The sequence below is a fragment of the Pipistrellus hanaki genome, assembly GCF_964339955.1.
Source record: "Pipistrellus hanaki genome assembly, chromosome: 5".
NCBI classification, from domain to species: domain Eukaryota; kingdom Metazoa; phylum Chordata; class Mammalia; order Chiroptera; family Vespertilionidae; genus Pipistrellus; species Pipistrellus hanaki.
The window spans coordinates 75,189,244-75,259,380 of NC_140507.1; the positions used below are offsets into that span (position 1 = coordinate 75,189,244).

Sequence of the window (70,137 nt, forward strand, 5' to 3'; positions counted from 1 at the left end):
CGCAGCCCCGAGAGCAGCCCCGAACCTTTGTGTCCGACTATTTAAACCCATACACTACCTCCTGTTTTTGAAGAGCAAGCAATTGTAAAACACTTTAAACAAAGTAGTTTTTCTTAGGTAAAGTCAACATGTCATTTACAGAATCCTGGCGCCTCGTGGAGTATGTAACTGCATCCCGTTATCAGGGAAGTTTAGAGTGAACAATCGTGTAAGGCTATTTTGTTAGTTGCAGCTGGAATTTGTGATGCCACTTTCTGCCACGTGTTATCCATGCCCCCTTTTCCCCTCACAAAGAGGTTATTCCTAAACTTTTCAAAGTATATCCAACCCAGTTCTACACTCCTATTTTGAAAGTTTCTTTTCTGGTGCCAATCCTGCTACCCTTTACTATATCCATCAAGTCCCAAGAGGATTCAGATGACACACTGAGTTTAGAATAACTTGAAAAGAGTTTAATAAAGCCACTATTTACAAAAGTTTAGGCAGGGTTTAGGGAATCTCAAGGCATTGTGCAGCAATTTATGGCTATTAAGAGAAATTTGCATTACAGTAGAGAATTTGGTCTGATGAATGCAGCCAACCCTCAGGGACCTGCAGGGAGGGACACAAAGGAATAAATATCTAAATTTCACTCTTCTTCCCTCTTGTTAATCCTACCCCATTGACACAACCCAACAGGAAGCCAGAGGGCAAAGAAATCTCTTGATGTAGACTATAAGATTAGCCTTCCAGGGCAACAGGGCAGGGTAGAATATGAGCTAGTGGCAAACAGAAAATATCCAACATCAGTGTGAGAAATGCTCATCAGTCTGAATTAAAATAATGGACTCAGAGACAGAAGTATGGTGAAAACAAGACTTTTGATAGTTCTCCAGAGCAAGATACACCTCAAGTAGTGAGCACAGCCTATTTATCTAGTGATCAGGTTCTGGGTTTCCATTCAAGGTAAAACTAACCATTCCCTATAGAATCAATGGGACAAACAAAAGGGTCTAAGGTGTTGCTAAGGTTTACAAGTGGAAAGATAAGATTCCTGTTATTTGAGTTTGAGAAGGTGGAGAATGGAGTTTGATTTGTGACTTTTTTTTTTTTTTTTTTTTTTTTTTTTTTCAAAGTTGGAGATTTATTGAAGAACAAGTACAGACTCCCTCATGGGGAGAGGGAAAGAATCTCACAGCATGGACTCCCACGTGGGAAGGGGGAAAGGGTCCCCTGATTTGTGACATTTTAAAGTGTTTATAAAATATCCCAGTGGAGAATGTCTCATTCCGTTTGGAATTCAGGTTAGAGGTGTAGGGCTGCAGGTGGACATTTGAGTCTTAAGTGTATATATTTTATTTAAAGCGGCGAGACTCTTTGCGAGTATAGAGAGAACAATGATCAGAAGCTTGAAAAGTGAGTCCCAAGGCTCTCAAACAATTAGCAGTTGGGGACAGGTGCTCAACCATCAGTATCCATCCACCTGGGCATACTAACCAGCATGCCCGCCTACGCGCAGAACTACATTTCCCAGAATCCTCTCCGCTCTGTGCTTCCGGGTTAATTAGCCAATGAGTCACGCGTGACTTAAAAAGGCGGAAGTGAAACGGAAGCCATTATTCTCGGGAGGCGTTAGCCGCTGGACACATAGGCTTGTAGAGAGCTCCCCTGCGATTTCCTCCAGTCCTTGGTGACCTTCCGCCTCCCTGCGGCCGACTGGACCTTCCGTTTGCATTTCTCGGCCCTTCGGCGGCAGCTTCCGTGACCTCTGCTCCCCCCGATTTTACCCTCAGTAGGGTAAGCCCGGCTTTCCTCATTTAACCCTTTACTCTCGGCTTCTCTGAGCACCCAGAGGCCTACAAGGCAAGGAGTTATGGGGGATAACGTGGGCCTGGGCCTGGGCAGCCAGGTAGCCCGGCCAGGAGGGTGTTCTAGTCCGTGTGGAGGCGCGAGGACTGAAATTTAGAACCATATTTAGCGACATATTTGGGCGCTGATGACTGATCAAAAAACAAACAGAAACCAAATACCTGACACACCTTGGGGTGGAGACCGAAAAGTCAGGCCCGGTGAGTTCAGGATATTATGGGAATTCGGGACCTTGAGGATGAATTACCTTTCTTTTGCTTTTGTGGTCAGTTTTCTTTGTGGTTAGTGTTGCCTTAATATCAACACAGGCACATTGTTTCTGGCAGCGTTTGTCTCTAAAGCTTTTTATACTCGAACTTTTGGTGTCCTTGTCTATTTTTATTTTATTAACTTCAGTGGTCGCGTTTGTAAATAGCCTATAACTAGATTTAAAAATTCATTTGGGCATTGCTACTTAACTTGAGAGTTATTCCATTAATAGTTATTGTGATTACTAACACTTTGCATTGATTTTTTACCATGTCATTTGGTTCCTTTTATTTATCTTTCTATAGGACATATGTGCAAAAAAATGTATGAAAACTTATACTGGTACACACACAGTTAAAAGGACAGCAATAAAGCAAATCCACAAATCAGGCCAAGAAAATATTATGAAACCTCAGAAACCTGTGTGCTCCTGAATTGCATCCTCTTCTTCTCCAAGATTTTCTTTATGGATTCTACTGTTTATAGGCATTTCCCCCAAAATACATTTCCTAATTTTAGTAATTTTTTTTTTAATGTACTCACACGCTAAAGTATTTTCATACACATCCTTTTTCCATAAGGATGCCACTTTACATTCTAATTTAGAGATTTCTAAATATCTTGTAGGTTGAGTTTGTACACATACCCATTGTTTTTTAGGTACCTTGTGGCTTAAATTTTATTTTTTTCAGAAAGTTTTTATTGATTTTGAGAGAGAGAAACATCGACTTGTTTTTATGCATTCATTGGTTGTTTCTTTTTTCTTTTCTTTTTAAAAAAATATATTTTATTGATTTTTTTACAGAGAGAGAGCGATAGAAACATCAATGAGAGAGAATCATCGACCAGCTGCCTCTTGCACACCCCCTACTGGGGATGTGCCCTCAAAGAAGGTACAAGCCCTTGACCGGAATCGAACCCTGTACCAAGAAAAACCATTTAGGTCTGAAGTTTTCTTGGGGCGCTAATGACTGGTCAAAAAACAAACAGAAGCTGTTGTTTCAGTTCCTTTAAGGGTCATAGGGCATCTAAATTCTCTATTATGGTAAATAAAATTTTTTTTCATTCCATCTAAGATTTAAATTGCATAGTCACAGTTGTTAATAATGTGCTCATATTTTTAAATGCTTGCTACATCTGTAATGTTACTTTTTCACACACACACACACACACACACACACACACACATATTTATTTTAAAAATATAAATCCTGTCAGAATTTGGTTAATTTTGTTTTCTCAAAGAACTTTTGACTTGATTGAAGCACTTTGCAATATGTTTTGTTTTTTTTTAATTTCATAACTTTCTATTCTTTATAGTTTTCTTCTTTTTACTTTATTTGGGATGTTTCTAATTTCTTACATTGGGTATCTGTAACATCCCATAGAAGTGCAGTAATGTAGTATAAGATTTTAGATTTCAGTTCTAAATATTATGACTTCCTTGACCTGTGAATCACTTAGAATTTTCTCTTTTAATTTTCTTTTCTTTTTTTTTTTTTTTTTAATATATCTTATTGATTTTTTACAGAGAGGAAGAGAGAGATGTAGTTAGAAACATCTATGAGAGAGAATCATTGATCAGCTGCCTTTTGCACACCCCCTACTGGGGATGTGCCCATAACCGAATCGAACCCAGGACCATTCAGTCCCCAGGCTGATGCTCTATCCACTGAGCCATACCGGTTTCAGCATCTCTTTTAATTTTGAAACTTTTATTCCTATGACTTTGTTGTTGTCATCGTCTTTAATCATAGTTTGCTTAACTTCATTGCACTGGTCAGACTGATGCCATTTACATTGTGCTTGTGTGGTTGGATTTTATAGTTAGGAAATACTGTTTCATCTTAATCAGACTATGTATAGTTATTAAATTATCTACCTGAACTGTATTAGTGAGAGCTCTGGTGGTGCTTTTTAATTTTTTTCATACTTTTGAGGCTGTGTCATAACATGCAGGTATACACAGCATTTTCTTCAGTTATGCTTTTCACTGCAATATCTTGGTTTTCTCTGTGAGCTTTATTGCCTTAATCCATTTTGTCTTGTGTTAATATTTTTAAACCAGCTTAAAAAAAGTGTGTGCCTTACATATTTTTAAATTTTCATTCTTGTTATATCCCTATGTGTTAGATATCTCTTAGAAACAACATATAACTGAATTATTTTTAATCCATTTTGAGAATATCTACTTTAGTTGAAGCTTTTAAACATATTTTTTATTGATTTCTCCCCCTCCAGGCCAGGGAGAGGGAGATAGAAACATCAATGATAAAGGAGAGTAATTGATCGGCTGCCTCCTGCACGCCCCCAATTGGGGAAGGAGCCTGCAATCTGGACACGTGCCTTGAGCAGAAATCAAACCATCACCTCCCGGTTCATGGGAACCACTGAGCCGCACTCTCTGGGCTGAAGCATTTAGTCCATTAACATTTTATGTGTTAATATATTTGGTTGTTGAATTTGCCTTATCTTTTTCCATTTATTTTTTCTTGCTTCCTTTGATTTGAGTATTTTTTTTCTACTTTTTTCTTTGAACATTTTGAGTTTATTATACATATATATTTACTCTGAAGACGTTGACCTTAGAAGGGAGAGTAGAAGATAATAGATTAGTTGTGGGAGGAATTTTTGTATAACTAGAGACCAAAAAGTAAGAAAAATTTCTTTTAACTTTTAAGTATAGAATTCAGGAAAATGTACAGATCTTAGGTAATCTGTTTGATTAATTTTTTTTGACAGTTGTGTACATTGTGTATCCACTAACTAAAAAAAATACATATAGTTTTTCCTCAGTCTATTCAATACCATTTCATGTTCTCCATCAAGGCAACCACTTTTTTACTATGGACTTAAACAAGTTTTTTCATTGACTTAAATAAGTTTTGCCTATTCACGAACATCATGTGATTGGGATCAGAAAATTTCTTGTATCTATCTTCTGTTTGTCAACATATATTGTGTATCTTGGTAGTTTCTTTTTATTGCTGAGGAGTATTTCATTGTACATGTCACAGTTTTGTTTTGTTGATAGATATTTACACTTTTTGGCTTTTATGAATCAGAATGTTTCTTGGGTAAATATCTAGATGTGGAATTACTTGGTCAAATAGGTCTACTATTTAAGAAACTGGCAAATTGTTTTCCAAAATGTTTGAACCATTTCACATATCCACCATCATTATATAAGAATTAGAAAGAGAGAGATAAAGAAACATCAGTTAGAGAGAATCATTGATTGGCTGTCTCCTGTATGCCTCCTACTGGAGATTGAGCCCACAACCTAGTCATTAGCCTTGACTGGAATCAAACCCTGGACCCTTCCATCTGCAGGCCAAGACTTTTGCCAAGGAGCTTACTGCCTGTTTTCTTCTGGGACTTTTACTGTTTCAGGTCTTACATTCAAGTGTTTAGTCCGTTTTGAGTTGATTTTTGTGTACAGTGTAACATAATGGTCCAGTTCCATTCTTTAGCACTTGGCTGCCCAGTTTTCCCAGCAGCATTTTCTGACTCTCCTTTCCCATGGTATATTCTTGGCTACTTTGTCTTAAAAGTAGTTGAGCATGTATGTGTGGATTTATTTCAGGGCTCTCAATTCTATTTCATTGATGTATGTGTCTGTTTTTATGCCAGCTTATTCATTTTTAAAATAATGTTATTTGATTATTAAAAATTTTTAAATTCGGTAGAGTTTAGCTTATTGCTTTCTTTAAATCTTGTTCTATTTTGTGTCTAGACTAAAATATTGTTAGTAACTCAAGGGTCATTAAAATAGTCTCTGGATTTTATTTTTTGGTGCTTAATTAATCTTAAACAGATTTTTTTTTAATTCAAATTTTTGTGTATGTAGTAATATGATAAGTCAAAAGTTTCTTTTTTCCATTGAGTCTTTCAACACCATTTATTAAAAAGATAACTATCCCGTTTTGCTCTGTTAAGTCAATAATCCTATATAAAAGGTAATGTGGAAATCTACCAAACAGTGGAATGACCGGTTGCTATGACATGCACCGACCACTATGGGGCAGATGCTCAACACAGGGACTGCCCCCTGGTGGTCAGTGTGCTCCCACAGGGGAAGCACCACTCAACCACAAGCCGGGTTGATGGCTGGCGAGCACAGCGGTGGTGGCAGGAGCCTTTTCTGCCTCTATCACAGTGCTAAGTATGTCCAACTGCAGCTTAGGCCCGCTCCCAACCTAAGCTGTCAGTTGGACATCCCCTGAGGACTCCTGGACTGGTAAAGGTTGCAGGCTGGGCTGAGGGTGCCCCCCTGCCAGTGCATGAATGTCACGCACTGAGCCTCTAGTGTTGTAATAACAATGTATGGTGTTAGATGGGTACTAGATTTACAATGGTGATTACTTCATAAGTTACATAAATGTTTGATCACAATGTTGTGCCCTGAAATTAATATGATATTATTAAGTATTATGTTATTAGGTACCATATAATAATATAATGTTATTAAATGTTATATTATTAAGTATTATATAATAATATAATATTTATATAATAAAGAGGTATTGTGCAAATTGACCATCACTCCAACACACACCATGTGCCCTTATTTGGTCAAAGATGGCCATCCCCATGTGGACATAAGATGGCAGCCACAAGATGACTACCACAAGATAGCCAGCAGGGCAGGGCAGTTGGGGGCATCCCAGCCAGCAGGAGAGGGCAGTTAGGGGAAATCACACCGGCAGGGGAGCAGTTAGGGTTGATCAGGTTGTCAGGGGAGGGGTTAGGAGGTGATCAGGCTGTCAGGCAAAAGCAGTTAAGGGCAATCAGGCAGGCAGACAGGCGAGCGGTTGGATTGTGAGAGGGATGTCTGACTGCCCGTTTAGGCCCAATCCTGGGCAAGTCAGACATCCCTTGAGGGGTCCCAGATTGGAGAGAGTGCAGGCTGGGCTGAGGAACATGAGAGACACCCCTCCCTCCCATCCGAACAAATTTTGTGCACTGGCCCTCTAGTGTCAAGTATAATTTTAAAATTATTATTTTAAAACAACCGCTTTCGCCAAAGCTGATTTGGCTCAGTGGATAGAGTGTCGGCCTGTGGACTCAAGATCCTAGGTTCGATTCCGGTCAAGGGCATGTACCTTGGTTGTGGGCACATCTACAGTAGGGGGTGTGCAAGAAGCAGCTGATCGATGTTTCTCTCTCATCGATGTTTCTAACTCTCTATCCCTCTCTCTTCCTCTCTGTAAAAAATCAATAAAAATATATTAAAAAAAACAACAACAACAGCTTTTCTACCCAGCTGGTGTGGCTCAGTGGTTGAGTATTGACTTATTAACCACGGAGGTCGTGGTTCAATTCCTGGTTGGTCAAGGCACATGCCTGGGTTGCTGGTTCAATCCCCATAGGGGGTATGCAGGAGTCAAATGATCCATGATTCTCTCTCTTTTCACTGGTGTTTCTCTCTCTCCCTCTCCCTTCCTTACTCTGAAATCAATAAAAACATATATATATTTTTAAAAAACTGCTCTTATCAAATTGCTTTGTTCTTTATCGAAAATTGACTCTGCATTTGTATTTCTATTTCTAACTATTCTGTCCCATAGACCTATTTATCTATACTTATCTCAATAACTCTTCATTACTGTGGTGAAGTTCATAGTATGAATCATTCAAGTTTGTTTTTCTTAATATTGTTCTGGCTCTTCTAGATCCTTTGCATTTTAATCCACATTTTAGATTTGGCTTGTCAATTTCTAGAAAAAAGCCTGTAGGGTGTTTTGCTAGTAACTGTGTTCTGTCTGCAGATGAATTAGGATAGCATGAATACTCTAATAATGGCTCTTGTAGTCCATGAAAGTGATATTCTTCCCCACTTATTTAGGTCTTTAACTTCTTTCATCAGTGTTTCAGTTTTTTATTGTAAAGGCCATACACAGCTTTTGATTTATTACTAGATAATTTGCTTTCTGCTATCATATATGGAATTGTTTTTTTGTTTCATTTTTTAGACCTTGCTGAGATCCATTTTTCCTGGTTATGATTACTATGAAAGGAACAGATGATAATGGTAAGACAGTTCTTTTTTTCTTTCCTTCTTTTTTTTTTTTTCAGAAAAACTGTTGAGATTTTTACCTGGTTATGGGGATATGGAAGGTTGGATTGCCTAGTGTGCTTTCCTTTAATGTAGATGCTCCTTTAGAGTTAACGACTTTGAGTTTTGAGGTGACCGGCTGTGTGTGGACTGATCTTCCCAACTATCTTTACAGAGGAGATAGATGGTTGGAATCATCCAGGGCTGGTCTTTTGGTCATTCAGGGTTATAACAGGAAGAAGAATTAGACAGATTGTAGAAGTGATGGATTGTGATGATTCTTGGCTTGATAGGTGGAGCAGTGAGAATAGGAATTTGCTGCGAGGGAGCAAGATTGTAGAAGCATGAGTGGTTTGGAATCCTCTATAAAGCGAAAGAGTTCATGCAAGAAGATTGTTGTGCAGAAGTGCAGATTTCTGAATCATCGTGAGATAAAGTTGGCAACTAAAGATGACAAGACCTGTGTGTTGGCCTACAGTTATGTAGATGTGTAGTGAGGGGGCCAAATAGCATTGGAGATTGGAGCGTGTAGTCCTAGATAGACCATCTCATGGGTACTTGAATGATCCTAAACCATGGCATGTATCAAAGTTGAAGAACAGAAGTCTGGGGCACAAATATTCAATGAGCGAGGGAGTTTAACAGAGTTGTACTTGCTGACACATACTTGGGGGTCAGGGTTGTCCACCGCATTGCCTGGAGGTTTTGTCTAAGCAAGGGAAAGGCTTAGGATAAGATAGAATTTGCTGCTCAAATGGAGAAATACTGGAAATCAGAAGTCAGATTGTCCTGTGAACTTCTCCTAGTAATCTTTTTCTCATTTACTACAGATGCCTGCTCAAAGAGTCCCATAAGAACAAGAGAATAGCTTTCTGATACTAATGCCCTGTTGTTCAGGCAAATTTATTATCATTCTCACAGGATGGCAGCTCTTGATCTCTCCCCCACATGTGGTAAGTTCTAGGGGTGAAGAATGCTCTCAGAATTCAAGCTTAAGTGGCCTCTGCCACTTCCCAAGGACAGAGGGAGGGTTACCAAGGAGAGGATGAATCACCTGGAAAGTAGTGGGAGCAAAGTCTTGGGAGAGCCCCATGAGGTGACTGTCTGATTTAGGCAGGATCTTCCTGAGTTTGGGTGAGAGAGGGAGTGTGTATAATGGGTGTGAAAAGAAAAACAGTATGGGTAGTAACCCTGAACTACCTCGTTTATTATTTTGATAAATCTGAGCAAAGCTCTGTCTCTTAGAGATTTAATTTCTTCTCTCATAAATTGAGAAAACATACTACTTTTGTTACAGGTATATTGGCCCACCTCCCTCTTTCCTGTCATTGAGTAGAGCAGGACTGCTCTGGATTCTTACTGAATGTGGTGGTGTGTGTGAATTTTGATTGGGAATGTGACCTACACACTTATAGTTTAGTAGTGTGTGAGTGTTAAGCAAGCTTTTATTCTCATGGATTGTGTCTTCTCCAGCTATATCCATCCAGGAACCTGCCCATATCCAGGAGTCAGAAATTCCTCTTCCTTCAAAAGACCATTCCTGTCACCAGAATGTGGATCTGTTTGCCTGTAATGGCCTGGAGTCTCATATGTCAACTAATGTTTCCCAGGTACACGAATATCTCTGGGCCCCTGAAGGGGGAGAGGCACTTCCTAGGACACCCCCAATATCACATAATGAAATTCTTTTAGATTTTTATTCTGGTTAGTTGATGCCTGATTAGGGATCAATAGAAAGAGCCAAATAATGTTTTAAGGCTGTCATGGTATCAAAGTTGTTAGGGAAAATGACTTACATACCAAATGTTTCTCTGATGATATAATTTAAGTGCTCAGGCCAGGCTAAAAGTGGAGAGAGAATTTGATCCCATGTCAGAGATGCATTTGAAGCAGTGAGACAGGATAAGATCACCTCATAAGGAACACAGGACAGCTATTGACTGGCTTCTGGAATAAATTTTGAGACACCAGAACTCCAAACTGGAAATCCTATGATTTGAGTCTTTTCATTGTTCAGTCTTCAGCCTCTACCATCTTTGAACTCAAGCTGTTTTCTCACTGACCCCAAATGTGGTGTTTCAGGACTCAGTGACTTTCCAGGATGTCGCAGTAGACTTTACTGAGAAGGAGTGGCCCTTGTTGGATTCTAATCAGAGAAAACTATACAAAGATGTGATGCTGGAGAACTATAGCAACCTTGCCTCAGTGGGTAAGAGTGGCATCATTTCTTCATTTATTAATCAAATAATTTTGTTTTAAGTAGTTGGCTGTAACCTAGTAGCAGTGTGGGGATTTGGAACACAATTGTTACCTGGTGCCTACCCTCTTGGTGTCTCCCATGGATATTGAGATCTGTTTATTGTATTGACCTTGGAGGTTGTCAAATGTGTCCGAACTTGGACATAGGCTTCTGAATTAAGAAATCTCTTAAAGGGCAAAACATATGGGTATTTTTGGTTTTCATTTTTATGACAGCCTTTAACTGTGTCCCTTAGAAATCTTGTTACCATCATTTTACTGCTCCTAAGTCAGTCTTGTCCATCTTCAGAACTCTGACTTCAGAACACGTGTCCTCTGCACAATCCTCCCTCAACATGTATCTTTCCCTGTGAGTAGGGTGTCAGGTGGGGAAACCCAGCCTCATCTTCCACTTGGAGCAAGAAGAGGAGCTGAGAACAGAGGAGAGGGGACTTCCCCAAGGTACATGTCCCGGTAAGGACCTGTAATTATAAGTGCTTCTAAGTAGTGGCTATTCTCAGTGATTGGGGTGGAGGGAGATCCATTCAGAAATGTCACCCAGGGATATATAATATGCTCATTCCTTTCACTGCTCCTCTTTTCTTTGACAGATTCTTTGGTTTCACTATCCTTTCACCTTCAAATTTCACTTGTCCACATGGAACTTTTTTCTGTCCTTTTAAATTCAACATTCCTGATTATATTTTTTCTTTAATTAATGTTAGTCTTTGAAGAATTCTTCTTAGAGTGCTGACATAAATGTCTACCTCTTGACATTGCCAAATACCACACAGTCAAATATTTCAGTCATTTTTACTCATGCATTCTTCCTTTTCACCTCATCTTTGTTTTTTTAGGATTAGCATTTTAAAAAAATTACCTATTTTTGTCACCAGCATTCTACCATTTTTTTTTTTTTTTTTATCAGCAAATTTATCTTTTTCCAATTTGTTTCAGGTTGGGAGATTCCTTCTAAAACCAAGTGGTCTATTCTTATGGCAAATATTTTTGGAAATGAAACACCTAGTGATGTGACAATGGTAAGAATTTTGGGGGATAATTCTGGATCTTCTGTATCAGGAGATGAGTGGGGCAGCTTAAGTTAGAAAAGGAGCTCAAGAACTAGGCCAGTGACATTCCCCAAGAGGAAGCAGTGTTACAGACACTATTATTACCAAATACCAACCCAAAACTTTCCACTTAGAGTTCTGATGAGTAAATATTTTTTTAGCTATGTCTTAGATAATTGAGTGTTAGAGTTCAATTCAGATTTAAACAGTTAAAGTCTATTTTGTAAAAAGCTTTGATATTGCTACACACATGGTACCTTAGGGCATACAAACATTCACCTATTCTACTTGATAGAACCCATAGGGGCAGGAGTAGTCCTTTTAAATCTATAATCATAATGATGACATCTATAGTCATAATGATGAGCTTTAATTTATGTCAGTTTATGTGGGGATAATTCTTAGGAATGAAATGAATATTGGAAATGCCTTAGCACTCATCTTTAAATCAACAGGAAAGAACTCATCTTGGAGAGAAATCCACTGAATATGCTCACCTGTTTGAAGTTTTCAGTATGGGTGCTCATCTTACTCAGCAAATGGGAAGACACACTGGTAAGAGGCCCTATCACCGACGAGACTGTGGGGTAGTTTTCAATAACAGGCCACATCTAACACAACATGGGAGCATTTACCATGGGAAAAAAATGCATGAATGCCATCAGTGTCAAAAAGTCTTCACCACAAGTGCTTCTCTTACACGGCACAGGAGAATACACACTGGGGAGAAACCCTATGAATGCAATGTCTGTGGGAAAGCTTTCAATGATCCCTCAGCCCTTAGGAGTCACGCAAGAACTCACCTCACAGAGAAGCCCTTTGATTGCAGTCAATGTGGAAATGCATTCCGAACTCTCTCCTCCCTAAAGATACACATGAGAGTTCACACTGGGGAGAGACCTTACAAGTGTGATGAATGTGGGAAGTCATATGGCAGGAGCTGCCACCTCATTGCACACAAAAGAACACACACTGGAGAGAGACCCTATGAATGTCAAGACTGTGGGAAAGCTTTCCAGCATCCGTCCCATCTCAAAGAACATGTCAGGAATCACACTGGAGAGAAACCCTATGAATGCACACAGTGTGGAAAAGCCTTTCGATGGAAATCTAACTTTAATTTGCACAAGAAGAACCACATGGTAGAGAAAACATATGAATGTAAAGAATGCGGGAAATCCTTTGGTGATCTCTTATCCCGAAGAAAACACATGCGAATTCATATTGTAAAGAAACCCGTTGAATGTAGACAGTGTGGGAAGACATTCAGAAACCAGTCCATCCTTAAGACACACATGAATTCTCACACTGGAGAGAAACCATACGGGTGTGATCTATGTGGAAAAGCCTTCAGCGCCAGCTCAAACCTAACGGCACACAGGAAAATACACACCCAAGAGAGACGCTATGAATGTGCTGCCTGTGGAAAAGTCTTTGGTGATTATTTATCCCGGAGAAGGCACATGAGCATTCATCTTGTAAAGAAACATGTTGAATGTAGACAGTGTGGGAAAGCCTTCAGAAACCAGTCAACTCTTAAGACACACATGAGAAGTCACACAGGAGAGAAGCCGTATGAGTGTGATCACTGTGGGAAAGCCTTCAGCATAGGCTCAAACCTTAATGTTCACAGGAGAATACACACTGGGGAGAAGCCCTATGAATGCTTGGCTTGTGGGAAAACCTTCAGTGATCATTCATCTCTTCGGAGTCATGTTAAAACTCACCAGGGAGAAAAACTCAGAGTGTCATCAGTGTGGAAGAGGCTCCAATGACACACCTTCTTTAAGAAACTGAGAGCTCAGACTGGAAGGAAACCTTGTAAGGAAACCTTGTAAGTTTCAGGAAGGTAGGAAAGCCTTTATTAACTCATCTTACTGAGCACAAGGGAATACATGTAACTGGAAGAAAGCCAGTTTGTGCAATGACTGAAATGACGAATTTTTTTCTCATCTCTGAGAATTAACGCTGGGGGGAAAATGTGTCTCTATGTTGTGGAAAAGCCATCAGTGTACATTTAGGTCTTAACAAATGTGACAGCTTAGGAAGAGAAACCTTAGCCTGATACTTAATGTCGAAATTACTGTTGTACCACCTGGCACCTTCTGAGCTTATGAGAAAAGTAAGCACTCTAGGGAAACATGGAAAAGTCAGTAATGGGTCAGGAAACTACAGCCAGCTGTCTATTTATGTATGGTTCTCAAGCTAAGAATAGATTACATTTTTAAGGAAGAAAAATATGTGACAGAGACTGTGTGGCCCACAAAGTTTAAAATACTCATTATCTGGTTTTTTATAGAAAAAAAAAAATTGCCAATTCCTGTTGCAGAGCCGTGGTAATTACCAGGAAGTGGATATGCTCCCCAGGAGGCATTTGACAATCTCTGGAGACATTTTTGGTTGTTAAAACTGGAGAAAGCATTACCTTCATATAGTTGGAAGACATCAAGGATATTGCTAAATAGATTACAATGCAGAGGAGCCCTCAGAACAAAGATTTATATGCCCCAAAAGGTTAATATTGCCAAGGTTGAGAAACCTAGTCCTAGAAGAGCTCCTCGATTTTTATGAAACTTGAGTACTCTAGTACTCATGGTAGATGAGTTTATATTTAAAGCTTCAAAAATATAACCAATGTAATTAATTCAAGAAATGCAAGAACCCACATTGCAGGCAATCCTGTGTGGAAATAATTTCAGCCATAGCTCCCTCACTTTGCTTATGAGAATTCATTCACATCCCAAAGGAATTTTCTAGTGAGTGTGAAATTGCATTTGATGTATTTCATTGTGAAAATAGACCCTCGCTCATAAATATTTAATCTTTAAGGTTGTGCTCTAAATTACCCTTACACACATCACAATATGTTTGTATGTAGTATTTTAATTATAATTTCATTCTTAAGAATGTGTTAACTTCCTTTTGAATGATTTACTTGACCAATAGACTGTCGAATCTTATGTACTGTGAACCATTGATATTTTTAGTGTCTGATTATTTATTTAAATCAAATACATTGAGATCAGACAATGATGTCTTCATCAGATGAGTCCTTTGGGATATTCCAGCCAACAGTGGCAAATAACTTCTAGTTGCTCCCCAAATATCTTCCATGTCAAGAAAACTTAATTTTTGTCAGATTAGTAAGGTGTACAATTTTTAAAATCTCTTACAAGTTTCCGTACAATTTGTCCAGTCCATGTTCCACAGCCTTTCTATTATCAGATAAGCAGATGTTACTCTACGGGCTTTGAGAAGACTCCTGGAAAAAGGGCCCTTCTTACCTGGATTCTTCTCCACTTGTATTTTACTTTTGTTCTTCCCCCCACTTCTCACCTAGTAAGGAGATCCAGTACCTAGTGTTAAAAGATCCATCTTGTGACCATGAGGATGCACAGGCTAAGAAGGATCCTGCAGAAAATTCACAAAGGGGCTTTAGGGTCTATACTAGTCCTGAGTTTACTTCCAGACCTATTACATGAAAAAATAAAACTGATTATTGGTTTAAGCTGCTTTGGATATTCTTTTTTTTTTTTTTTTTTTTTTTTCCTATTAGTTTTTTTATTTGCAGAGGGAGGGTTCTGTGTCATCCAGCTTGATGCTGTTTAACCCATTCACCTGTGACAGAGACTGTGTGTGGCACACAAGTGAGTTTTTATAACTGCTACACATGTGGGTATAATCTGCTTATACTTTTTTTTTTTTTTTTTAAATATATTTTATTGATTTTTTACAGAGTGGAAGAGAGAGAGATAAAGAGCCAGAAACGTCTATGAGAGAGAAACATCGACCAGCCGCCTCCTGCACACCCCCCACGGGGGATGTGCCCGCAACCAATGTACATGCCCTTGACCGGAATCGAACTCGGGACTTCTCAGTCCACAGACCGACTCTCTACCACTGAGCCAAACCGGTTTCAGCGTCTGCTTATACTTTTAACTGTTGGATATGAACTTTTAACTTCTTGAAGCCAAGTTTTAAAATTGCATTTCATATCTTTGATCTATTTAAACATCTATTTTCCTTTCTTCTTGTATTAAAGAACTGTATTTGTTTTCACAGAAGTGCTAAGTGGACATCTACTTTATTCAGTTTCTTCTTAAGGTGAAGAAAACTCTTTGTAAATGTCTAGAGAAATATAGTAGCTTTCTGTTCACACTTTGCAAGTAAAAAGGGTGGATTGTTCCACTACTGACATGTTAAAAAAAAAAAAAAAAAAGTGCTGAGAAGCAGGTGCCATCAATTCCTTTTGCACGTGGAGATTTTGAGGCAAGGAAGTTTAGGTGATTTGTTTGAGGCCAACCTGTCAGCAGGCAGTAATGCTTGTATTTAAACTCTGGTGCCGGATTCCAGTCTATATTACTATGTCAGGCCTTGTTCTATGCCCTGGGTCTGTAGTGAATCAAGATATTTCCCTTCAGTTGCTTACATTCTACTTGGGGTCGAGGCACCTGGTAAATGAGTAAATATATCTCTGATGGTGGTCAGTGCATGGAGGAAAAATTAAGCATGTAATGATGAGAATGTGGGATTCAGTGGAGCTGTGGGGTGTGTAAGGAAAGCCTTTGTACAAGGTGACATTTGCACAGAGATGTAAATGAGCTGTAAGTGTGGGCTATATTGTAATGTGGGGAGGAGCACCTTCAACAGCAGTTCAGGGGCCATGAGAAATTTTGTGCTTGGGACAAAGAGTCCTGTGTGACTGGAGTGGATCACAGTTGTGAGTTGCTAAAGATGATGAGGTCAGAGCTAGTTCAGGGTCCTGATCATGGGGACATCCTGTAGGGTTAACTGGAAGGACTTGGCCTTCATTCTCAATTTGGAGGGCTTTGAACAGTGTCAAAGTGTCCAATTTATAATTTTAAAGGATCACAGTGGCTTCTGGGTTGATAGGCTAAATAGAGGGACAAGGTACAAACTGTCAGGCCATTGCAGAATTCAAGTCACATATAATGGTGGTCAGATTAGTAGGGGTAGTGGTGGTTTGAGGGTGACATTAATGACAGTAGCCCTAATTTCATTTTCAGATTGTGATTCTTTCTATCAGTATACCACAAGTTATTTACCTCTTCTGCTGATGTAGTTAGAGTTAGTTATTGGATGTTTTTACTTTTCTCAGTTATGAGCAATGCTGCTTTAAGACATTTTGTCACATGTCTTCTGGAGTATTGGTGAGTTATTCCAGGAGTGTGAAATTGCTGAACTATAAGGTCTGTGCATCTTCTGTTTATTAGTGTGATACCAAAGTCATTTCTAAAGTGTGTAATGATACTTTGTATATGTGTGGTAACATTTTAAAACAGGTTTTACTAAAATGCAGAAAAATACTTAATTCATATATATACAACAGCTAAATTATCACACGAACACATCCATATGATCAGGCCAGAAAAAGTACTACCAGCATTCCTGATACTCCTTCTTGCCTCTTTCAAATGACAAACCCTTCCCTACTCTCCATAGGTGACCAATATCCTGACTCACAATATGGCTTGGGGTTTTGTTTCTTACCCCTATACAAGTGGAACCATACAGTATATGTTCTTTTGTATCTATGTTAATTTTCCCTAATGTTTTTGTGAAATTGATGCATATTGTTTTGAGTATCTCAAGCTAGTACATTTTATTGTGTTCCATTGTTTTGAATATCCCACATTTTGTTTAAGCAGTTTGTGTTGATGGGCAGACATTTGACTTTTCTGCTTGGGACTGCTATGAATAATGCTGCTATGAGCATATTTTATTATTTCTGACAGTGCACATGTGTATGTGTTTCTCTTGGGTGTATACCCTGTGCTGAAATTGCTGGTCATATGGGATGCATATGTTCACTTTTCATAGATGATGCCAATTTTCCAAAGTGGTTGTACAAATTTGCTTTCTAAGAAGCTATTTTATTGAATTACCTGCCTTTTTCTTATTATGAGCCCTATGGTTGGATATATTTTACAAATATTTTCTCCAACTTTGTGGCTTGTCTCTTCTATGTATTTTTTTAATGTAGTTAATGTCATCTAATCTTTATGGACAGTGCTCTGATATTCCTGAGAATTTGCCTAACTCGAAGGCAAGAAGATATTCTACATTTTTTTTCTACAAGTTTTATTGTTTCAATATGTACATTTATATCTACAGTTCACCTACAATTGATTTTTGTGTATTTTTATCTTTTCCACATTGACCCAGATAATTTATTTTTAAAAAACTTTATCTTTACCCAAAGGGTTTGAGATACCACCTTTGTCATATTCTGAGTTTTATGTGTTTTTACCCTAATTCTGAACTTTATATTTTTGCCACAGTGTTTAAATTATAAGAAGCTTTGTAATACGTTTTAATGTCTATGTGAACTGGTTTCCCCCTCACGGTTTTTCTTTTCCAGTGTTTCCCTAGGTATTCTTGCCCTTTTTTATATGCACTTTCCTATTGTCCTACTCCATAAAATTAGCCTGTTGGTACTTTTATTGGCATTGTCTTGAATTTATAAGTTCACTTGGAGAAAACTATATCTCTATATTGTTAAGTCATCTTAACCAAGATCAGGGGATGTCTTTTCATTTAAGTCTACTTTTGAGTTTTTCAGGATGTTTAAAAATTTTCCTTGTACAGTTTTCCTTATAACAATTTTTTTGTTGTTTCCCTTAATATTTAATTCTTTATTTAAATGAGATTTTTCTATACCATTATGATTTCATAGTTTCTGTATATGAAAGCTACTGATTTTGTATCTTAATTATATAACTTGCTATTTGACTGAATTCTTTTACTTTTTAAGTTTTACTGCTTTTTTTGGAGTTTTCCAGGCATAATACTGTGTCATCTGTAAATTATGATAGCTTTACTTATTTACCAATTCTTATGTCTCTGATTGTTTTTGTTTGCCTCATTGCATTAGTTAATACCTCTACTGCAGTGGTAAGTAGTAGCAGAAGTAGTAGGCATTCTTACCTTGTTCTAGGGGTAAAGTCCCTTTTGATTTTCCACTGATTAAGATAATGTTTTGGAGTTATTTATTTTATCATATTTAAAAGGTACATTATATTCTTGGAAGTTTACCATGAATGGGTGGTGAATTTTGTCAGTTTTTGTGATTTATTAATACTAGTATATGATATTAATAAATTTCTCAGCATTCAAAAAGCCTTACATTCTGAATGACTTTCACTTGGTCATGGTATATTATTTTCTTAATGTGGTTTGTTAGTATGTTAGTATTTCGTTTAGAATTTGTTGATTTTCATGAATGATAATTGGTCCATAGTTTTCTTTGTCTTTATCTGGTTTAGGTATTTGTATTATACTTACTTCATAAGAAGATATAGTAATATTTCTTTTTTTCCAATGCTCTGGAATAGATTATACAGCGTTAGTAGTCTGTGGTGTTTTAAGATTTGGTAGAACTCACTGTGAAATCATCCTGGTCATGTGCTTTTCTAGTTGGATATTTTCTTAGGAACTTTATGGACATTGTTCTGTTTTAAGCTTTCTAACTTGAATGATGTCAATGTTAGTAATCTGTATTTTCCTAGGAAATTGCCTAATTCATCTAGTGTAGAAGTCAGCAAAATCATATTACGATTTTAAAAATGTTTTCTGACTCTGTGTGTCATCACCTGTTTGTTGTTGTTGTTGTTTTTGTATATTTGCCTTTTTTTTTTCCCTGAATCAAATGAGTGGTTTATTTACTTTAAAAAAACGGAATTTTGACTCGTTAGATTGATTGCTTTTCTGTTTTCCTGTTAATTTCTTTTTCTTTTCTTTATTTTTTAAATGTATTTTATTGATTTTTTACAGAGAGGAAGAGAGAGGGATAGAGAGTCAGAAACATCGATGAGAGAGAGAGACCAATCAGCTGCCTCCTGCACACCCCCCACTAGGGATGTGCCCGCAACCAAGGTACATGCCCTTGACCAGAATCGAACCCAGGACCCTTCAGTCCGCAGGCCAACGCTCTATCCACTGAGCCAAACCGGTCTTGGCTGTTAATTTCTTTTTTGTTTTTCCAAATAAAAAAAACAAAAACAAACCCAAAATACCTTAATTCCAGCCTAACAGCACCAGGTTGCAATGTCTGGCGACAGATGAGGTATACTGCTGTGTGGCCACTCACACATACATTTCTAAGAAGGCTCCTGAGGGGAACTTACCTCCAGGGGGCTGAACGAAGGGGAAGAGGGGAGCCCCGATGAGGTATGGATGGGCATGGAAAGAAGTCGCTGCTTCTTGACAAAGGAGATCTTTGCGGCGTAGCTCTGGGTGATCTTGAACCCCTGTAGGAAGTCTCAAAGGACCCCTGCGTGTACCCCGTTGTCAGACTCCACGAAGGCCATGTCCTGCTGCCCTGGACCAGCCAGACCTTGAAGATAGAGATCTGGTTGAAAAACATGGACAGCATGAACTTGTTGGTCTTTGGCAGGTTGGTGAGGAGCAAGATGTGATTTAGAGGGTTTTTTTCTAAGAGGCTGGGTAGGTGGCATCTGACCTGGCATAAGCTGCTGTGGGGGCAGTGGCTCTCACTGGGATCTGGCCATGTTAGAGGCTTGGAGATGGATCATGCCAGGGGACAGCATGTAGGGAGGCTGGTCCCAAATGTGTGCATGATGCGGGGCACCTGAGTCATGGTCCCATGCTCAGGACGCCCTGGGTCAGCCCCCACATTGAGAGTGACTGCCATAGCCTGTGCCAGTTTCTTGGCAGCTGAGGTCTCCTGGCTCTTGGGTTTCCTCTTCTCCCACTTCTAGTCCTGTTTCACAGATGCGCCCTTCATCTTGGCAACAATATCCAAGTCAGAATTGGCATATGGGATGTGCATGGGTTTGTTGTAGAAAGGAAAACCTGCATGCAGCGCAGGGCACTGGTGCTGCTGGCCTTTTTGAAGATGACAAGGGCCTGGCCCTCATCTTCAGGCTCTGGGACAGGATATTCAGAATCTGGCCAAACTGGGAGAAGGTAGCATACAAGGACTTCTTCAGCTCATCCTTCTTGATCTTCTCATTGAGGTTGTTGATATAAACAGTAAGCCGGGGCAGGTCTGAGGAACTTCCCTGAAGGGAGGTGTCATGGTAGGGTAACAGTCACGAGTCTGGCAAGTGGCTTCTCAGTGCTCAGTGCCTTCCTCATTAATTTCTGCCTTTGTCTCCATTTTTTTCTTTATGCTTCCTTTTGGTTTATTTTTTTTAAACTGGTAATTGATTTTTTTTTCAATTTTTTTTAATTGAATTATTATCTGTGTACATATTTTAACATTGCTCCCCCCTCCCATACATACCCTCCCTCCCCATGATTTTTTTTTTAATTTAATATATTTTTATCGATTTCAGAGAGGAAGGGAGAGGGAGAGAGAGAAACATCAATGAGAGAGAACCATTGATTTGATTGGCTGCCTCCTGCATATCCCACACTGGAGATCTAGCCTGCAACCTGGGCATGGACCCTTCAGTCCACAGGCTGATGCTCTATCCAGTAAGCCAAACCAGCTAGGGCTGGTAATTGATTTTTTTTTTTTTTTTTTTTCTTTTTTTTAAAATATTTTTTTTTTGATTTTTTACAGAGAGAGGAAGAGAGAGGGATAGAGAGTTAGAAACATCGATGAGAGAGAATCATCAGTCAGCTGCCTCTTGCACACCTCCTACTGGGGATGTGCCTGCAACCAAGGTACATGCCCTTGACCGAATCAAACCTGGGACCTTTCAGTCCGCAGGCCGACGCTCTATCCACTGAGCCAAACCGGTTTTGGCTCGTAATTGATTCTTAATCTTTTATTTTATTGACAAGTATTTTATGCAGTGAGTGTCAAACTACAGCTGGAAGGTAGGGAAGGGTAAGAGATCAACCGAAGGACTTGTATGCATGCATGTAAGCACAACCAACATACTCAAGACAGTGCGGGGAAGGGAGGTGGTAAGAGAGGTGGCGGGGGGCGGGGGGGGGGGGGCGGGCGGGGGAAGACATGTATTACTATTTGTAATAGTTTAAAAAATAAAATTTAAAAAATGTTGCCAGAACTGGTTTGGCTCAGTGGATAGAGCATCAGCCTGCGGACTGAAAGGTCCCGGGTTCTATTCCGGTCAAGGGCATGTACCTTGGTTGCAGGCACATCGCCAGTGGTGGGTGTGCAAGAGGCAACTGGTCGATGTTTCTGGCTCTCTAGCCCTCTCTCTTCCTCTCTGTAAAAAACCAATAAAACATATTTTAAAAAAATGTTCACTACTTTAAAAAGCATTCTGTATATTATAACATATGTCTTGGAAATATTTCTTTAAAATGCTGGAATTTCAGTTTGTATTTCTAGTTTTGCTTAGGAGTTAATAAGAGGTTTTTAAATTTCCAGGTAGAGGAACCTTTTTGTTTCTGTTAATAAATTCTAGGTGTATTTATATGTTGATTTATTGCAGTCTACCTAATAAAAGAGTAACATGCTAATTGGCCATACCTTTGTGATGCCCACCAGCCAATCAGGAGTGAGCATGCAAATTAACCCAACAAAGATGGTGGGTTAATTTGCATCACAGGCACTGAGTGGTAGGGGGGGTTGCGTCATCACCATGGTGATAACATGGGCATTCTGCACCACTCTGGGCCTCTGGGCAGCGTGGGAAGGTAGAAAGGCGGCTCTGGGCCAGAGTGAAGGTGGTGCCTGCAGCCAGAGGAACGAAGGCCCATTTTTGCATAAATCTTCATTCATGCTTCGGGCCACTGGTTTAAATATAATATGCCTCAATGTAAATTTTCTTTGGCATTGATTCTGCTTGTTGATCTCTTAGCTTCCTGGTTTGGTGTTTGTAATTAATTTTGGAAACTTCTCATTCATTCTTAATTCAAATATTCTGGTCCTTTCTCTCATTCTCCTGGTCCTTTCTCTCATTCTCCTAGTATTCCCATGATACATGTTACACCTTTTATAATTTCCCCACAGTTCTCAGGTATATTCTCCTTATATTTTCATTTGGACATTTTTTATTTCTAACATTTCCTTTTAATTCTTCGTTAGAGTTTCTCTTTGCTTACATTACTCATTTGTTTTGCATGTTCACTTTTTCTATTAGAAACCTTTACATATTGACTGTAGTTATTTTAAATTCCCCATCTTAAAATTCCAAAATCTCTGCCATACTCAAGTCTGGTTCTGATGCTTGCTTGCCTTCTCATTTTAGACTTATTTTTTTCTTGCTTTTAACATGCCTTGTTGAAAGCTTGACATGATGTGTTAGTTAAAAGGAACAGCAAGTAGACAGACAGGCCTTGAGTGTGTGTTTTTTCTTGCTAGATGTTAATCTTTTTATTGGTTTCTGTAGTTACTGTGCCAGAGACTAAAGCTTTCTCTAGTGTCCTTATTTTTGTCTCCCCTATTTTCTTTGGGTTATTCTACAGACTACTTTAAATAGGGGCTAAGACTAGAAACTTTTTCAACTGTATTCCCATTTTACAGGAGCTTAGACAAATATCACTATTTAGTGTAAGCAACATAAGCTCTGTTATGTATTTAACTAGCCTACTGCTACTTTTCTGAATTCAGAATAAAAGCTTTTTTCCAGCCCACCCAATTATTCCTTGGGAATCTGAATAAATAAATCTGCTTCCTAAAGACAAGTTCCAGACTCAGACCCTTGACAATTGTTTTGACATAATGTTTTTCATAATTTTTAAAAACTACCTTCCCCACCTCACAAGAGATGTCAGATTTGAATTTTTTTTTTTTTTACATAGATTAATTACAGTCTTCCACACACCACAATAAGGTGATCATTCATCTGTAAAAGACAGGTGGGAAGAGTCAGCTTATTAGCTAGAAACGGACCCTTTGTCAAAGTGCTTACTCTGTTCAGACCCTGCTTCCCTAATTGACAGCTCTCCCTTTCATGTCTGTATCAACTGATAAATCGGTTGGGCTGATGGTGCCTGATGTGGGGGCACAGGGTCACAGGTCACATGAATACATTAAAGCATTAGTATCTACACCTGCCTTTCTGAAATTTCTGCAACCTTCCTTTTCCCTTGGGATGCTTGTGTGTGCAGGTCTTTGGGTGAGTGGTGGGGGCACTTTCTCATCCTTGAATGAAAGTGCTGAATGTTGCATAAGCCTTGGTTCAAAAGTTTTCCATTCTCATTAGTGAAGAAATAGTAATCATTGCCCACTCTTGCCTAGGAAAAAGTAAATGTGTATACCCTAGATGTCAGGCCTAAGGGGAATAGAGCACTTCTCTCAGCATTGAGTAAAATAGGGCTACTTCTTTAATTAGGAGCCTTGGAATCTAATGTAATCACTCCCTCTGTGCCCAGTCTCTCTCACATTAATTAGTACGGGAGGAAACTCAGTTCCCATCTCCACCTAAGTGTCCCAGAGCTCTTGAATCTCATTGCACTGCCTGCTAGTTCTTGGGGCAGATGTCATAATTTTGCTCAGTCTCTCTGGAGGGGACTTCTAATTATACTCTTACCTAGTGTTGCCTCATTATGGCTTTTAATTCTTGGAGCCTCTCAGCAGTAAGCAGCTCTGCCTTGTGTAATGTTTGGGTAACACCAATTCACTCAGGATTTTTCCTTCTCTAGAGAACTTATCAGTTAAGTGTCTAACATGTAATTAGGCTCTGGGAAGAAAGACAATAAGACATACTATTGTCCTTAAAGGAATAATGGTCAAGGTGAGACAGACAACAATAAATAAGATAGTCCATCCAGGAAGTCTCCATGGGAGGGTGCTGTGTGTGGAGTGGTCAGGGAAAGCCAAGTGTGGATGGCTTATGTATCGTATTGAATGAGTATGTCAATCCCAAGTATGAGGCACGTCAAAAACACATCACGTTCTCTGACATGGAAAAGGACAATCTTAGAATTAGGAGATAAAGGTGAGGGGTAAAGTGAGATAGATTATAACACACACACACACACACACACACACAGAAACATACATTAACACTACATACCACTCAATTTAAATGTTAAAGTTGATGGAAATTCATTGACATTTGATGAGATTTTCAGTTGAGAAAGGTGGCCTGTACCCCACAGTAGAATGGAATAAAGGGGTCTGTTTATATTTGCTGCATATAAAGCTGCCCAAAGCACAGTGCTTTAATGCAACTACACTGTCTTTAGTTAACAGTGGTGTTGGCTGACAGTTTGGATTGTGCTCGGCTGGGCTTAATCATGTGCCTGTGCTCGGCTGCCAGTTTGGCTGGGGGGTTACTTGCTCTTCACTGAGGTCGAGCCTCCAGCCATTGAGGTGGGGCCTGTATGCATGCTGCTGGAAGGCTCAGGACAGCCCAGGCTCCACTGTTGACGTGTTTGTCAAGTCCCTGCTTGTGTCCTGCTTGCCTTGTACCCTGATGCTCAGAGCAACCACATGGGTAACCCCAGAGTGGGCAGGTATTCAGAGTTATCCAGAAGGGGCGTAGGCACAGGAAAGTGAATAAATGACAGCTATTTTTTTGCAGGCACCACAAGGCCAGTGTTTGTATGGCAAATGTCTAGTGGAGAGAGGATAGCTTTATATAGTTAAAATGGACACATAATGAACGTTAGGGTTTTGGTCGGTGATGCAGGCTGTGAAAGAATTCACAACTAAAAGAACGAGATGCAGAGGGGAAGTTTATTTTACTTTCCCAAAGGGAGGGGGAAAGGGGGCATTGCCAATCAATACAAGCGCAAGAAACAAAAAAAGTGGCTTCCCCCTTTAAGCTCTGGTTATTGCTAAGCGACAAGGGAGAGAGAAGGATTTAGGGGCTGAAATTGAGCAGACATCAGGGTTGGGAGGGGGTTGTAGTTTGTTCTTTGGGAGACAGTCAGGGCAGGGCAGATGACCTAGGGAGGTGCTTTAAAGGTATTTTCCCCTCACCTGTAAAACATGGTTAGAGAGGAGCTATGAAAATTTCAAAACAGGCTTGTTTGAAGGGGAAGGAAGAAGGGAACTTTCTACTAATTATCCCTGAGTTGGAAAAACTGCAGGAGGCATATACAATACTGACTATAGCCTTGAAAGTAACTTGTTCCTCAGTTTGAACGGAGGGGCTGTTTGAATCAGAGGAGCTAATAATCTTGAGGTTTAATTACCAGGTGCTTCTCATAAGTTGTGGAAGGCTACAGTAAGGAAAAAGATAGGCCTTTTTTAGTATACTGATAAATTGAATTCTTAAAATATGCAACCTGAGTAGCTTGGACCTCTGTGTACACTTGTGAAGCCATCACCACAATTCAGTTGGTGAATTCCCAGTCTCCTCATATCCCTTTGAATCCTATCAAGCAGCCATTGAACAGGCAAGGTTCTTGTCCTCTGAAGTTTTGAGGCACTAAAATTTGTTCATCTGTTTATTAAACCAATGACATTGGTGCTTCTTTTTCAGACCTGAGGCCTTCTCCAGAAGGACTCTTGACTGGAGACTGGTATCTTAGTTCCATTCTATTCTGGACCGTAGGAAGACCAAGATCTTTCTTCCCCTCACTTTACTTTTCCTGTACTTTCCTTTCCTTGAGTCTTCTGAGTTATGATAGATCAGTGGTTTTCATCCAGCAGTGGTTTTGCCCCTTATGGGTATTTGGCAGTGTCTGAAGATATTTTTAAGTTTAAGACCGGGGTGTGAGGGTGGGGAAGCCATTGGCATCTAGTGTATAAGGCCTTGGATGCTGCTAAGTTTTCTCCTATGCATAGGATAATCCCCACCATAGAGAATTATCTGGCCCCAAATATTAACAATACCCAGATTGAAAAACCGTAATAGAATAATAATATTTCCTACCAGGAGCTAATTGAAAGATGGAGGACAAATGAGATAGTGCTGTGGGTACATTAGTATGGTCCTATGCTCTTGGCTTCATCTAATCTGCCCAAGGCACCAGGAACAGGTGCTTGGTAAAATGACTGGTAGTAAGACCTTGCACTGAAAATGGGTTCTTTTTTTGTAGCATCCCGCCAATAAATCTACCTCTTTTGGCATAAGATGGGATCACAAATAAATGCTGTCTTCATGAATACAATGTCTACTACTTTTTGAGAATTTATATATTAGACAATAATAATTTTACACCCCAACAACCATTTACACACAAAGAATCTAAGGCCTGCATCCTAGCTGGTTTGGTGTAGTGGGTAGAGCGTCAGCTTGTGGACTAAAGTGTCCTGGTTCAATTCCAGTGAAGGGCATGTTGCAAGTTTGATCCCCAGCTAATCAGGAGGTGTGGGGGACACAACCAATCAATCTGTCTCCTCACATCGATGTCTCTCCTTCCCTCTGCTCTCTCTCAAAAAAATTTAAAAAAGGAGAAAATATCCTTGGATGAGAATAAAGGGAGGGAGGAGGGAGGGAGGGAGAATCTAAGGCTGCTTAGAGAGTCCTAATAAGTGGTAAAGTGAGGATTCAAACATTGGAATCCGAAACCAATGACCGCCAGGACAGTCCCACAGGCATCAAGACAACCCAAGACAGATATTTTGTTAAGTTGTTAATTTTTGCTCAGTTTAAGAGGTTCTCCCCATGGAGCTGAACCAGTATAAAGGATGCTTGGTTTTCCCAGTTCCCTGTTGTAGGGAGTCCTTGTCTGGGGCCATTTGCTGGTCGAATCCTTCGTCTGTAGGTCCAGTCTCTGACCAGCATGTGGCGCTCTTAGGATTGAGCTTGCACAGGATTCAGTCTCCTACATGGCTTTCTTGGTGCTCAAAGTCAAAGTTCTGGAGATGTAATCAGTCAACCCCATCTAAACCCATGGCCTGATAAACTCCAGCCAGTTTTTCTAATTCTGTTCTGCTGATAATGGATCCCTCTCCTGCACTGTGTGCCCCCCGTTTCTCCACTTCCCCTCCCCCCCCCAACCCCCCACACATTCACTCACACAGCAGTGCAAGCTATAGTAGTTAATAGAGTTTAAGGGAGAAAAGAATCCCTGACTGGCTGTTTATAATCTCTGCACCTTTGTGTGGTCAGCATAGACCTCCTCGGTGGTCCTCGTGGGTCTTATGATGGCTAACAGTTACTGAGTGCTTGTGTCAGACACTGTTCTGAGCTCCCTTATGTGTAACATCTAATCCCTGCCAGAACTCTAGGAAATGTATTGTCGTCATTATTATGGATGAGGGTATGGAGGCAGAAAGAAGTAACTTGAGCAAGATTATACCACTTGTTAGTGAATGATGAAAATATTTGAGCCCAGAGCCCTCTTAGTCACTATGCTATGCTGCCCCTCAATATATAAGTGCTGTGAAAACTGGAATGAGTAGGAGGCTGGTGGCCAGAGTAGGCCTCTGAAGAGTGGATAGTTTTTAAAAAAAATCTTTATTGTTTAAAGTACTACATATATCCCCTTTTTGCTCCCATTGACCCCTTAAAGCGGGCCTCTACCCCCAGCCCCCACCCCAGGTCTCCACCACCCTGTTGTCTGGTTCAGAGTGGACAGTTTTGATTTGAAGCCTAACTTGTGAGAAGAAGCCAGACATGAGCAGATTTGGTGAAGCATGATTCAGGCAAGGAAGGCAGAAAGTGAATTGCTTTGGACTCTCAGATCCGCTGGCTCATGAATCAACAAAAATCAGAATTTTCTCTTTTACAGTAGACACTACAAAGAAGTTTCTTATTAAAGTCCTCAATATAGGTCAGTGGCCACCACAGGCAAGATTCACTAAGTAAAATTTTATGGGGTCACAGAGGTCAGTTTGAGACAGTCCAGATAACAATTCCAGACCAAGGAAAACATGGCCCAGCGGACATGGTGATTTGTTCTAGCTAGAACATAGCAGAGGGGCAAAGATGAATTAATAATGTGTAGTCATTTGTTGTCATTCTCTTCTCCCTTGCTGCATTGCTTGACTTGCTTTCTCCTCCTTTGATGCTTACAGGAATCTGCATTCTTTATTTTTATTGATTTTAGAGAGAGGCAAGGAGAGAAAGACAGAGAGATGGGGAGAGAGGGAGGGAGGGAGAGAGAGAGGAAGAGAAAGAGAGAGAGAGATTAGCTGCCCCAGAGTGGGGATTGAACCCACACACTGGGTATGTGTCCTGACTGGGAATTGAACCCTCCACCTTTTGGTACATAGGACAACTGAGCCACACTAATCAGGTCAGGAGTCTGTGTTCTTGAAATAGTTTATTTCCACAAGAGGTGTAGTAATTCGTAGGCCATTCTTTTTCCTTGGTAGATAATGAGCCTTTGGGTATGCTACCAAGTTTGTTTTTGGTCAGGAATATCTTCTATTTTGTTATGATGACATTTCTTCTCTATGTCTTCAGACTACATATTTAGCAACACTAATCATCAAGATTATGCTCTGCTGAAAAATCTCTTCAGAGCCTCTTTTATGTCTCTGTTCCTCAGACTGTAGATGAAGGGGTTCAGCATGGGGGTGACCACCGTGTACATCACTGAGGCCACTGAACCCTTTTTGGAGAGTTGGTTTGTTCCAGAAGTGAGATAGACCACAAGGCCGGCACCATAGAACAAGGAGACAACTGAGAGGTGTGACCCACAGGTGGAAAAGACTTTATACTTTCCTCTAAGAGATGAAATGCCCATTGTGGAGGAGATAATTCTAGAATAAGAAAAAAGAATCCCAGTTAGGGGAATAATACCCAGCAGGCTAGTTACAAAATATTGTAGGATGTTGTTGGCAAGGGTGTCAGAGCAGGCAAGCTTAAGGATCTGAGCAAGTTCACAGAAAAAGTGGGGGATTTCTGTCTCTTTGCAAAAGGACACCCTCAATACCATCAGACTTTGCAAAAAAGAATAAGTCAGGCAGATTAGCCAAGAAAGCAGAAGCAGAATCCTACAAAGGCGAGGGTTCATGATGACTGTGTAGCGCAAGGGGTGACAGATGGCCACAAACCGGTCATAGGCCATCACCGTGAGAAGCAAATCATCTAGCCCAGCAAAAAGACTGAAGAAATAGATCTGGGTGAGGCAGCCTTCATATATGATGTCTTTGCTCTGTGTCTGGATGTTCACCAGCATTTTCGGGACAGTGGTGGAAGTGAAACAGATGTCAATAAAGGACAGGTTGGAGAGGAAGAAGTACATGGGCGTGTGGAGGTGGGGGTCTGAGCTGACAGCCAGGATGATGAGCAGGTTTCCTGTAACACACACTAGGTACATGTAAAGGAACAACCCAAAGAGGAGGGGCTGCAGGTCCACATCTTCTGAAAGTCCCAGGAGAATGAATTTTGAAGTAGCTGTTTGATTTCCTGCTTCCATATACCTTTTGGGAATTGCCTGAAGAGAGAGAAGAATTACATTAAGACAGTAAAAAAGAAGGAATGTGCCATCTATTTCAAACTCATTAAGTTTTATGTTTTATCTGAGAGTTCTATTTTCATAAGTTGATAAAAATGTCAATAATACTGCTCCTTTCTTGCTTCCATCACTACTATCTGGAACAGTGACTCTTTTTTAAAAATATATTTTTTATTTATTTCAGAGAGGAAACGAGGTAGAAACATCAATGATGAGAGAGAATCATCATCGGCTGCCTCCTGCATGGCCCACTCTGGGGATCAAGCCTGCAACCCAAGCATGTGCCCTTACCTGGAATGGAACCATGACCACCTGGCTCATAGGTCGGCACTCAACCATTGAGCCATGCCAGCTGGGCTGGAATAGCTACTCTTTAAAATTAATGTCCCATGCTATTCAGAGTTCTTCTTTGCATTGTCCCTGATTACTGGCTAGCCCACCTCTATAATTCTCTGAAAGAACAATCAGCCTCCTGAATGTCTCTTTTCTGCCTTGTAGCAGTGGTCCCTTTAAGTCCCAGGGAAATGTAGAGTATGGGAAGATCACTGGGAGTTGCATAATTTAATGCTTTTTAAAAAAAAGATATATTTTTATTGATTTCAAAGAGGAAGGGAGGGAGACATAGAAATATCAATGAAGAGAGAATCATTGATCAGCTGCCTTCTGCATGCCCCATACTGGGATCAATTCCGCAATGTGGGCATGTGCCCTTGACCAGAATCAAACCTGGAACCCTTCAGTCCACAGGCCAACGCTGTATCCACTGAGCCAAACCAGCAAGGGCTTTAATGCTCTTTTTAAAGAGAAAATTTATTTGGAAAGTTATAGGTAGTAAAAGTGAGCCTTAGAAGAAATGGGCTTAGGAAACATGTTACAGAGGCAAAAGAAGGGTCTTGGAGCTTAGGAAGGTACACTTGAAGATTCTAGTGGGTGTGCTCTGGGGGGAGGGGGAAGGAGACAGAGAAAGCTAATTGTGTTTTTTCTTTGCCCTCATGACATTTGCCAGTGTCTTGAACTAGTCCATTTTCCATCTCAAGATTGACCCAGAGAAGGTTATTGGGAAAAGATTTTATAGATAATTCCTACAATATTATAGTAACTTTATTACTGTCCCAATTTATTCCTCTGCCATTGTAATCGTCTGTGTACCATAATACACTCAATTCCCAAGACAAATTAGACCATTTTGTGTCCTGCATGGCTGTGTTGTAGTTCTTAAACTTGCTTTAGTTTGGGAGAACTATGACTTTTCTGTTTCATTTTCATTCATATCCCAAGCACTTAACACAGTACCTGGTACATAACAGGGGCTGTATAAGTATGTGTTAGAAGAGAATTTCAGGGCATGGCAGAGGCAATTCCCTATCAGAACCCTTTAACCAAGAACAAAGACACCATTTATCACAAAGGCCTTTCAGTTGAACTTAATGAGAATGAGAGTGGCCTTCCTAAGGAGACCAGTGAAAGTAATTACAAAGCAATAGATCAGTAGTTTAAAGTACATACAAGAAAGTTTTTAAGAGTAATGATGGGGAACAGGCACTTTAAGAATGGAAATAGATGTAAATACAGAGACTGGCAAAAGTAGATTTATGGTTGTATGTGGAGCATAGTTTATTTTTTTTGTTGTTAGGATTACTTGGTTAATATTCTTTTGTTGGAAAGGCAAGGTTTGGGCAAAGGAGAAAAGGAAACCAGCCCAATAAAAGGGAATGTCTAATTGGGCCGTTGCCACAGCAGAGAGGGGCAGGTGCGGCAAAGGTTCAGGCTGTCCCACAGGCAAGGATGTCTGTGTGTATGGGACGCCAAAGGACACCTGTCACACCTGAAACACCATTTGCTAACACAATTGCAGAGCTCAGGAAGAATCACTGTTTTTAAAACTATTATTTCCCTGATATATAAAATATACACACACATAAATATACATGCCCTCTTCTGTGCTTCCCCTGCTCTCCACTTAATATTTGGCTCTGCCTTTCTTTTTATGTCAACGAATTGGATGTACAGACAATTTTTAATGGCTACAGTGTTATCCCTGACTGTTGGACGTTACTATGGTTTACTTCACTCACCCTTTATTGTGGGGCAGGCTGTTTCTGGCTTCCCCTGGCATCAACAACTACAGTAAACGTAATTGCTTATTTGACTATTTACTTAGGACACATTTACACACATGGAACTCCTGGCCCTAAGAGGAGTTCACTTGAATTTCCAAATTGACTTTCTAGAAAATGCTTCTGTTTATTTAGTCTAGTGGTTGGCAGACTCATTAGTCAACAGAGCCAAATATCAACAGTACGACGATTTAAATTTCTTTTGAGAGCCAATTTTTTTAAAACTATACAGGTAGATACATTGTTAACTTAATTAGGGTACTCCTAAACTGGCCTTTGCTAAAAACTCAAGAGGCCAAAGAGCCGCAGTTTGCCGACCACTGGTTTAGTCCATTGATTTTAAATCAGATTATACTCCCACAAATGGGTTAAGAGAACCGTTCAACGCACCTTTGGCAAATCACAAATTCTTGCTGAACTTGAGTAGCCCCGGGGTGAGAGACCTGGAGAATCTGGGCTGTAGGGTGAAGTCCAGGGTGGCGCAGCCACAAGGGTCCTATGTGGGTGCGAGCGTGTGAGTGTGTGTTGCTCAGGTCCACACTTATGAACACACCCACACGCCCTCACTCCCGCTCTGCACCCTCGGCCACCAGGAACCTCCCTGGAGCCTGCCATGAGTTCGGATGCATCCAGTCCCAGCACCAAGCAGGTCTGAGAAAGTTTCCCCAGACTGACTCCCATCCGCACCAAAGGGAGGCGGGATCCGGCTGTGGGCTAAAGTCCAGGGAGGTGTGGGTGGCACTGCAGAGGGCCCTGTGTGGGTGCAGGTGTGTGAGTGTGTTTTGCTTGGGTCCACGCTCATGCACACACCCACACTCCGGCTCTGCGCCTTCGGCCACCAGGACCCTCTTGGAGTTCAGCCCGCTTGCCAGTCTCCTTCCACTTGGTCAAGCCTTCAGTGGTTATGGACCCTGGCTCTTTATATAAGTAGATTATTTGTAAATTGTATTATTTTCCATACAAACTACTATAAACATACTTTTGCTCACACCTGTATATAGAGGGATCAATGGAACAAATTGAATAGTCAAGGAACAGATACTAGCCAATATGAGAATTCAGTTTAATATATATCACAAATCACCCATAAAAGGTAAATGATATAATTAACAATGTTTAGGAAACTCAGTAACTTTTTAAATACCTCAAAATAAATACTAAGAAAGAGAGTGACTGGCAACATTGAGAACAGAAGACTATATTAATAAAAGGATAATTTGCTAATTAGACCAGGAGACCTTCCGGGCAAAGCCATGGTGGTGGGGCCAGGCAGAGTAAGTTAGGGGCGATCACGCCAGGAGAGGAGGGCAGTTGGGGGTGATCAGGCTGGCAGGGGAGGCAGTTGGGGGCGAGCAGGCCTACAGTGGGTGACAGTTGGGGACAAGCAGGCTGGTGGGGTAGCAGTTGGGGGCTATCAGGCAGGTGAGAGGTTAGGGGCCAGTGGTCCTAGATTGCGAGAGGGATGTCTGACTGCCGGTTTAGGCCAGATCCTTGTGATATCAGGCCTAAACCTGCAGTTAGACATCCCCCAAGGGGTTCCAGATTGGAGAGGGTGCAGGCCGGGTTGAAGGATATCCCCTCCTCTGTGTACAAACTTTGTGCACTGGACACTAGTAGATAATATATTTATGTGACTTCCTGAAGTGTGAAAACTTCCTAAGGAGACCAGTGAAAGTAATTACAAAGCAATAGATCAGTAGTGTAAAGTACATACAATAAATCATTTGTCAATAATACCACAACATAAAAAGGCAAATTCAAATCTGAGAGAGGGAGAACTTGTAACTTATGAGAAAATATAAGAGTGCAGTAACTTACAAAGCTCTTAAAAATAATAAACAAATAGAAAAAATAAGAGGATAAATACAAGTAGATAAAAACATGAAAAAGTGCTCAAATTTCATATTAAATCAATGAAAACTAAAGTAGGACAAGGAATTAGAAATAGATGAGGATGGCTGTTGTTACAATACTTTTTCATAAAATAGATGATTATATGAAGATTATTTAAGAAGACTGTCTATGGTATCAAAATGGCAAAATAAACTGCACTGGACACTTTCCTCATTCACTATGCTGCTTCAATCCACGCCCTGCTAACCTCTCATCTAGGCTGCAAATAGATTGCCACCCATTTGACTCATTCTACAGGGGATGTCAGGATAGTTGCAGTCTCACATTGTATGCATCTTAAAAATACTCAGTGGCTCCATATCCCTCTAGAGCACATATGTCAAACACAAGGCCCGCGGGCCAAATCCAGCCCGCGGGCCAAATCCAGCCCGCCAGGCCTTGCAATGTGGCCCGCACCGCGCTGTCATCACTGCACTCCACTGTCAGTTTATGACATTGTCAGTTTATGACTGTTCAGTAAACCATTCGGCCCGCGATTTAGGCTGGATTTTAGATTTTGGCCCCTTCTCTGATTGAGTTCGACACCCCTACTCTAGAGAGCCAAAACACCAGTGCCTTCCCTGATCTGGCCCCTGTCCTATTGCTCTGTCTTCATCTCCCATTCCGCCACCCTTTTCCTGGCTTCTAACCCATCCTTTGCATTAAAGAGGGAATTTCCCAGAACTTTTCAGTGAGACAAAAGAAAGACTCACTGAAGTGTTGTCCCATGGCCTGCCTAATTCACTTTCTGGCGGAATATTCCTTTTCTGCTTGGGACATAGCCTCTGAAGTTAATGCTCATAGACATTTAATAAATTGCAAGTGATTTTTGTCCAGCATACATGCCAATTCTTTTCAAGTAAAATTATTACCCCTAAGCTATTGTTTATTGCCCTACTGGAGAAAAGATAACCTCAAAAGCTATGATTTTATTTTTCTGTTATTTTTGCTTCTAACTTAGAAAACTAATTCCATCACTTCTTTCCTGCCTATATAAATTTCTGTTCTTCAAATGCTCCTCAAACTAGCTTCACTCCCTTCTCATTAATAAGTCTTTGGCATATTCATGTGAGTCACACTTTTATCCACATTTTATCCAAAATGATGCTTTGACATTAGATACTCAATGTCTTTTAATTCTGGGAACATTCTGTGCAGTTTCATAGCTTTGGGCCTTTGCATTTACTAGTCCCTCTCACTCTGGGTCCTCCTCCCTTCTTCACATGGGAGAGTCCTGTTCCTCCTTCCACACTGACCTGAAGTCTCTATTGACCTCTATTCTGCACTAACCACTCTCTGGACATTCTCTGTACCTTGGTAGACTAAACACTTGGGGCAAGCCATTACATTGCTTTATTGCACGTTCTAGAATTTTATTATTTTTAATATATTTTATTGATTTTTTTTTTTTTTTTTTTTTTAACAGAGAATAAGAGAGGGATAGAGAGTTAGAAACATTGATCAGCTGCCAAGGTACACGCCTTTGACTGGAATTGAACCTGGGACCCTTGAGTCTGCAGGCTGACACTCTATCTACTGAGCCAAACCGGTTAGGGCTGCACGTACTAGAATTTTAATCCTCCCAGGAGAGCAACACATTAGAGCTACCTTTTTTTGTGCAGCACCTAGCTCAGTGTTAGGCACAGAGAGATGCTCTATAGACGTAGTAATGTCCCATTAGAGAAAAAAATTGGGTGAGAGAAAGTTCAAGTGAGTGGAGAGAGGATTCTGAGTGGAAGACCCAGAACTGAGAGGCAGTGAAGGACAGTAGACGTAAAGATAGAGGTAAGAGAACATGAGGTCTAGTGAGGCTTGGAAGAGCCCTGTCCAGAGCCGGGGACTTTAAACTTGATTTTGATTTGCTTTTCCTCCTGTACATCCCTGCCTTTGTGCCAGGAGAGCATACAAGTAAAAGTTTTGACCCCTCTTACCTCTTTGCCACATAGTTTCTGAGAATGCTGGGGCATCACAGTGGAATTTCTGAAGGTCTGGGCTATATTATCTTTGCTTCTCCCAATGGAGGATAAACAATAAAGACAAGAAAAGGGATGAAACACTAAGCACAGGGTCCAGGGATAGACTGACACCTGACGTGCTCAAGGGAATTTCCTCCTGGCCTGGGAGAGGCGAGCCTGAACTTGAAGACACAAGAGGATTATTTGGTTCTGAATTCTCTTGCTTCTCATTAAAGAAAATGCTGTTTTGATTGATTGTTTCTGGAGACCTCCTCCCTGATGGTCAGGGGAGTGATCTCTTCTACCCACTGGGAGGAAGAGGGAGCCACGGCTTTGAGTTCTGTGTACCATGTAACTTGTTTCATTTCATCTGCAGGATCTCCCTCAAAATCTGTGCACACTTTATTGTTTTATAGATTAGGAAAGGAGCATAGCATGTTTATGTAACCTGTGCAAGTCAGAAAGGAGTAAAGCCAAGTTGAAATCCTCAGTCTGACTCCTGACCTGGGGCACCTGGCCAGTGTTCTGCCTCTGCCGACCCAACTAAGTTATTTCACTTCCCGGATACTCTAGGAAGAGATCACCTATTCATTGTGTTCTTCCCTTTGGGGCTTTCTAGTAGACCACAGCAAAGAGCAGCGAGGGGTGCCTGCTGCATCAACTATATAGGATGTATGGATAGCTGAGGTCATAGGTAAAGAGCAGAGTCGGCACACGGTAACTTAGGGCAAAGCCCCCGATTCTGGATATCCCAATAGAGTTGTCCACTTCTTCCAGTCATGTAATTGGCTCAGACAATCTCAGATCGACACAACACCAGGGTCTTAATCCTTGTCTGCTCTACTTGTCAGCTTTGTGACATGGGGCAAGTTCTTATTATCTCTGAGCATGACCTGATTTCGAGTTGACCCAACTGCATTGAATAATGATTCACAAATAGCAATGCTCCCTGTGTGGTCAATATGAGGTGGATGCATAAAGTAAGGGGAATATAAATTTTAGATACTATCTTGAACAATATTAAGGCTGACCCTTGTGTCATTTAATTTAAAAGTTCTGTGACCTGAAGTTATGATACCCTTTGATCCCTGAGAGGACATTTTATTTTTGTCCTCGAATAACTAGATATTTACTATTTGGAGAAAAACTATTGGGTCTCATTTTTTATTCTAGGGCCTATTTCCTGGTACAGAGGAAACTTTGAATATAAAACAAAAATCTCAAATATTGAATACACCCCTCTTCAGTTAATAAAAACAGCATAGACAGTATGGCTCCCACAAATTAGGTTCCTCATTTTCAAGGATGCCCCATAGAACTGGAGAGAAGATAAAATAGTGCTTGCTTTAAATTGTGTATGTAATGGCCACGTTTTTGATGTACCAATGTAACATATCTTTATATAAATGTAAAGCACAGGTTCCAGTGATACTATGCACATTATAATTGCTGATTAAATTGAATATTTTAAAATTACAATAAAATTAAACTTTTTTTTAGTTTTAAAAAGTAAGTATGGGTAAGATTTTGAATTTCAAATGAAGGCACACTAATGAAGAATTGAATGGAGATCAGAAAGTAGTGCTGTGCCTTGGACATAAAAGAAAGAGAAAGAAGGTATATTGTAATTGATGACATTTACAATTTTTTGCAACAGAGCAAAATGAAAAAGGTGTGTGTGTTGTTTTTTTCAGTGACAACGTGGACACAAGAGGTATTTTTAAAGGAAATAAGTCTGATAAGACTTCTGGTACCAGTCAAACAATTGGTTAATTTTGACATCAGAAGCATGGTGGTGTGAGAGGCTCCCCTGGTCTCTGCCCCTGGACTTACAGTAGTTTTAACAATTATAACTCAACACAGGATTCCCTGCTCAATACACAAACATCTGAGAGATCTGCACATTGAAACATCTGGCGATGGGAAAATTGGAGCCAAGAGGAGGAGGGAAGGGTAAAGAGCAGAGCCAGGTGCCACAGACGCAGCCCAGTGCTCACTGCAGGGCTTGGGAGAGGGGAGAAATCAGGTTGTAGTCTGCACACTGAAGAGCAGAGAGGTAGAAGGAGCATCTCTGCCTGAGTGGCCAGCACATACTTTGTCTGAACCCAGTGACATGCGCAGAGACTGAATGTAGATAATGCGGATGCAGTTGTCTGGCAGCTGCTACTGCTGGGCAGGAAAACGGCCAGAGTGGGGATGCCTCCCCTCACTCCCAGAGCTAGCAGTGGGCCCCAGAGGAAGCTGTAGCGGTAAGTGTTGGGCTACAGAGCACACTTTATGCAGCCCTGAGAACTGGAGAGGCAGAAGCGTTTCCCCCCAAGGGGAAGATGCATGCCTGGGCTAAATCTAGAGAAAGATGGAGATACCGAGGTAAGGGAGCTGAGGTTATGCAATTGGCATTCCTGGGAGGAGAAAAAGCCACAAATGCACCAGCCAGCCTATTTCAGCCCACCCCTCACCCATTATGGCTGAGCCTAGTTGGGGCACCTCAGACTCCTTCAGCAGTGTAGCACTGCTGGCAGCATCTGGCTGCAGGGGACAGCACTGGGATTTCATGGAATCAGAACCCCATAGTCTATCACATTCCCTCACAGGGATGGTACCCTGAGACCTAGTAACCTGGTCACAAAGGAGGTACCCACCTCCCTAGGGAATCATCATTTTCCACCTCTATACAGGAACAGAGATCCAGAGAAGAGCAGTGCAAAAGAAACTTAATTTGTACTTTAGCGCCACCTACTGGCTAACAAAAGAAAGATTATCAACCTACTAATTAGAGAAGTGCTACTCAAAACACACACAAACACACCACATTTCATTCCCATGCTTAGGCGGAGAAAGAATTCATCAAATACTAGGAATAACCAAGGTAACAAGGCAGCTTAGAAAGAAAATGAAAATCTCTAGGGAAAAAAAGGGGGGGAATATATAATTCAAAGGTAGAGAATTACCGTATTTTTCGGACCATAAGACGCACCGGACCATAAGACGCACCAGTTTTTAGAGAAGGGAAATGAAGAAAAAAAGATTCTGAAACAAATAGTGTCCTAAAATATTTTATGTGCATTAAAACCCAACATCACAGTCATAAACACATGTAATCAACCCTGTAAAGTAAACAGCAGCATTTAGAACCATTTTAGAGCCGGGCAAGCACACAGAGATCACACAGAGCTGGGCAAGTAAAAAAACTTTTTTTTAAAAGTATATGTGTAGGCTATATTTGGACCATAAGACGCAGGGACTTTTTCCCCCCACTTCTGGGGGGGGAAAAGTGCGTCTTATGGTCCGAAAAATACGGTATATAGAGAAATATATAATTCAAAGGTAGAGAATGTTCCCAAGAATGGACCATATGTTGTGACACAAAACAAGCCTCAACAAACTTAACATTTAAATCAGCAATCATATTCTCCCACCAAAATGCTTGGAAATTGGAAATCAATGCAAAAGGAAAGCAGGAAACACTGCAAATTGGAGGAGATTAAGCAATATGCTACTAAAGAATGATTGGGCCAAGAAACAAAAGATTTCAAAAGCTATATAAGAGACATAGGGGCATGACAACACAATATATAAAAACTTTTGGGATACAGCAAAAGCTGATAGAGGATTAATATCCAAATATGTAAAAAAGTGCATCTCAACAACCAATAAAACAATCCAATTAAAAAATGACTAGAGAGTCTGAAGAGACACTGCTCCCAAGATGACATACAAATGACCAACAGATACATGAAAAGATGCTCAGCAGGTCTTGGGTGGGCCTGAGACTCTGCATTTCTAGCAAACTCCCCAGGGTGGCTGAGGCCAGTGCTTCAGGCACCACACTTGGAGAATTACTGTACTATAAGATCACAGAAAGCTCTGAGTGATGGGGTGGGGGGTGTGGTGGGGGGAGGGAGGATAGGTGGCAGTGTATGGAAACTTTTTATACTGGAGAAAGTGCCAATTCCTACTGACACTGAGCAAGACCTGCTAACAGAAGTTCCAGGGCTAAGACCCAACAATCTGTTTTAACATATTCTCCAGGTGATTCTGATGCCTCCTGTAATTAGAGAACCTCTGCTCCAGCAAAGTGTGTTTCTCCCTCCTCTCCACCCCCATCATTTGGTTTTTATGAGGTTATATATACTATTAAAAATAATAATAGTGTATTGATTTTTAGGAAGGGAGAAGGAGAGAGAGAAACATCTTTATGAGAGCTGTAACATCAACCTGCTGCTTCCTGCATGCTCCTCATCAGGGGTGGAGCCCCCAACCTGGGCATGTGCCCGAGACTGGGAATCGAACCAGAAACCTCCTGATGCATGGGATGATGCCCAACCAACTGGGCCACATTGGCCAGGGCTTATATACACTCTTTGATTAAAAAATATGTACTGAATGCTGACTATGTGTCAGATATTATCTATGTTGCCATTGCAATTGTGAATGGACCTATGGTCCCTCTTTCCTAATGATTCTTTGGTTAGAAAGCTAGAAACATCAATGAGAGAGAAACATCATGTGTGTTTGGGGTGGGAGGCAGTGGTGGTATGGGTCCGTCTGGCTCCAAAGGTGCCTTCCTGAAGACAGAATAAACACAGGCTTTCAGTTCTGCCATTTGCTCTGCACCCCAAGGGAGATGAGTGACTTCAAAGGTACAACATCAGAGGAACAATTTTTTTAATGAGGAATGATGAAAAATCATTCTCTTGGGGCTTGACAAACCATAAATACTTCCCTAGCATCATCACCCATAGTTCAATGAGGCCTGACCAGGGGAAAGACCACTCCTGTGCCTCTCACAGACATGACTTTGTAGACAAGTTCTATCTTCCTACCATTCTCTGGGTGAGTCTGTTTTCAGCATCTAACCGTCAGAGAAGAAAGAGTTTGTACAAATATTTCTTTAAGCAGTGCCAGTGGAGTGAATCCCCTGGCCTAGTGAATACGGCGTATGAATAGACATATTAAAAAAGTGGTAGCCAAAACCGGTTTGGCTCAGTGGATAGAGCGTGGGTCTGCATACTGAAAGGTCCCAGGTTCAATTTCGGTCAAGGGCATGTACCTTGGTTGCGGGCACATCCCCAGTAGGGGCGTATAAGAGGCAGCTGACTGATGTTTCTCTCTCATCAATGTTTCTAGCTTTCTATCCCTCTCTTTTTCTCTCTGTAAAAAATCAATAAAATATTTTTTTTAAAAAAGAAAAAAAAATAGTGAGGGGTCCCTGGCCGGGTAGCTCAATTACTTAGAGCACCTTGATACACCAGGGTTGCAAGGTTGATCTTTGTGGTCAGGGCACATACAAGAAGCAACCAACAAATGCGTAAATTTGTGGAACAACAAATCGATGTCTCTCTCTAAAATCAAATTAGATAAAAAATGGTGAGGGAAAGAGAGAGCATGGTTGATGATGTCCCATGGAAATTTTACTTTAATCTTTGGAATTTATTTTCCTGGTTATGTATGTCTTTTTAGATTGTGTTGTTTCTGTTACCTCCAGCTCTGATGGAAACTCATTCAGGAACCAGTAACTTGCTCAGTGTCAGTAGGAATTGGCACTTTCTCCAGTATAAAAAGTTTCCACATACTGCCTCCTGCCTCTCCCCCCCACCGCAAAGAGCTTTCTGCCTTCTTGTAGTACAGTAATTCTCCAAGTGTGGTGCCTGAAGCACTGGCCTCAGCACACTGTGGGGAGTTTGCTGGATATGCAGTCTCAGGCCCACCCAAGACCTGCTGGCAGAAATTCCAGGGCTAAGACCCAACAATCTGTTTTAAATATTCTCCAGGTGATTCTGATGCCTTCTGTAATTAGAGAACCTCTGTTCCAGCAAAGTGTCTGCTTCTCCCTCCTCTTCACCCCCATCATAATTTGGTTTTTATGAGGTTATGTATACTATTAAAAAAATAATAGTGTATTGATTTTTAGGAAGGGAGAAGGAGAGAGAGAAACATCTTTATGAGAGCTGTAACATCAACCTGCTGCCTCCTGCATGCTCCTCATCAGGGGTGGAGCCCCCAACCTGGGCATGTGCCCGAGACTGGGAATCGAACCAGCAACCTCCTGGTGCCTGGGATGATGCCCAACCAACTGGGCCACATTGGCCAAGGCTTATATACACTCTTTGATTAAAAAATATGTACTGAATGCTAACTATATGCCAGGTATTATCTATGTTGTCATTGCAATTGTGAATGGACCTATGTTCCCTTTTTCCTAATGATTCTTTGGAGAAACAAAGAAAGCTGATGATACTGATTAGTTCTAATTGAGTTTAAGTTGACTTTAGTGTTCCCAAGTAGGTAATCATATCAGCAGCTGATCATGACCAATTTTGTTTTTGGTGTTCTACTATTATATATGATTTACTTTTCTTGACTTATGGTATTTCTTTTGAATTATTAAGTACTATGTTAAATAATTATAGCAACAGGCATAATTTCTTCTTTCTGCTTCTTATGAGTTTTTTGTGTTTTAGGGTTTAATGATGGATCTTGGATTAATATTTAAAATTTTACTGTTTCCTTCCCATCAATAACTGTTACATTTTATTACATACATTTATATTGAAACTATCATTATTTCTGCATCGCTCTGTTCATGCAAATACTTTGTTATCTGACTTTCTAATATTAAATATTTTTAAACCTTTCAAATGAACATTAATTCACAAGGGAATATGTTATATTTATTAAGCAGATACCTTCATCTTACTCCTTTTTCAGTTTGCTGCATCTATAGCCAATGTGAGATTAACTTGTAGATTTTTTGTTTATATTATATATTGCTCTTGGTTGCAATCTTCATTCAACTTTTCCTGCTCTTTGAGAATAAACCACTGGAATACCAGGATCAGTAAAATTTATAACGTGAGCTGAGATGTATAGCTTATGTTTCAGTCTTGAGAGGCACAGATTTTAAAAATATATATTTTTATTGATTTCAGAGAGGAAGAGATAGAGATAGAGATAGAGATAGAGATAGAGATAGAGATAGAGATAGAGATAGAAACGTCAATGATGAGAGAGAATCATTGATTGGCTGCCTCCTACACACCTCATCATGGGCATTTACCTAGATTGGAAATCGAACTGTGACCTCTTGGTTCATAGGTCAATGCTCAACCACTGAGCCGTGCCGTCTGGGCACAGGGACAGATATTAATAAAATAATTTCATAAGTAAATGCAAAAACACAACAATGACTTAGTAAAGAAGACTCTAGGAAGCTATAAAAGCATGAACTAGGGGGACTGCACTTGCTGGGCCGGAAAGGTTCAGGAAGGCTTCTTTGAGGAAGTGATATTCCATATAAAAGAGAAGGATAAGAATTATCACAGGAAGACAAAGGCATGGAGGAGCACTCCAGCTGGGAGGGCAGTTCTTACATAAGCAAGGCTGGGGATTTTTAGGATTCCTAAGAAGGCAAAAGTGTTAGAACTGCAAGAGTGAAAAGCTAGTGTTGTGCTTAAGACTGGGAAGTTGGAAGGAACCCTCATGTACTAGCAAACCTGGAAAGGGTGTTAAGAGAAAGAAAAGTCATAGACACCGAGGCAAAAATCTTCAGATGAAAGTTCCTTTCAGCGCATATTTGTGTTTGCTTCTGCCTGGGGCCTGGGTATGTGCCATCCAGGACCACTTGAGATTGAATTCCTTGGCTGAGGTTCTAGGTGAATGTGGACTCTAAACCTGTGAGTGGCCGCCTCAGCTACAGAATTTTTGAGGTCTGACTCTTTCTGACATTTCACGGATGGATTTTCTTTCCTTTTTTCTATCCAGTACTATTGGGCATTGTGTGAAAGTGTTTTTAACTTTTAAATTATTTCAGGTTTGAAGAAAAGTTGAAAGAATAGTTCCTACGTAACTATTGCTGGATCCCCTGAATGTTAACATTTTTACCACCTTAACTTTTATCTTTACCCCATGTTCTCTGTCTTCCTTTTGTGTGTAGGTGTGTTTTCCAAACCATGTGAAAATAAGTTACACCTCTAAATCATTGGTATTCCCTAAAAAACGGACATTTTCCTCACACAACCTCAGTACAATGATCAAAATCAGGAAATTAACATTGATATAATACTGTTATGAAAGTTACAGACATCAGTCCTATTTGGGTAATTATTCTAATAATGTCATCTGTAGCAAAAGAAAATCCAAGATCACATGTTATACCCTGTTTCCCCGAAAATTAGACAGTATCTTATATTAATTTTTGCTCCCAAAGATGCGCTAGGTCTTATTTTCAGGGGATGTCTTATTTTTCCATGAAGAATACAGTACACATTTATTGTTAAATGAAAATAAAGAAAATTTATTACCTGTATATGGTACGGTAGTACGGTAGTTGTCAACACAAACCAGACAAACTGTGAATCCTACAGTATCAAGAATTTACTCATTTATTCAATGACAATCATGTCATCATCTTTTGGAACATCATCATAACAATCCAATTCCTAAATTTCCTGGTGAATTTCTTGTGACTCCATTTCTTTCAGAATCAGTGGACCAAATCTCTCATGTTTAGCAATAGCATTCAGAGACAGAGCCTAGGGGGGCCTTATTTTCGGGGGGATGCCTTATATTTCACTCAGAAGGAAACCGGTAAGTAGGTCTTATTTTCGGAGGATGTCTTATTTTTGGAGAAACACGGTATTTGCTTGAGATCACTTTAGGCACCGTTAATCCAGAACAGTTCCTAGACTTTCTTTGAATTTGAATGCCCCTCAATTTGGCTTTGTCTGATGCTCTTTAATCTGTAAATTGAAGTCATGTGTCTTTGGCCAAATCCCACAGTAGTCTCATTGAGTCCTTTCTAGTGCCTCATACCAGGAGGTACATGATGTTAACTTGTCTCATTTTCAAGCCTCATGACTTTCTGACGGGATTGTTATAAAGTGGGTACTTAAGATAGGTGGTCAGGAATTCTATTTTGTAGGATTCCCTTTTGGTTTCATTGTTATAAAATGGATACTTAGATGAGTGGGTGGGATAAGAGATTCCATTTTTTAGGATTCTATTTATAAGTGAATAGAGACCCGACTCTTAGAAAAATGACAGTCTTTATAAATAACTTGTGTGAAAGGTATAGTCAACATTTCTGGTATGTGGAGGGTGCCAGTTTGTGCTAATTCATGTTGTTCCAATCTCTTCCTTCATAGATATATCAACCACATGAAAGCAGGGAACAAAACAGGAATTTTAGTGTTCACCCTCTTTGGACTCTCTGAGGATCCAGAATTGCAGCGCCTCATTTTTGGACTGTTCCTCTTCATGTACGGGGTTACAGTGCTTGGGAACTTGCTCATCATCCTAATCATCAGCTTTGACTCCCACCTCCACATCCCCATGTACTTCTTCCTTTTCAACCTGTCCTTGGTTGACATCTGTTTCAGCACCACCATAGTCCCCAATATGCTGGTGAGCATCCAGACAGAGAACAAAGCCATTTCCTACATGAACTGCCTCACTCAGGTATATTTTTCCATGTTTTTTCCTATCCTGGACACCCTACTCCTGACCGTGATGGCCTACGACCGGTATGTGGCCATCTGTCAGCCCCTGCGCTACATGATCATCATGAACCCTCGTCTCTGTGGCTTGCTAGTTTTTATTACTTGGTTCATTGGTGTCATAACATCCCTCCTTTATATCTCTCTGATGATGCATCTGAATTTCTGTAGAGATCTTGAAATTCCACATTTCTTCTGTGAGGTGACACAGATCCTCAAGTTGGCCTGCTCTGATACCTTCCTAAATAACACATTGTTATATTTTATGACTGGTGTGCTGGGTGTGTTCCCTCTTTTGGGGATCCTATTCTCCTACTCAAGAATTACTTCAGCCGTAAAGAAGATGTCCTCATCGCAGGGAAGGCAAAAAGCATTTGCCACCTGTGGGTCTCATCTCTCAGTCGTTTCTTTATTTTATGCAACAGGCATTAGGGTCTACTTCACTTCTTCTATGGTTCACTCTTCCCAGAAAGTCTCAGTGGCCTCAGTGATGTACACCGTGGTCACCCCCATGCTGAACCCCTTCATCTATAGCTTGAGGAACAAGGATGTGAAGGGCGCCCTGGGAAGGCTTCTAAGCAGAGCAGTCTCTTGTCTGTGATAAATCCATTCATTGGTCCTGGGACTGAGAAGTTTTGTGAGTACCAGTGTCAAAACCTTTTATTCTGAAGTTCTTACTCTTGAGTATCTCAAACAATCTTATTCTTTTATCCCAATTCTTAAGGATCTGTATGTGGAGGGTGCCTCTCTCATAGTTTTTTTTATACACATTTAAACAACTAATCTCAGGTGATTTCTTTGATGTCTTTTTTGTCCTATAGGTTGTCTAAAAATTATGTCCTTGGTCTTATTCCTTACTTTCACACTAGTGAGTTCTAAACTTGGATTTAAGGCAAGTTATCTTTGTTATTTCAAAAGTTGGCCTAGAGAGCTTAAAGTGATTGTTCCCTTTAATTATTTCTGTGTTTGATTGTGAATTGTGTTATTTGTGTGCATAACCAACAGTGTTTTTGTTGTTGTTTTTTAAAATATATTTTATTTATTTTTTACAGAGAGGAAAGGAGAAGGATAGAGAGCTAGAAAAACACATGAGAGAGAAACATCGATCAGCTGCCTCCTGCACACCCCCCACTGGGGACGTGCCCGCAACCAAGGTACATGCCCTTGACTGGAACAGAACCTGGGACCTTTCAGTCCACAGGCTAACACTCTATCCACTGAGCCAAACCGGTTAGGGCTTGTTTTTTTACTGGATAAAGTATAATTAAAATACATATAAAAATATAGTTGATGTGTTAGTACTTATTATATGATAAGCATGTACTAATTTTTCTGTTTTTTTTTTTTATATTTTATTGATTTTTTTTTACAGAGAGGAAAGGAGAGGGACAGAGAGTCAGAAACATCAATGAGAGAGAAACATTGACCAGCTGCCTCCTGCACCCCCCACCGCACTGGGGATGTGCTTGCAACCAATGTATATGCCCCTGACCGGAATCGAACCTGGGACCCTTCAGTCTGCAGGCCGACGCTCTATCCACTGAGCCACACCGGTTTCGGCTTTCTCTGTTATCTTATGTAATCATCTCAATAGGAAAAATTACTGTCCCCATTTTAGAGGGGTCAAAAATGAGACCCTAAGAAAGCTAAAAACAAAAGAAAACTTTCCCAAAGTTACAAAGGGATGATTACAGAGGGACGAGGGACCAAGTGGCAAAAGCAGGATTCAAATCCGAAACTCTAACCCTGAGCCCATAGTCTAACCTAACAGTCTTCACAGCTTTTCACATGGATTTTGACGTTGTGCACATCTATATGGTAGATTTTACTGCTGATTGGCAATATTTATAATTATTCTCTCCTATTGGATACCCAACAGAATTGCACTTCCTTTCTCCTTGGAGGTAATGGTGACAATATGTTTTTATCTTTCCAATAAAATATGAATAGAATTGATGTGTCCCTTCTAGGCTGGTATATTTAGAGGCTGGTAAATTATTCTTTATATTCACTCTGCCTTTGATATGGCTATTGTGGAATAAGAGTACCAAAAGATCAAAATAGTCTGGAAAGCTGGCAAGTACATGTAGGACTTGCCTGGATAGTTACTCAAGTCCATATATAAATGATGTTTTAAATGTGGAATACCAGGAATTCCATTAGTGCCACAATTCATAATCTTTCAGTGTGATATATTTGTGATATGATATGAGAGGAGTATTTTCAGCACAGCCAATTGCTACTTTATTTACCCAGAATATTGCTAGGTTTTCCTAGGGGCCTACTCCTACCTCAACATCTCAACATCTTTGTCCCTCTGCCATGTCCAACATTAATAGTTCAAAAGACTTTACCTATCATCCAGTGATGGTGATGTATTCAGTGACAAAGACACATCAGATTACCACCAGGTTAATTTGTTTAAAGGAAAAATTGATATTCAAGAAAAACTTGTACAGCTTAGTGCTAATATATATAGTATATCTATATGTCTATCTATCTATCATCTCTATCTATTATCTATCTATCTATCTATCTATCTATCTATCTATCTATCTATCTATCTATCTATCTATCTATCATCTATCTATGTAAAATTTCTCAGGGCTGAGAGACTGGAGAAAGAGGCTGGCAACTCTGTCAAAACATTTAGAGTTCATGAAGAGAGTTTGTATATAAGGCTTGCCTTGTACAGCAGCTAGGCAACATGGATATCATCCATGCTATGTGACAGATGCTGAGTTACATAGGATGGGGCAAAATGGATGGAGTACATGACCTGCCCTAGATAAGGAGAAAAAAATCTTACATGCTTGGGGAAGGGCAACAGCCTATTCCAGGAAATGGCACTCCTGGGGCATATACTGAGTAGCCAGATTATTATAATCTCTGAATGCATAAAAATTTGATCACTCAGTGTATATCCTATATAATGAAAGGTTATTATGCAAATTGTCCCCTCAACCATGAGTTTGACCAGCAGGCAGGCCAGGTCCCATGTCCCCTTTCCCTGGCCAGGGTAGCTGGACACAACTTCATGCATTAGGCCTCATATATCTATATCTATATCTATATCTATATCTATATCTATATCTGTATCTGTATCTGTATCTCTATCTCTATCTCTATCTCTATCTCTATCTCTATCTCTATCTCTCTATCTCTATCTCTATCTCTATCTCTCTATCTCTATCTATCTATCTATCTATCTATCTATCTATCTATCTATCTATATTGAGTGGCCAGATTATTATGCATTCAGAGATCATAATAATCTGGCCACTCAGTATAGGGTAAGGGTCAGACAGTCTCTGAGAAGATTTATGGGGAGCAATCTCTATTCTGTCCAGAATCTAGCTAGCTCTAGATTAAGGTCCAGATACAGTCATGTTATTGAACAGCCCTCCTATCTATCTATCTATCTATCTATCTATCTATCTATCTATCTATCATAAATCATCATCTATCTATCATCTTCTTCATCATCATCATCATCATCATCATCATCATCATCTATCTATCATTTATTTATCCTAGATTTCAGCCTAAGGCACCAACATGTCCCTGAGCTCTTCCCTCTCTGTGTCTTAGTAAATGAGGAAGTTTTTATGGAGAAGATGAAGCAGGCTGTGTTTGAGTATGGACAAGCCAGTGGGCACAATGAAATATTTTCAGGGACCAAAGATGGTTCAATGATAAAAAAAAGAATCACGCAGAAATATATGAGTGAGATAAGTGGAAATGATAAAAGAGTAGAAAGTCTTATGTGGGCATGTGAGTTTAATATCATTTAATATCATAATTGCCATAATATCTATATTGACTTTGTAACTATGTGTAGTCAATAAATCATACTTAATATAAATATTTATTGTTTTAAAAATTGATTTATATTTTTAATATTTGCTGACTCATTCTTTTATTAGATTTATTTTCTTAATTTTTCTAAATATTTAAAACAACACTTTTAAGTGCTTGATGATAAAAAATGTAATATACAATGATGTTAGAAAACTTGGAAAATGCAAATAATGAGAGAGATGTTAGGAAACTAAAAGGATAACCACAATTTACATTTTGAAGAATTTCCCATCTATGTGCACTATATGTTTACAGACAACACATTCTTTCTGATTATTCTTTCTAGGCTGCAACTGGGTTAATAAGTGTTCTCCCACCACAGATGGGTTTGACAAATTTGATTATTGTTATATTTTAAAATACTTGTACTTTCAAAGATTAAAAGGAGAACTTTAATTTTGTTTCTATTCACTGTTATTTTTAGTTAAATTGCACAGTGTTTCATATTAGTTGAACTATGGAATTATTCACTTTAAAAATGGCATGAGCCAGAGTGCTGGGGATTAAACTCCCATTTTTTTATTTTTATTTTTTTTTTTATCTTACTGGGTACATGATCTTAGGCAAGTCATCTGACTTCCCTGGCCCTCAGAACCCTCTGGGAGGAGAGTTTGGATCACTCCACCAGGTAAGTCATCCAGAGATATTACTCAAGGGTGAGGGGAATTGAGAATGGATATAGGAGAGAGACACTGAGTATCAGTTGTGGCTTTGAAACCACATATAGTAGCAGAAGCTATAGTTCTTCCCATTGATCCTCCTCTTTTTAGTGCATCTCATTCACCCTCTCCCCTAAAAGAGACACACTGAACCTTTGGAAGAGTTTCTCCCAAAACTTATACAAAAGGTTGATTCAAATAAAGGTAAAAATAAAAATAAAAAAATCCCACAAAAACAAACAAACAACAACAAAAAAAGCCCCACACACCAAAATAAGCAAATGAGTCCATATTCAACCAAAAGGTTCTGCACAGCAAAGGAAGCCATCAACAAAATAATGAAAGCTTCTTACCAAATGGGAGAAAATATTTGCAAATCGTGTATCTGATAAAGGGTTAATACATAATATACATAAAGGATACATACAACTCAATAGCAAGATAAAGGAAAAATCCAGTTGAAAACAGGCAGAGAACCTGAATAGACATTTTCACAAACAAGACGTAGTTGGCCAACAGATACTTTAAAAGGTGTTCAATATCATTAATCTTCAAGAAATATAAATTAAGGGGAGGGGTGAGGATGACTGGATAAAGAAGGTGAAGGAATTAGCTCTTTAGCATATATGCATACCCCATGAATATGGACAATAGTGTGGTGAATGCCAAGAGAGGGGGAGGGAGGGTTGGGTGAGAGTTGGCAAAGGAGGGAAAACCGGGACACCTGCAATAATGTCAGTATTAAAAATTTTTAATAAAAAAATGACAATGACATCTGGACTTGCACCTGCTATAACAGCTACTAACAAGGAGAGAATAAATAGAGTTTGTGAGGATGTGGAGAAAAAGGAACCCTTGTGTCCTGTTGATGTGAATATTAATTGGTACAGCCACTATGGAAAACAGGTTATAGGTTCCTCAAAGAAAAAAATTAAAAAAAATACAGCTACCATATGACCCAGCCATTTCACTTCTGGGTTTTTATTCCTCTCACAATCCAGGTCTGCTGGCTCCTAACTGCCCTCCCTGCCAGCCTGGTTACCCCTACCTGCATCTGCCTGCTGGCCTGGTTACCCCCATTTGCCCCCCTCTGCCAGCCTGGTCACCCCTCACTGTCCCCCTCTACTGGCCTGGTTGTCCCTGTCCTCCCCCCTCCTGACTGTTCTTCCCCTCTCCCCTTCCCACTGGCCTGGTTGCCCCACACAGCCTGCTGTTCAGTTATTGTGTCATCCCTTACTAACCCCCCTGCTGGCCAAGTTGTCCCATGCAGCCTGCTGTTTGGTCATTACTGTGAGGGTGTCCTGACCAATTTGCATATTACCCTTTTATTAGTATAGATTGAATGTTAACTGTAATTAGAAAATAAAAAGAATTGTAAAGAACTATAAAAATCTTGTAAGGCTAAAATAAAATAAAAAGTTGGTTCAAATTCCCAAGGGATGGACAATAGATGTGCCATTGCCCAGATTCTAGCTTCAGGATTAAGGGTTTATTGTTCCAGGTGCAGGAAGGGCAGCCATTTGACAGCACTCAGTCTGCTTTGCAAAGACCCATCAGTTAAAGGAAGCTGCCTCACCCAGGTGACCCTACTCAGATCTCTTGCTGTGGGCAGCATAATGGGGCCAAAGACATTTGCATTCACCACTGTATTTGTACTGTGGTTGCTCCTGAGCTGCACCCAACCACTTAGTTAGAACAGCAGAATGCCAGTGCATGACCATTGCCATGGTCACATGATGACACTGATGACCAGGATCAGTAACCCCTGCCAGAATGGTGACTCCTCTTCTTGGCATGAGGAACTGAAGTGCCAGGAGGCATTAGAGCTTGAAATTCAGTGGAACTTTGCCATGTGTTTAGAAGTGCATCTTTTTAGGAGTCAAGACCTCTTGGCCTGCAGAGGCCAGAGTTGTTGAGATCTGAAGCACAAACTCCCAAGTGACTCAATGAAAGTGTGAAAATATTCTATACATCAAGATATAGCACACTGATTGTCAATGATTTAGAATGTATACTGCGTCCTGTGGACTCTGTAGTCAGAACTTCCTGTGCATTCAAAGGTCTGCACTAAATTTGGTCATTCTCTGTCCCTATATGTTCCATTAAATTTTTTTTCTAACTCTCTAATGTTCCACACTGTCTTTACACTATGCTTTATACTCTTTCCTCCCTTTTTCCACAATCATCACAGGTGGATTATATTTGTCACCTGTATTGAGTGGCCAGATTATTATGCGTTCAGAGATCATAATAATCTGGCCACTCAGTATATATATTAGAGGCCTGGTGCATGAATTCATGCATGGTTTGGATCTAGCCAGCCTGGCCAGGGGGAGGGGACATGTGCGGTTGGCCGGCCTGCCTGTTGGTTGAACTCCTGGTTGAGGGGGCAATTTGCATGTTAGCCCTTTATTATATAGGATATACACTGAGTGGCCAGATTATTATGCATTTAGAGACCATAATAATCTGATCACTCGGTGTGTATTTCCCCAATACTCATTCTTTAATCCTCTCCACCTATATTGTTTCTGCCTCTAGCCCTCTATTTAGAGGTAATAAGTGGAGCCTTCATTAATACCAACAGAGGGACCCTGTCACCATCAAATGCAAAGAATATTTTTCAGCCCTCATTTGGTTGGTTCTTTGAACAGAACCAAACTATTTTACAACTCTGCTTTTAACATTTTTTTTTAAAGGAAGTGATCCATGAGACACCCAAAGTTTCTTTAATGGTAGAACAGAAAGATGTTGGTTTCTAGCTTTGGTTCCTGAGCAATTAAACATTCCGTAGGGATAGCTTGTCACTTTTAAGTCAGACAGAAGAAATAATTGTTTCTCTTTGGAGGAAATAAATTCATCTTCCACCTCTGATGCTTGTAGATGCACAAAATCTGGTATCTTTGCTCCCCATGGGATCTGAATTGTTTGGAGAGTAAAAGACAATAGCACAACTGATTTAATGAGGAGCTCTGAGGATTCAACACTTGAGATATTGTAAACTTTAAACGTGTTCCTTTTGCCACTTTCCTTAATTCTCTGGTCCCAGCCAAATAAAAGTTCAAGTGGGCTTCCCAGGGACAGACCTTGGAGAACAGACAGCTTCAGAGATACCCTGCAGAGAAGGTCATCGCATTCCATCCAGTAAGGGTTGTTGGAATGAAAGGGAAATGAGACAATGTGGGTACTGGGCTTTACCTCTGGAATAATTAGACTGAGACAATCCTGTAGTATATAGTTTATAACAATGAAGTCTCTGTACTTGAAGGTACTTCAGTTTCCCTTGAAACCTGTCTTTTCAAGCCTTTTTTTCTGTCCTCTCTTTTTGGAATCTAGAGGTCTCTATAAAAATATTTCTTTTCCATAGAATCTCCACCTCTTTTCTACTCTTTTCCGTAATTGTAAGCTTTTTTTGAATTTTTTTGTTTTCAATCATTTATTCATTATAAATGAATATCTACTCTGCATAAGGTACTGTCTATTTTGTTCCTAATATGATTGGGTTTCTTTATGGCATTTTCTAACCTATTTGCAGCAGATCTGACTCACTGATATCACATAATCGTCCCATATTGATGTTATTGTTGTTTCAATTCAGTGTCCACAATAGTATGTACAAATAATATAATTATTTCTGATGTTCAGTACTAAGGAGAATTTTCTTTCCTCATCTTATTTGTCTCTTTAAATGTTCAGCAGAATATCAAGTGATTGAATACCAATGATTTGACTTCATTGGTCTCTTCATAAATTTAACTCAAATGTTTTAGTGAGTAATGGAGAATATTCTGTTTGCAGTTTTAAAACAACTAGTCTTTATTGAGTTAAGAAATTGCCATTGGTTTCCTTATTTAGCAAGAGCTTGAAGATTTCTTTTTTGTGTGATATAGTTGACACTTTGGTCTCAAATTTTATTATATGCCTAACATGTGTATACGGTGAGCATCTACTATATGCCAAGCACCAGATAAACCCCTGGAATGACTGATAATGATGAGCAAAAACAATTAAAATTTCTAACCCATAAATAATCATAAAATCACCAACATGAGAGGCACTTTAAAGAATAGTACTAGTTGCTCAAACTGTGGGCCTCATATACTCTGTCCATCCCAACCCCAATTATCTGTTCGCTATCTCACCGGTCTCTCAAATCACTTCTGTTACCAAGCTTACCAAGACAAGTGCAACTGGTTTTTCTGCTCGCTTAGCCCCCAATGCTTGCCCTTTTAAAATTTCTCCTAATTCACAATTGGCCATCTTTTCTCTCACAACACAAGTATTTTTATTTCAGAGAAGCCTTTTCCTCTTTATTATTTTTAAAAATTTATTTATCTTTACTGTTGAGGATATTGCAGACATCCCTCCTTGCCCTGCTCCACAGAGAAGCCTTTTCTAACAACCTCCCCAAATCAAATGGGTCATCAGTGATTTTTCCCCTCTCATTAATTATTAGCATTCTCTAAACATTAATAATAATGAAACTTTTTATCATTCAGAATGTAAACTTTTATTTACTTTCATTTTAAAATTAAATTCATTGGGACAACATTGATTAATAACATAAGATTTAGGTGTACAAATTTATATTATGTCACCTGTGTATCTTATTCCATCACTATATATTTGACCCTTTTTATCCTCCCCAACCCACTTAACCCACTTATCCTCTGGTAACTACCATACTATTGTCTACTTCTAAGAGTTTGTTTTGTCTGTTTATTTGTTGATTTCTGTTTTCTATTTGACATACAAATGAAATTATATGGTTCTTGTCCTTTTCCTTTTAACTTATTTCACTTAGCGTGATACTCTCTAGATCCATCCATGTTGTCACAAATGGCAGTATTTCATCTTTTGAATGGCTGAGTAGTGCAATTTTTTTTCTCTTTAGTGTGCATGTACCACATCCTCTTTATCCAATCATCTGTTGAATAACACCTAGGTTGTTTCCAAGCCTTGGTTATTGTGAATAATGCTGCATTGAGCATAAAGTACATGCATGTATATTTACAAATAAGTGTTTTGTTTTTTTTGTTTGTTTGTTTTTTTTAAAATTAGATTTACAGAAGAGGAATTTCTGGGTGATAAGGTAACAATTCTTCCTTTTTTTTTTTTTAAAGTGAAACTTCATATTATTTTCCATAGAGGCTACATCAATTTTCATACCCTCAAAGGTTCCCTTTTCTCCTCTATATCCTCTTAAAAACTTACTTCTTACCTATTGCTAATACCCATTCTCACATGTATGAATTGGTATCTCATTGTAGTTTTGATTTGCATTTCCCTTATAACCAAAGATGTTGGACATTTTTTTATATGTCTGTTGATTATCTGTATGTCTTCTTGGGAAAGTGTTCTTGTCTGATACCTACTTTTTAATAGAACTCTTTGTTTTCTTGAATTTGAATTGTATGAGTTCTTTATATATATATTGGATACTAGAGCCCCAGTGTACAACATTCATGCACCGGGGAGTCCCTCAGTCTGGCCTGCGCCCTCTCGCAGTCCAGGACCCCTTGGGGAATGTCCAACTGCCAGTATAAGGGTCCTTAGCACTGCCCTGGAGTCAAGAGAGGCTCCCACCATGACCGCTGTGCTCGCCAGCCATGAGCCCAGCTTCTGGCTGTGATCACCCAAGGGCAGTGCCGTCTGCTCCCTGGTGGTCAGTGCACTTCATAGCCACAGATCATTCTGTTCAGTCAATTTGCATATTAGCCTCATCATATAGGACTATAGGCCCAATGCATGAAATCGTGCAAGAGTAGGCCTTCCTTCTCCCGGCTGCTGGCACCAGCTTCCCTCACAGCCCTGGCTTCGTCCAGAAGGATGTCTGGTCTTATTAGCATATTATGCTTTTATTATTATAGATTAGAATGTTATTTGAAGGATTATTTGCAAATATCTTCTTCTATTTGGCTTGATGCTTTTTTTAAAATTAAAAATATATTTTATTGATTCTTCACAGAGAAGAAATTAGAGGGATGGAGAGCTAGAAACATCAATGAGAGAGAGAAACATCGAACAGCTGCCTCCTGCACACACCCCTCTAGGTATGTGCCCACAACCAAGGTACATGCCCTTGACTGGAATCAAACCTGGGACCCTTGAGTCCACAGGCCGACACTCTATCCACTGAGCCAAACCAGTTAGGGCTGGCTTGATGCTTTTTAATTTCAAATCTTAAAGTTGCCTTGCAATTTTTAGGATGATTTCATGTATAAACACTTTGAATATTTCTTAATAAAATACGTAAGTTTTTTTTTCAATTCGTGACACTGATTTGAATACAACACATCTCCACTTGAGAGCATGTTCAAATGAGCTCATGCCTGCACACATGCTTTTTGTTTTATTATGATGGTAGTGTGCTTCTGTTTCCCACTATTATCTATATAGTCAATGTGCATCTTCCTCTTCTTGGAAGAATCCACTTGGCAGGCAGTCTCTGAAATGGGAAACCATAAAGATCTTCATTAATTAGAAGTGCTGTGTGGTGATAAAAAAAATAAAAATAAAGACCTGTTGTGTTTACAATGATGACTGCCCAAGTTTAAGAGAAATACTAAAAATTACCACCATGCAAAACAGCTCTACTGTGATGTTAAGAACAGAAATTCACATTCATCATGTGTCTAGTGTATATCACAGGAAAATACACTAAAAAATTATATGCATCATGCCATTTAATCACACACCTATCCTACAATGTAAGGAATATTTAGTACTCTCATTGTGGACGTGAAGCAACTGCAGCTGAGGGAGATTAAATAACTTCGTCAAGGTCACACAGATATAACATGGTAGACCAAATTCTGTTCCAGGACGTCTGACTCACATCCTATTTCTAAATTATAGGTCTATACTGTACTTTGGAATAGTTTTATCTAAAAAATAATTGTGATGAAAGAATAGATTAATAATGATAATAATAGCTATAACATAGAAAGATCTTACTGTGATTAAAGGCATTGTATTACCTCGTAAAAATTGTAACAGCAGAAACCACACATTAGAAACACAATAAGGCACATGAGAGAGTTAACTGTGACATAAAGATAAAGCATCAGGTCACAGAACTAAGGTTGTTTGAGCTGAAAACACATGTTTTAATCACTATTATGAAATGCAAGTAGTATGGAGATTGTTAAAGTAAGCACCTTAAACATCTTTAGTTAATTTGGAAGGCTAGTATGAAAGAAGAAATTGGTTTATGTCCATAGATTTCAATAAGTGATTTAGAACCAGTGAGTTGAAGATAAAAAGAGAAAGACTTCAGTTAAATTAAAGAAAGTCTGCATGTTTACATCATTTAAAATAAAATTGGGTAACCACTTAAACGAGTGAATGACTGGTGATGACCAGCTGAGATTCCATTTGGCTGCTTACTGGAGGTTGCTTTTTCCTCTTTTAGAACACACACCAGCTGCATGGAAGCTGAAAACCACACAGAAGCATCTCAATTCCTGCTCCTGGGTCTCTCAGATGATCCTGAACTGCAGCCCATCCTCTGTGGAGTGTTCTTGTCCATGTATCTGTTTACTGTACTTGGAAACCTGCTCATTATTGGGGCCATCATCTCTGACTCCCACCTCCACACCCCAATGTATTTCTTTCTTGCCAACCTGTCCTTTGTTGACATCTGTTTCACCTCCACCACCGTCCCAAAGATGCTGGTGAATATCCAGGCACAAAGGAAAACCATCTCCTACATTGGGTGCCTCATTCAGGTGTATTTTACTATGATATTTTCTGGAATGGACCACTGCATCCTGACTGTGATGGCCTATGACCGGTATGTGGCCATCTGCCACCCCCTGTACTACATGGTCATCATGAACCCACGTTTCTGTGGCACTCTGGTTCTGATATCTTGGTTCATCATTGTCTCAGTCTCCCTGCTTCATATTCTACTTATGAGGCAGCTTACCTTCTGTATCGGCACTGAAATTCCACATTTCTTCTGTGAACTGACTCAGACACTCAAGGTGGCCTGCTCTGACAACTTCATCAATACCATCGTCTTGAATGTGGCTACTGCCATTATGGGCGTGTTTCCTCTTACGGGAATTCTGTTTTCTTACTCTAGGATTGTCGCCTCTTTAATGAGAATATCCTCTGCAGGAGGGAAATATAAAGCATTTTCCACCTGTGGGTCTCACCTCTCCGTGGTCTCCTTGTTCTATGGGACAGGCCTGGGGGTCCACCTCAGTTCTGCTCTGACCCATTCCTCCCTACAAAACTCAATTGCCTCAGTAATGTACGCTGTGGTCACCCCCATGCTGAACCCCTTCATCTACAGCCTGAGGAACAAGGATGTGAAGGGGGCCCTGAGAAGGCTCCTCAACCTAGCAGCACCTTGTCTGTGATGGATCTCTGGCCTCAGAACTAAGGGCACATTGTGTGCCCAAAGGTAAATGTCAAATTTAAATATCTGGTTCTTTTTCATTCCTCCAAGACAAGCTTGATTCCTTCTATTTCCAAACATGTATGATTTTGCTTTTGTTTGTTTTTATATTAGTTTTCCTCAGAAATTCCACCTTTATATTTCTTCTTTATGCGCAGTCTACAGTGTTCCATGTTCAGTCAGCATTCCTGGAGTTATCACTTTTAATTTAAAGCACTTATCATATCAAGTGCTGACTTAGTTTCCCCAAAAGTTGTCCTTATATGTAACTGATCTTCACCTTATTTGGGTTATATATATATATTTTTTTTTGTCCATATAAAATTATATGAAAATCCTACAGTAATCAGAACAGCATGATAATGCTCTCAGGACTCCTCTTGTTTCTTCACATGAATGATTTAATTTTATCTGAAGTACATTTTTTGAGATATTTTTTCTCATTCACTTTACTTTTCAAAAGAGACAGAATTGAAGTTGGACTACAACCTGGAAAGCTTACTTTACTATCCTACCTTCACAGGAACTGTAAAGTGATTTTCAAGTTGAGTATGAATCTAGATTTGAAGGATGGTTTCTTCAGCTATCATAAAGGAATTGACTGTCTCAAAAACTGAGAAGTGTCATTTTTTGTGTGATCCTTTCTTCCTTTCCTTTTTTATTTTACTTATATTTCCCATTATTGCAATCTTGATATACACCTTCTAAGATCCAAAGCCATGTAATAATGAGTGCAATACAATAAGAGTTGTTTTCTCAAGTGATTTAGTTATTTTCTGGAACTCTGTGGGGATGCCTCAGGAAGAATAGGTACACAATTGTGGAACATGTTTAGAACTTAATTCTTGTGGGGGGAAAATTGATTCTGCAAGGAAGCGTGGAGGAGTACTTGCTGTCAACTTTCCTCCCATGTTATCTGACATCCTCTCACCATTTCCATTGCATGAATGGCAACATCCAGTACCAGCTGGACCCTACTTTGCCCAATATGTGGGAGCAGAAGTGACTGGGAATTATGTCCCATCATAGACAGCTCTTTTTTTTTTTTCTTTTTTTAATATATTTTATTGATTTTTTACAGAGAGGAAGAGAGAGGAATAGAGATCCAGAAACATCAATGAGAGAGAATCATTGATCAGCTGCCTCTTGCACACCCCCTACTGGGGATGTGCCTGCAATCAAGGTACATGCCCTTGACAGGAATCGAACCCCTGTCCTTTCAGTCGGCAGGCGGATGCTCTATCCACTGAGCCAAACCGGTTTCGGCCAAAGACAGCTCTTGATGGAGACGTGTAGAGTACAGCATGTCTTTCATCCTTTATCTGGAATAATGCTGAGGTTTTACCATTTACCGGAATTTCCCCCGGAGATGAAATCTCTGTTTATTCACAGTGGTAGGTGCCATAATGCAAGCTTCATTCCATATATTTCTCCCCTTCATGTCCCTGGCTCCTTCCAATAAAGTGTTTGAACATAAACCCTTGGCTCAGCATTTGCTTTTTGCATGAACAAAAGTCAACACAGGGGCTAATAATGTGATGTATTAAGATAATATCATGAAATTAATTAGGGACTTTGGAGAAAAAATAGAAACTAATTATTTGGGACATAGTAAGGATTGTATAATTACTCAAAAGACTTTTTTTTTTTTTAATGGAGAAAAGACTTCTTTGAGGTGACTTCAATTAATCTTGTTTTCATTAAGTTTAATCCAATGTGTGTTTATTGTCTACTCGGCATACTGAGGAAGAAACCAGAGAGATACAAATGATTGCACTATGTAGTGTTGAGCATAAGAATATTGGTGTATAGCAGATCCTGTTCAAACACAAGTTTTGAAATCACATTGAGTAATTCAAGGAAAAGCTCTCTAAAATTTATGTTTTAATATTTTTTATTGAGATACTAGAGGTCCAGTGCATGAAATTCATGCATAAGTAGGATCCTTAGGCCTGGTCAGCAATCAGGGCCAATTAGGGCCTTCTAGCTGCCAGTCTGGGCCTTCCTTCCAACTGCTAGCCAGCACTTTCCTTCTCCAGCTGCTGGCTGCCAGCTGCCCCCTGGGGCATTTCTTCATTCTACACCAACCCTGGTGGTCAGCATACATCATAGTGAGATAGTGAGTGCTCGAACTCCCAGTTTCCCAGTTGAACTCCCACTATCCTAGTGGCCCTGGGCATTAAATTCATGCACGTAAAAAGAGAATTAATTAGAGGAACTATTTTAATATTGCTATTTGCCCTTTGTCTATAATCGAAGTATCAGAGATGAAAAAAAATTATTAAAATGTATATAAAAATCTTCTTCCTGTCAGAGTCTGGGGCACACCACGGGACCCAGAGTCAAGTCCCCACCCACCTGCTTATGCCTTGAAATTGTGCAAGACCCAGACCCAGCCATTGGGTGATATCCAGACCTGGCAAGATCCAGACCTGGCCAGCCCCACACCCATCAAGCCCTGCCAGGCAGTTGGCACAGCCTCAGATCGCCTGTCCTGGCACCAGGTGGGGGACACAGCTTCAGGTCTCCCAGCTGCTGTGTGTGTGTGGGGGGGTGCAGCCTCATGTCCCCCATCAAGCCCTGATAGGCAGGGGATTCAGCCTCAGGTTTCCCTGCACACCCTCAGGTCCCCCAGCCTGGGGCAAAGGGCATGGCCTGAGGACCCTATCAAGCCCCACTAGATGGGGTACATGGCCTGAGGTCTCCTGGCCTGGTGCCAGGGCAGGGTGTGTGGCCTGAGGTCCTAATCAAGCTCTGCTGGGCTGGGGATGCAGCCTCAGGTTTCCCTGTCCTGGCCCAGTACCACACAGCCTAGGTCCCTGCTGATCAATCATTACAGGAACCCTGCCTCTGCTGTGAGTGCAGTCAACTTATATTAAGGGAACTCTGCTTCCACTATGGGTGCAGCCATTTTGTGTTACAGGAGCCCTGCCTCTGCAGTGGTCATAGGCATCTTGTGATGATGTGATGGTTAATTTGCATATTACATCTTTATTACATAGGATAGTTTATACATATAAAATTCACCCATTGATGTAGTAAGTTTGATTATCTTGGTAAATTTCTAGTTTTATGTATTTGTTAACAAAATCCAGTTTTACAAAATTTTTATCACCTCAAAAATATCTTTTTGCCCACTTACAGTTAATTACCACTTCCACTTTAGCATAGGAACCCCCTGATCACTTTCTGTCTTATACATTGTTTTTTTCTACATATTTCATATAAATTGAATCATAAAATAGGTGGCCTTTGTATCTTCCTTCTTCTATTTGGTGTATGTTTTACAGGGTTATTCATGTAGAAGTATGAATCAATATTTTATTCCTTTTAATTGCAGAATAGGCTTCTATTGAATGTTTATACCACAGTTTGCTTATCCATTTACAGCTTATGAACATTTAGATATTTTCAGTTTGGAGATGTTAATAATGCTGCTGTGAACATTTGTGCACATTTCATTGTCCTGATACACATTTTTATTTGTTTTGGGTAGATAACCTTGGACTGCAAATACTAGGTCATAGGGAAATTTACGTGTAATTTTTAAAGAAACTGCCAAGGTTCTTTTTAAGTAGTTACACCAGTTTAACATTCCCACAATAAATTCATGAAGGTTTCATATTTTCCACATCTTCACTAGTATTTAGTATTCATGAAAAACTGCTAATAGGAGAATATGCTTTAAAAAATGAGAAGAAATTTAACTGGGAAATATGTATTCAAGAGTATGACAATAAGTAAGCTATATGGAACTATGGCTGAGTTAGTAGAAATTGGTTAGATACATAGATGGACATCATATCATTGTGGTCATTATAACTTTTTCATTTGTTTATACAGCAAAGGACATTATTGCTTCCAGCACTAAGGCCTTCTTCTCCATGCACAGATTCTCTTGACTAGAGGTTGCTATTTTAGGTTCATTCTATAATATCTGAATCTGAGGAAATCCACAGAGTTCCCCTCACTCCATTTTTATCTGCATTTTCTATTTCTTGAATCTTCTGAGTCATGGTAGATCAGTAGTTTTCATCCAGGAGTGGTTTTTCTTTTCAAAAACAATTCTTCAAAGACAGGCTTGATTTCTTCTATTTCCAAACATGTGTGATTTTGCATTATGGTAGTTGCCATAATGCAAGCTTCACTCAATATATTTTCTTTTGTGTATCAGACACCCATTTGCATATCAGTTATGACTTTAAGACCACCTACATAGCAGATGTTATGGATTGTCCCACTGACCCTCTTCTTATTAGTGTACCTCATTCATTGTTTTCCATCACAAAAGACCAATAGAAATCATAGAAGAGGTCTCCCTACCCCCAAAAAAGTTGACCAAAATAAAAGCAAAATAATCAAATATAAATAAATTGGAGCACATCCAAGTAAAAAGCTTCTGCACAGCAGTGGAAAGCCATCAACTAAATGAATAGGCAAACTAACAGAATAGGAGAAAATATTTGCAAATCATATATCTTCTAAGTGGTTATTATCCAAAATGCATTAAAATCTCACACAACTCAATAGCACAATCCAAGCAATCTAATTTAAAAATGGGCAAAGGATCTGAATAGACATTTTCCTGACATATAAATGGATAAGAGGTACATGAAATGACATACAGATGGACAAGAGGTACATGAAAATGTGATCAGTTCAAGATGGCAGCAGAGTAGGTGCAAGATACACTCAGACCTTCCAGGACCAAACTGGAATTACAACTAAAATATAAAACAATCAACATGAAAAAACAATTGAAGACTAGTTGCACAGAAGTCTTATAACCAAGAATTTATAGAACAAGCTATATCCAGACGGATAAAAAAGTTGTGGAGACATGAAAATGGCTGTCCTCACACTCCTGGACAGAGCCTGAGGTTCTGGAGGGATATCTCAGCTGCAAAGGTTCCTGCTGAGGGTCATGGGGATCTCAATCCCATGCTAGGTTGTGCAGCCCAGAGAACCAGAGCTGGGTAGAGGTGCACACATAACAAGGGGCTGTGAAAATCAGTAGGGATTCTGTATGCTAGGGAGAGATGAGAGTTTCACAGATGCCCTCTTAAAGGGCCAATTCACAAAATCCCATACATAGACATTCACCCTGGTCTATGAAGATTGGAGTAGAGTCATATGAGGAGAGGCTGGGATTTGTGGCTTTGGAAGAGAATTAATGGGATAGCAGCTGGGAACCCTATACTGAGTCACTCTCCTATACTGTAGACAGCATCTGTCTAGGGTGGAACATGCCCATCCATGTGGCATTAACATGGGGAAAAGCAATAGCCTGCATCCTCTGGAATCATTGTTACCCCACCCTGTGGAGGACAGACCCTGCTGAGGTGTCATCTGCTGGGCTGGAGTAATAGGTCTGGGTAGAAACCCAAGGTGTCAGTGACTGAGTTGTGTGGCCTTGGGGTGTGATCATACCCCACACTTTCCTGTGAGCCTGACTGGCACCTTCACTGTATAGGACATTCACTAGTCCCACCCTACTATTACTCAGTGGCCCCAACTTTCTGAGCTTGATCTTCTGACAAATTCTGGCATAGATTGAATTGTGTGGCTCTAGGATGGGGGCTATTTTTTTCCTTGCCAGGCAAACCAGTGCAGAACTTTCCATTTTCACTGCAACATTTTGGTCTATGTGAGCCTGATTAACTTTGCAGGTTTTACCCTGATAACTCCATGATACTCTATCCCTCTACCAAGGTCTGTGGGCATATGTCAAGAGACAGCTAGTCCTGGTATACGCTAGGACTTTTGTTGAATGGCCTCAGTCTGAGCACTAGCACTGAGTTTTACCTGTGTCAATCTGATGTACATCACTTGTTCCTTCCTGGTGACTGAGTACCTACTTTTTGCCACTCAAGTATTGCCAAAGGCTCTTTCAGTGACTGAGCCTAATAGGGAGCTGGACATGTGCCTGCCGGGGTCGTTCTCAGAATCTAGAAAGGTTCAGGAATCTGAAGAATGGCAATGAGTAAATTAATAAAGAGACTAGACTTGAAATATAAATATGGAAGACATAGGGGAGCCAGGGAAGGCTTAGCTTTAGTAATGAAGTTCTCTCTTCAAATCTCCGGACCCAGGGCCTTTTGTTCACACACTAGAGGTCATGAAATTCATGCTCCCTCACCCTGGCCTGAACTCTCTCACCGTCTGGAAGCCTGCAGGGGATATCTGACTGAAGGCTTAGGCCTGTCCACATGTCCACTAAGCCATCGATTGAACATCCTTAGTGCTGCCACAGAGGTAGGAGAGGCTCCTGCCACCACTGCTGCACTCACCAGCCGTGAGCACAGCTTCTGGCTGAGCAGTGCTTCCTCTGTGGGAGCACACTGAATATCAGGGATCAACTCTTGCATTGAGCGTTTGCCCCCTGGTGATCAATGCATGTCATAGCAACTGGTCGTTCCACTATTGGGCCTAAACTGGCTCTTTGACATCCCATGAGGGTTCCCAGATTTTGAAAGGGCACTGACCAGGCCAAGGGACCCCAGTGGTGCACAATTGGGGTCAGAAAGGGAAAGAGAAGGTTGGCCAGCTGGGGAGCGACTGCGGAAGTGCTCCAGGGCATGTCTGGCCTATCTTGCTCAATCCTGATCAGCCATACCACAGCAGCAAGCTAACCTACTGGTCGGAGTATCTGCCCCGTGATGGTTAATGCATGTCTGTTAGTGATGCTTAGTGCATGTCTGCCCCTTCATGGTTAGTGACTGGTTGGCCAGTTTACTGTCAGCCCCCTGGTGGCCAGTGCACATCATAGCAAGCAGTTAAGTAGTCTTAGCATATCATTATTATTTTACACTTTCATTGGTTGAATGGCTGACCAGATGACAGTATAATTAGCATATTAGGCTTTTATTATATAGGATTTTTACCCAAAAGCAAAGAAAACACACATATCAAAGGTAAAGTTTGGTAAACAATAAATCATCAGGTTGGGGGAACTGCCCTCAGCTGTTTCGCTGTTAGGCCAGCAGCAGGTAATAATAAGTAGACTTTCAGGTTTGGGGAAATTTGAAAGAACCTTGTGATGATTGCAACATTTTTTACAATAGCCAAGACTTGGTAGCAGCCCAAGTGCCCATTGATATATGAGTGGATAAAAAAGGTGTGGTACTCTTATACAGTGGAATATTAGTTATATTAAAAAAGAAAAGGAAATTTTACCTCTTGGCTATTTTTTCTTTCTTTTTTTAAAATATTTTTTTATTGTTGCTAGAGAGTATTATGCTAAGTGAAAAAACAAGTACCATATAAGTCAGAGAAAGACAAGTAATCATATAATTTCACTTTTAAGTGGAATCTAATGAAAAAAATAAACTAACAAACAAATTAAGAACATACTCATAGATACAGAGAACAGACTGATAGTTGTTAAAGGAGAAGGGGCTAGGGGTGCGTGTGAAAAAGGTGAAGGGATTAAGAAAACAATAACAACACACATAGACACAGACAACAGCAGAGTGATTACCAGAGGGAAAAGGTTGTGGGGGAGGTAGAAGAGGGTGAAGGGTTCCGGCATAAGTGGTGATGGAAGGAGACTTGACTTGGGGTGGTGAACACAAAATTCAATAAACAGATGATGCCCTACTGAATTGCACACCTGATACCTATGCAATGTTAATAAGAAATGTCACCCCAACAAACTCAATTTCTAAAAAAGTAAAAAAAGACACAATGACTTGCAGCCCTACATTTAGAACACAGGCATGTGTGAAATTCCCTGCAGGATTTAAGAAAATTGTCAATTGCGTATATCAAAATAGGTGGTTGTCTTACGTAACAACATACATAATTTCTACTGAAAAAGTAGAACTTTGGCTGTCTTTCAAAATAAGAAAAGAAAAAACACATCTCAACATGTGAGATCCCAAAGTTCTTATAGAAAAAAAAAATGGATGAGCTCTTATTTAGAAACATAAATCTTAAATGACAAACTAGAAATCAAATATTTTCCTTGGTATAGAAAACATAGTTATCCCTATATAGAATGATCAAATCAACGAATGTGAACACATACAAATACACGTCGATTTCGTTAATTGAAAAAAATTATTTGGGTTGATAAAATCTCTGCAACTTGGAAGCTGGACGTGACATGCACAAGGGAGCTTTCTTTTGAGAAGCGGAAGGGCCCAAACCCTTAACATGTACATTCCCTTTTCCTCTATGATTAACAACAGCAAGTCCTCAGAGGTTGGGATAATGTCGAACCATTATACTAATTATGAGCTCTGTGCATTGAGCTCCCAGGGCCATGCAGCAATAGATAATCAGCTGTGCCTCCAGCCCTTCAGCTTCCCATCTCAGTCCAGGGGGCTTCACATCTGAGTCTTCTCCTCTCGCATCCACTGCATCAGGAGCCCACTACTAACTCTGACATCCTGCCAGTCTTGATGGAACCTGACCCTTCATTGCTTGCCAGGCAGGACAGGGGCAGTGGATTCCCACTCCTTGGTCAGACTCCAGCAGAGACAGACCTGCCCAGTGAGTACTGTGGAGGTGAGGGATTTGAGAAGGGACTTGGGAAACTTATTTTTTTCATCCTTAGGACAAACAGGAGAGTTGGGACAAACAGCTTGGAGGGCACCCATATAGAAAGGTTCAGGTATTTTTGACCTTAGAGGTAGTACATGAATACCTGGAGGGAAACAACTGAGTCTCATTCATTTTTGACCCCCAGATCCTAGCAGAGAAGAACAATCTCTTCCTTGGATCTAGAAATAGGCGGGTGATAAAGCTTCCACATGCCCAGTGCTTTCTTTTCAGTAATTTCCCCTCTTGGAGCAATGCCTCCGGGGGCCTAGCGGAAGATAAAAGTGTTTATATGCATCTCTGTCAGGGATTGTCTAAGGAACCTCTCATTTTCCATTTAATAGAATCAATAGCATTTAAATACAAAGAAAAGTGGTGGAGATTTACATAAAAATTAAAAAAGATAGGAAAAGTGAAGTAAATCCTGTTGTGTGGACTGAGACACATTTCAGGATTTCAGCTCATCCCATGAGTGAATTAGCTGGGAGGTGATAGGCTTCTACCTTTCTCTGCCCAATCATAGAATAACATGTCCTTCAGCCTTTCCTGGGATTGATTTTCATCAACAAACCCACTATTTCAATGTGATGTAAAACATAACTGAACATTTATTTAAAGGCAAACCTCTGTTTGATGCCACACATTTGCCAGAAATGGTGTTAATCTCCCATTTCTGTGTAAGAGCCATCAGCACAGACAGGTGTAAGGAATTACCCACACTTCCCACTTAGTGGGAGACAGCTGTGGGACTCAGACACAGGCCTCCTGATTCCCAGACCAGGCTCTGTCCCCTCCACCGCGGCACAACGATTGTGTCTTTCCAACAAGGGCACCACCACCAATTCCTTCTCTTGGGGTTTGGTGAGTTCATCTGTGGTTTGTTTGCAAGGACCTTTATGGATGTAGAATTGTAGGGCTTTCTGTAGGTAGTAATGCATTTTTTTAAAAGCACATTTTATAAACATGAGCTATCAAATTATCATTCCCTACATAAGTTGGGTATTTTCATGGGTCTGTCTTGAAAAGAGTATGGCTAGTAAGACTTCAGGGAACTTTCTAATTTTATACCGTGGCGATTAGAGCATGTAATTGATTTTGCCTAATTATTCTATTGGGAAAACTAGTATAGGTAATCAATAGTAAAATTGCCTAGATATCAAAATTTTCAATTGAAACAATTATCTTTTATGCATATGTCTTTAGAATATTTTCACATGTGTGATGTGGAGAAGAGGCTTAAGGATTTTCTTAGAACTGTCATAATAAAAAGTTGAAAAATAAAATGTAGTTTATTTGTCAGGTAACACTAAGCATCACTTAAAGTGCTGAAAAAAATGTACGTATTTCACAGAGAGACTTGAAATGCAATGCTGTGGTAAATGAGAACTTAGGGAATAGTAAGCGTAGTATAGGAGTACTTAGGTAAGTTTTCAAGAAAACTGCTTATGAATACATAACTCAATATTAATGTTATGAAAATATTGAAAGGAAAATGCATCTACCAAATTTATGATGGTATTTGTCTTTGAACAACTGAAGTGCAGCGGAAAATCATGCAGGGACAGCAAAATAACCTCAAGTTTTACCAATGATAAACATGCGTTCTGCCTGGCCAGTGTTGCACAGTGGATTGAGTGTTGTCCTGTGCACCAGGAGATCACAATTGATTCCCAGTCAGGGCACATGCCAGGGTTTCTATCCCCAGTAGGGGGAGTGCAAGATCTGTGTTTCTTATTGATGTTTCCTCCATTCTTCTCTACAAACCCCCAATAAAAACATATTTTAAAAATATGAGTTCTATAGCATATTATTAATATTTACATTTTAATATGGGAACTGGCTAAAATAATAGTAGGTAGTATTAATACAACATTTATTAATAGCCTGGCAATGATTCCCTACACTGGCTATATGTTAATATGCCCAAAGGACTTACATGTAGAAATTCTGGTTTAATTGGTTCTAGGTTACAGCCAGCCTATCATTAAATTTTAAAAGATGGATAGATAATTATGATGGTCAAATACAATTGATAACCAATGATTAATTATTTTATAGTTATAATTTTATTTTATTTTTTACAACAACCCTATAAGGTCCGTTCAATTAATATACCTATTTTACAGATGAACAAACAACCCAAGTGTTTGTAATAGTAATCTTTGCTCTTTTATCCCTTTTAATTTTTTCCAAATTACATAATTTTAAAATTGCAAAAATAGTTTATTAAAATATTGTTTACTTAAGTAAAGTTAGGGAGTATTTACAAAATAGAAAATCTCAGATATATCCATAGGAATCTAGCATGTCACAAAAAGGAATATTTTAAATATTTTTCAAATTTCTTTATTGATTAAGGTGTTACAAATGTGTCCTTATTCCCCCATTACTCCCCCTCCCCATTACTCCCACTCATGAGTTGTCTGTGTCCATTGGTTAGGCTTATATACAAGCATACACATCCTTTGATTGATCTCTCCCTCTTACACCCACCCTCCCCTACCTTCCCTTTGAGGTTTGACTGTCTGATCAATGTTTCTCTGGATCTATTTTTGTTCATCAGTTTATGTTTTTCATTATATTCCATAAATGAGTGAGATCATATGATATTTATCTTTCTCTGACTGGCTTATTTCACTTAACATAATGTTCTGCAGTTCCATCCATGCTATTGCAAATGGTAACAACTCATTTTTTACCGCAGCGTAGTATTCCATTGTGTAGATGTACCACTGTTTTCTTAATCCACTCATCTGCTGATGGGCACTTAGGCTGTTCCCAAATCTTAGCTATTGTGAATTGTGCTGCTATGAACATAGGGGTGCATATATCCTTTCTGATTCATGTTTCTAGTTTCTTTGGATATAGTCCTAGAAGTGGGATCACTGGGTCAAAAGGGAGTTCCATTTTTAGTTTTTCGAGGAAACTCCATACTGTTCTCCACAATGGCTACACCAGTCTACAATTCCCACCAACAGTGCATGAGAGAGGAATAAATATTTTCACAAAGCAATACTTCAGTAATTATATCATATTTTGACCTGACAAAAGAAATTACACAAGTTGCCTTCAGGGGGATGAATTTTGGAGAAATGCAATCCCTCTGTAAGAAAGAATTGACTTGGAAAGCTCTTGAACTGGCATAAAAATGCGAACGTAAGATTTGAGGCCTGGCTTTGGTCCTAAATTTCTTCAACTATTCATTGGAGAGTTGGTTTTGATGAGAAATCAAACCTTCACAAATGTTTGTGATTAGAGACAAATGTAAGAAGTTTTACCAATCCACTCTGAACCAAAACAAAAAAAGTGCAAACTCAACCTCAGATGTTTCTCTGAGATTCTGTATCACTTATGGAAAATAACCTTTAAAAAAAAAAAAAGTGAATATAGAGTAGTCATGAAAGTTATTTAACTAGAGGCCCAATACACAAAATCTGTGTACTCAGGTGGTGATGGGGAGTCCCTTAGCCCAGATTGCAAGAGGGCACAGGCCAGGCTGAGGGACCCCCTTGTGCACCATGGGGGCCTGGG

The 70,137-nt window shown here is 39.9% G+C and overlaps 4 protein-coding genes and 1 pseudogene across 6 annotated transcripts; 3 read left to right on the top strand and 2 right to left on the bottom strand.

The window, feature by feature from the left end:
* The first annotated feature begins 1,563 nt into the window (after positions 1-1,563).
* On the top strand, positions 1,564-14,971 carry ZNF317 (zinc finger protein 317). Of its 2 annotated transcripts, none has more exons than XM_084885701.1 (8): positions 1,564-1,776; positions 8,073-8,131; positions 8,986-9,108; positions 9,629-9,765; positions 10,238-10,364; positions 10,772-10,867; positions 11,351-11,433; positions 11,919-14,971. In XM_084885701.1, the coding sequence occupies exons 3-8, from the start codon at positions 9,078-9,080 to the stop codon at positions 13,236-13,238; spliced, it is 1,794 nt and encodes a 597-aa protein (XP_084741827.1). In that variant the 5' UTR covers positions 1,564-1,776; positions 8,073-8,131; positions 8,986-9,077; the 3' UTR covers positions 13,239-14,971. The 2 variants fall into 2 exon arrangements, with proteins under 2 accessions (XP_084741827.1, XP_084741828.1); XM_084885702.1 differs by having other exon boundaries at positions 10,772-10,855.
* Positions 11,920-46,332, top strand: LOC311623533 (olfactory receptor 7D2-like). Its single transcript, XM_084885726.1, has 2 exons — positions 11,920-12,018; positions 44,785-46,332. The coding sequence occupies exon 2, from the start codon at positions 44,798-44,800 to the stop codon at positions 45,734-45,736; it is 939 nt and encodes a 312-aa protein (XP_084741852.1). The 5' UTR covers positions 11,920-12,018; positions 44,785-44,797; the 3' UTR covers positions 45,737-46,332.
* LOC311623346 (U1 small nuclear ribonucleoprotein A-like) lies at positions 19,080-20,537 on the bottom strand (annotated as a pseudogene). Its single transcript has one exon. The product of its transcript is annotated as a U1 small nuclear ribonucleoprotein A-like (transcript).
* LOC311623547 (olfactory receptor 7D4-like) lies at positions 22,613-34,052 on the bottom strand. Its single transcript, XM_084885743.1, has one exon. The coding sequence runs from the start codon at positions 29,632-29,634 to the stop codon at positions 28,708-28,710; it is 927 nt and encodes a 308-aa protein (XP_084741869.1). The 5' UTR covers positions 29,635-34,052; the 3' UTR covers positions 22,613-28,707.
* LOC311623534 (olfactory receptor 7D4-like) lies at positions 44,865-59,446 on the top strand. The gene is made up of 3 exons (XM_084885727.1): positions 44,865-44,898; positions 54,717-54,747; positions 57,070-59,446. The coding sequence occupies exon 3, from the start codon at positions 57,086-57,088 to the stop codon at positions 58,022-58,024; it is 939 nt and encodes a 312-aa protein (XP_084741853.1). The 5' UTR covers positions 44,865-44,898; positions 54,717-54,747; positions 57,070-57,085; the 3' UTR covers positions 58,025-59,446.
* Positions 59,447-70,137: the final 10,691 nt, after the last annotated feature.

Coding starts and splice junctions, on each gene's coding strand:
- LOC311623533 (XM_084885726.1), top strand. CDS start 44,798: ATGAAAGCAGGGAACAAAACAGGAATTTTAGTGTTCACCCTCTTTGGA.
- ZNF317 (XM_084885701.1), top strand. CDS start 9,078: ATGGCAGCTCTTGATCTCTCCCCCACATGTG. Junction 10,868..11,350: donor TCCCCAAGGTACATGTCCCG/GTAAGGACCTGT, acceptor AATTTGTTTCAG/GTTGGGAGATTCCTTCTAAA. Junction 11,434..11,918: donor CACCTAGTGATGTGACAATG/GTAAGAATTTTG, acceptor TTAAATCAACAG/GAAAGAACTCATCTTGGAGA.
- LOC311623534 (XM_084885727.1), top strand. CDS start 57,086: ATGGAAGCTGAAAACCACACAGAAGCATCTCAATTCCTGCTCCTGGGT.
- LOC311623547 (XM_084885743.1), bottom strand. CDS start 29,634: ATGGAAGCAGGAAATCAAACAGCTACTTCAAAATTCATTCTCCTGGGA.